Source organism: Trematomus bernacchii, unplaced genomic scaffold, assembly GCF_902827165.1.
Source record: "Trematomus bernacchii unplaced genomic scaffold, fTreBer1.1, whole genome shotgun sequence".
Taxonomy (NCBI): domain Eukaryota; kingdom Metazoa; phylum Chordata; class Actinopteri; order Perciformes; family Nototheniidae; genus Trematomus; species Trematomus bernacchii.
In genome coordinates, this window is record NW_022987387.1 from 643,691 (window position 1) to 715,779 (window position 72,089).

Consider the following 72,089-nt stretch of genomic DNA (forward strand, 5'->3'; position numbering starts at 1 on the left):
CAGCACAAACAGCTTGTAACCCTACTTTGTTGGCTTATCCTTCATGTAGGATTTCAAGATGGCGCCTGTGTCGGCATGCCGCTCCCTCAGCTCTCTGCCTTTAGCTATCCTGCTTTTGTTCGATGTATGTCAAAATGTCTCTGCTCTGCTCGTCTATGATCGCCAAGCTCTCCTCCACCTCAGACCCTCACTGGAGTTTATACTGCTGCCCAAACCTACATCTGGCAACCGTAAATCGACTCCCCCCCCTCTACTGTCGGATATTCCCACCTACCTGCGCCGGTTGCCCTGCATCCTGCCTCACCGAAAGCGCTTTAGACGACGGGGAAAGCGTGGTGGTGCGCTTGTCCATCAAAAAGCATGCCTGACGGCTTCTTCCGTGAAATCAGATGTCATGGCCCTCCCGCTGCACGCCATCTGAGGGTTCGGTGGATTCGCCCTGTCTTTCCGGAGCTGCGGCCTCTGCTGGGCCCGCTGGCAGCTCCTCCTGCCGGCTGACTGCTCCCGGTCCGCGCGGCGTTCAACACGCACATCTTCGTCCGCTAAGACGCACTACACCTTCGGCAAGCCCGGAGCGAAAACTTTGCATGGCTTTGCTAAACGCTAGGTCAATAGCAAACAAGACGTTCCTGTTAAATGACTTCTTCATCTCTCGTGATCTGGATTTGATGTTCCTGACGGAGACCTGGGTCCACGCTGGCGAGTATGTACCGTTTTCTGAACTTCTTTCTCCCGACTGTACTTTCTTCAGCTCCCCCCGTGCCATCGGCCGTGGTGGGGGCATAGCATCAGTGTTTAGAGCTAGTCTCCAATGCCGATTGCTTCACCCTGTAACTAGCTATGCTAGCTTTGAGTTGCAGCTTTTTGAACTGAACCCGGCCTCGCCTATACTCTGCGCAGTCGTGTATCGTCCGCCAAAGTGCAATAAGGATTTAATTACTGACTTTTCTGACTTTTGTTGGAGCAGAAAACCTATGGCGGTGGCTGATAGCCCCCCCCTCTGCTACGCGCCGTTCGTTGGATGAGGCTGATCTCTATTTAATAAAGAAAGGAATTGAAAACACCGGAATCAAAAGTTATAACAATTATCTGAGTTTACTGGTAGGAAACAAAACACGTATACAAGTTTTACAGAGTACTCCGGACTTCAGGCTTGTGATGCGGTTTACAGGTAGACAGACCAGCCTTCAGAAAACGAGAAGTACGGACTTCAGGTTTGTGATGCGGTTTACACGTCTCTAGACCAACCTTCAGCAAACCAGAAGTATTTTTCATACAAAAACAACAGTATTCATATTCATATTTTGGGGCGGAGATGTGTTGACTTCTCCCTTCCCATTTTACTCCGAAGCAAATTAGAGAGTCCGTGAGGAGGAGCTGTGTGAGCTGCTCACATCCCCCAGGTGTTTTACTGGTTGGATTCACTTCTGGTCGGGTTCAATACAGCGAATCAGAGTTCTGACCAGAACGTGAGATTCTAAGGTTCCACAAGGTCAAAGTCAATCTTATCTCTGCCCCGATATCCACTCCCTTATTTTCCCATGGAATATTTCACATAAACTGTTACTCTCAGACAATTAAACATTGTATACAGATATAATGATGCCCATAAAGAACCTTGAAAAGAATATGTGTGTGTGTGTGCTGGTGAGAAGGGAGGTGTATGTGTGTGTAACAGGATCTCTGTGTCAGTGAGTTGTAAGTGAGAATATAATTTCTATATATGTGATTACTTAAAACAGTTCAAACAATACATGTTTACTTCAATACAGTTTAGAATCATATCTTTTTACTTCACTTTCTGTCCGGGATCATGGTGAAATATGATCGTGTTTTGATTTGCGGAGACTTTAATGTGCATGTGTGCTGCGAGTCCAAACCTCTGGTTAGGGACTTTTTAAATCTCCTCGATTCTTTCGGTCTCGTTCAGTCCGTGGCTGGTCCAACACATGATAAAGGACATACCTTAGATTTAGTATTATCGTTTGGACTGTCTATCTCTGTGGATGAAATCTGTGCAGCAACGCGTATCTCAGACCATTTACCGGTTCTGTTTACAACCTCGATCCCTTCCGCAGGAGTCGAATTATGTGCTCCTGCGCGTCGTCTGCGTTTAATTAACCCCTTGACTGCCTCACAGTTTTCTGATGTTTTTAATGCTTCTCCGATCTGTAAATTAGAGGTGAACTGTGCTCTTAGTGCGGATGAGCTTATCTCCATGTTTGATTCGACATGTACACTAATACTGGATTCCGTTGCTCCTTTTACGCTTAGACGCACTAAAGTTCTCTCAGAGCCGTGGCTCAATGACTGTACTCGCGCTCTTAGACGCACTTGCAGGCGTGCAGAGAGAAAATGGAAAAAGGATAAACTCCATGTCTCATTAGAAATCCTTCGTGCTTGCCTTTCCGACTACCAGACGGCAGTCAAAGCAGCCAAAACAGAGCACATTTCTCTGTTAATCTCCAAAAACAGCCATAAACCTCAGGTTCTTTTTAATGTCCTCAACTCGATCATTAATCCCTGTGATGCTTCTCCAATTGTGCCATCGACTACTCTCTGTGATACATTTCTTACATTTTTTATCGAAAAAGTATCTGCTCTGAGGCTAGCCCACACTAGTGCCACCCCAGATTCTGCTCCTTTTCTGTCCCCTCCTGTCCTCGACCACTTTGAACCTGTATCCCTCTCTTCTCTCTCGGATGTAGTCAAGCACCTGCGGCCGACAAACTGCACCTCAGACAGCATTCCCTCTCGCTTTCTTAGAGATGTTTTTGAATCAGTTGGAGCGAGTATTTTATTGCTTGTAAACACCTTCAAACATGCCGTGGTGCAGCCACTACTTAAAAAGAAAAATCTCGATCCCTCCATTCTCGCAAATTTTAGGCCCATCTCCTTTTTTATCTAAAGCCCTGGAGCAAGTAGTCTACGCCCAGTTGCAGTCGTTTTTTAACCTGTTAAGCACCAAGCCTGTTTTTCATGTTTCAGGCTCGAAAATGACATGCCCAAAACAAATGACTACAACTTAACTTCTAAAAGGGTTATATGAATAATTTCTTTTATCAAAGCAAGGTTACATCTGTGAGTTGGATGTAGAAGTGTCAGAATCAATATAGATGTTTTTTATTTTAAAGAAAATTCAGATTTTACATAGTAAAAAACTGTAAATTATAGTGTCCGTCCAAAAAATTCTTTTTTACTTATAGTGAAAACTACCCTTGGATGATGGGTTAGTAGACTAAAAGCTTTAGGAATCCAAAGTACAACATATAATAAGTACCCTGCATCAAGATTGATGCAAAACAAGTGACATTTGACCTTTTTAGAGAGGTTTAGCCAAAACCACTCCACCTCTGAGGTGATTTGGGTGAAAATGTTTTTTTTTCCATATCTCTGGCCCCCCTTGGTCGATTTGGATGGTTGACACCTCTTTCTGACCGTTAGAGCCAATAGAATCGAAGGGGGAATCCCCCACACACACACGTTGTGAAGAGAAGAGGTGGGGGCTTCGCGCATGTAATTTAGCATCATTTAGAGTGGACCTATCTCTAGCTCTGACATTTGGAAACGAAAAAGCAGTTTTATTGCTTATGGATTATCAGAAATCATTTCAAAGAGGACACAGACACATTGGATTAACCTATGGATTAACTGCAGCATCGTTTTTTTATCGTTTTAATGCCAGTGAAGACCAGTTTTGACCAAGGTAAGCCATGTTAGCGTTTCTAGCTACCTAGCTCCACATGTTCTGATGTACGCTTTCGTTTATAGCGTCGCAAATGTTTATCACTGAGTGTTGAGGTTTTTTTACACAGATTCTGTGTCTCCAGGAGATGCTAATCGATGGGTTGGCTGTGCATCTAGGATAAGTAATAAGGGAGTTATGAGTGAGTTTATGTGCCGTTTTAGGTTACATTTTTTCGCTCGTGGCTAATTCAGAGGCTGAGTGTTAGCATTGTGGGGGTTTTTTTGAATTTTTTTTTAAAGATCAGTTAGCTGAGTTTCTTCCCGTTACATGGATATAAAACATTCATAGTTTATTAAATATTAAGATTCCTTAGACGTTGTTTCCTGCAAATGACGCGTTTATCCGCCCGGTACCGGGGGGGGGCGGTGCGTAACAGGTTAACCACGCATGGCACCCACGAAAAGTTTCAGTCTGGCTTTAAACCCATGCACAGTACTGAAACAGCCCTTTTAAGAGTTTTTAATGATCTGCTCCTAGCCGCCGATTCAGGTAGCCCAGCTGTCTTGGTGCTGTTAGACCTGACTGCTGCCTTTGACACTGTGGACCACAGTATCCTGTTGTCACGGCTTGAACAGTCCGCAGGCATCACAGGCTCTGTCCTTGCATGGTTCAGGTCTTATCTGACAGACTGTAGCTTCTCAATGCAGTTGGGTACCTTCTCCTCTGCTAAAGCCCCTCTTACCTGTGGGGTTCCCCAAGGCTCGATCCTGGGCCCCATCCTTTTTCTACTGTACATACTGCCCCTAGGTTCAATTCTCACAAAAGATAATATCCCCTTCCATTGTTACGCTGATGATGTACAGATCTATCTGCCTCTCAATCAAAATGCCAACTCACTACAGCAGTTGATGGACTGCTTAACAGAGATTAAATCCTGGCTGAGCCAAAACTTCCTCAGCCTCAATGAGAGCAAGACTGAGGTCATCTTTTTTGGACCCCAACCTCCAGCCTCTCCGGTTGATATTCTGGGCTCCCTCAATAAAAACATCCTCCCCTCTGTCATGAACGAGAGGAGTGACCTTCAATAGCGCTTTTAAATTTGATAAGCAGGTCAGCACCGTAGTCAAGACCTGCTTTTTTAAAATACGACTATTGGCTAAAACCAAGTCGTATTTATCTTTTAAAGACCTAGAAAGGGTTATTAACTGTCAAGTTATGATCTTGTCTTCATGATTGACTCCAGCCTAAACTTGAAAACGGCCCGATTCCCTCCAAAAGGACACATGGGACAACTCAGATTTGCATCATTCCTCTTTATTTTGAGTTATTGCAGAATTATTTCTGCTTCATTTAGCCTCTCGATAGCCTTCTGATGCTTCATTCAGGTTGAAAACCTTAAACACAAAACATACTTTCATTGACTTCATCTCAAGTTATAATTAAACTTAACACTTAAACAAAAATAATTGCATCTCAACAAAGTACATTTATAATCCAGCATCTTATGTTTTAGCTTAAAGCTCCCATGTCATGCTTTTCTGGTTATTACCCGTCCCCTTGTGTGTTATGAAGGTTTTTATGCATGTAAACGGTGTGCAGAGTCAAAACCCTCAAAGTACACCCTGTAGCGAGTAAAACTCTAACACAGAAAATACCTCCCCAAAACGCCTCGTTGGAGATACGTCACTGCCCATTTGAGTCTTCCATTTAATTCCGGGTACGGCCTGATGTCATGCGGTACCCGGAACGAAATGGACCAATCCCGAAGAGCTATGGCCACACCCAGCGGCGCTGGCCGCACCCTCTGCCAGCCTAACATGTACTGTTGGAAGCTGGTTCAGTTCACAATCATCTAGTCATGCCGATGCCAAGGACCTGTTTCCTGAAATGTGAGGAGAAATCTGAGCTGTTTGTCCTACCGACGGAAGAACCACGACGGAGTCAGTGGTTGACATTTCTGTTTAACACTGTTCCTTCAGAGGTTCGAAGAATGTTACTGTGTGCCCGGCATTTCACAGACGAAAGCTTCCAAAACATTGCCCAGTTTGAAGCCGGATATGCACAGCATTTGAAACTGAAGGACGATGCTATGCCTAGTTTGTTTGGACCGTTTGGAGCAGGAGAAGATTCGAGTACACAACCTGTAAGTTTGCATTTATTTGTGTATTTATCAAACAATGTATCTACCACCACTGGTTAAATGTGTAAACCGCCTCCTAAATCATTGACATAGTGCTAACTAGGCTAACTGTTGCTAGCGTTTCCATATATCAGCAGATGCCTTGCATACATGTTCCTCGTAGTTGCATAATGTCTGCATTCACACACGAAATAGTCATAGACAGTATTCTCCGGGTGATTTAGCGTACATTATAGCTTGAGCTATAAGCTACACGCGTGTAAACTACACAAACAACGATGCTATATTTAGTTTGGACCCACAACCTGTGAGTTTGCATTGTTATTTGTGTATTTATCAAACAATCAGCAGATCGCCTTACATGTTCCTCATAGCTGGATATTGTCTGCATTCACACACGAAATAGTCAGAGACAGTATTCTGTGATTCGGTGATTTACGTATAGCTTGAGCTATAAACTACAAGCTACCAAGCTACAAGCTACCAAGCTACACAACAACGAGGCGATATATATATGGCGTAACGACCGTGCCAGCTACAATGATTTGAGCAGACTACCCATATAAGATTGCAATTGTAAACATGCTGTTGATAGCTTAATATGAACCACTATCTGTTGTTCATAGTATAGTATAGCATATTACACTGAACAACTAGCCAACGTAGATTAGCATTGTAATCCAGCTGGCAAATTGACGAACATCACACAACTAAGTTTCAATAATATTTTGTGATTTGCACTTCATTTCGTTAGGAATGTCTCCCAGAAAGTGTTGCTTTTAGGAAATTGACTGTTTTCATCGGATACAAAATTAATTTTATGAATGTTATTTGTATCTTTCTTAGAGTACATCACAGCAGGACCCCGGTAAACACCACCGCTCCAGTACAGTCGGATGCCAAACAGACCGTACAAAGACTGTTTCTGTGGGAACTCTACAGAGGGCTGACACACGGTCTGTGGGAACTCTACAGAGGGCTGAGACACGGTCTGTGGGAACACAGACAGTGGAATTGAAAGTGTCAGTTGCTACACAGTTGTCCCGTGGAACACTGAAGTCGGCACACGTGAGGAGCAAAGGTATAACATAACACTGACATTGACTGTATTTTTCATTTGAGATACCTTAATTGTGCTTTTATTACATGTACAGCACTTTGGCTCGAACAAAATCGTTTTTAAATGTGCTCTATAAATAAAACTGTATTTGATATTATTGTTTATCACTGAAATACTGTTATGTGGACTACAGGAAATACAGTGCTTTGCTCTGTGTAGTTCATTCTAAATATTTCATGAATTACTGTCAGATGTACACAAGTTGTTGGCCTTTTAAAATGTATTAGTGTATTATATAATGTACAAAGTATTTATGCATTTTTCCCTTTTATTAACAGGCATCCAGGCCACGGTTTCTTTCCAAAGTGTTGGCACTGAAACTTCCACCTACCCAGATTTCCCCTTGGCCTCTACACCAATAAAGGGCCCAGGACTGGGACCTAGGAAGAGACCTCGACTGGAGTTGGAGGAGGAACAAGGAGAGACTTCAACTGAATTTGAAGAGACTCTGGATTCGAGTTACCACCCTGATGATTCTGTACTTGCAGAAGAATCTGACGTATCGTAAGTTTGATATATTGGGTATACATTACTATTACTGTACTTCAGAGTTGAAAAAAAGAATATTGGAAATCTAACATGTATTGTTAATTTTGTTTTGTTACATTAGATTTCAGACACGATCCACGCACAGTGAAGCAAAGTACATTGTGTTTGAAAGCTGCCTCGGACAGCTGTTTGAAAAATGTCCGGTGTGTAAGAGAGACTGTGATGTCCAAAGACGAAAACTGGGGACTTTTGTGGCGTTCACACAGCGTTGTCCAAGCTGCAGTTACCTCAGACAATGGGAGAGCCAGCCCGTCGTCGGAAGTACCCCGGTTGGCAACTTGCAATTATCCGCTGCTCCATACTTCAGTGGTGGTTCCTTCTTCCAACTACAAAAGGTATTTTACCATCTAACATCCATAGCATATTAAAATTGACAGCAGTGGACTTTTTCAAAAACGTTTCCTCTTTTTCTATGTATTCATAGATATGCAGAGCCATGCAGCTGGAGATCTTCCAGTATGAGACCTTCAGGAGGCATGCTAGGAATTACCTGGAGCCTGCTATTATCCACAAGTGGAAGACTGATCAGCTGAAGATTTTCCAGCAACTACACCACCAGGGGGGAAAGGTCACAGTTGCAGGAGATATGAGAGCAGACTCTCCAGGTAAGCAGAAACAGACAAGACAGTCTAGTGCCAGAGTTACTGGTGTATATTACAATTCATCTAAGTTATCCATTGACATTCTGTTGAAAAGCTTTGAAACCTCCTTTATTATATTATCTTCAGGGCACTCAGCGAAGTTCGGAAGCTACACACTCATGCGCCTGGGAAGCAATACCATTGTGGACTTCCAGCTTGTTCAGGTGTGAATCTCTTTCTGGGTGTTATCATTTTATGCTTACTGGCTGTTGATGCATGTTTCAGTGTATTTATGCCCTATTTCTTATTCACCAACAGAGCAATGAAGTTGGTGGTAGTTATCACATGGAAAAGGAGGGACTGAAAAGATGCCTAGATCATCTGGAGTCAAACAATTTGGCGGTTGAGTACATTGTGACTGACCGTCATCCACAGATCCAGAAGTTTCTGAGGGAATGCAACATAGAACAATTCTATGATGTGTGGCACTTTGAAAAAGGTATTTATCCCTATATGTTTGAATGGAAGAATACCAAATCAGAGACACTGTCCTTTGTTTAGATATTCCTTTGTTTTACTATGCAATTTATCCTGAGCTTCTAATCAGCAGCAGACATGACATCATGTCTGGATAGATTGTATTATTGTAAACTGTCTGCCAGACCACTTGATCACAGCCCCTTTTGTCATTGTAAATTCAATTTCACTCACTACTCTTAGGATAATGTGAGTACTCTTTAGAATGGGAATTTACAGTGATGTGTATATGAATATGTATGGGGGTTTCCTGGGCTGGCTATTAAATGCTTTCAGACAGAAGGGTGTGTCCCTGACCATTGTCAGGCAATTATCATATGGTTGCAATTAACATGCTGTGCTTACCCTTCTGTCTGCCCCCCACCCTTCTTTCCACCACACCCTTGAATATTGTCCATCACAGCACATCATTTACACACTATGGCTTGAATATTCACTTGTGCATGTGTTTTCTTTTTATCAGGTTTGTCCAAGAAACTTGTGAAACTTTCACAGAACAAGGACTGCAAGTTGTTGAAGAGGTGGCTGCACAGCATAAAAAACCATGTATACTGGAGTGCGACGAGCACAACCTCGGGGCCGGAGAAGGTGGCAAGGTGGACGTCAGTCGTCAACCACCTACAAAACATTCACGTGCACGACGACCCCCTATTCCCCAAGTGTGAACATCCCGAAAGAGCCACAACAGATGCAAATAAATGGCTAAAACCTGGTAAGTTCAATATTTATAAAACAATTGGAAATAACAAGTGAGAAATTTAAATATGTTATGAATGTAAATATAACATTGTTGTTATGGAAAATGATAGTTGTAATGTTCTAATGGGATGTTGATGTTTTTGTAATTTCACTCAAGATTCAATAACACTCCACAAAGTTGAGAAAATACTCAACAACACGAGAGTTCTCAAAGATGTGCAAAAGCTAAGCCATCACTACCAGACCTCATCGCTGGAGTCCTTCCACAGCTTGATTCTGCGTTTTGCCCCCAAAAATGTGGTTTTCCCCTTCATGGGAATGTTGTGCAGGTAATACACTGTATCATTTATTCTGTAGCATCTTATAACACAGTCACTGTTAGTGGCATGAGGGTTTTATTCTGTCATAACACAAAGTCTCATTTTATTTTGCAATTCTATAGGTTGTGTCTAGCAGCCATGCATCACAATGAGAATGCTGACTGTGAGCAAGCCACAACAGCTGCAGGACTACCGGTGTACAAATTGGCCTATCCAAAAGCAAGGAGGGGAGAATGTACCGCAAAGCCTGTAAAGAAGGACCCTACATACAGTAAGTTGTCAAATATTTTTGTTTTTATTAAAAACATAACTTACATTTTAAATTATTATTGCACAAAGTACCAATGAACTGGCCAGATATATGGCGAACCGGGATGACTGGAAGCAACGATGGAGGGCTCGTCTGAGGACGACCTAGAGAGATAGCCACACTGAATTATATGTACAATGAAAGAATAAAAGAAAAATACAAATAATAAATTATTATATGAATGTTATATTTTTCAGTGTACGTGGGTGAGCTGATGAGGCTGGTGTTTGAGGAAGTCTTTGAGGATCCAACACCCTTTGTGGAGGAGATGAATAAAATCCCCATCCCAAAGGACCTGTCCACTCAATTTGACAGGCCCTCAAAGGAGGAAGTGGTAGCCCGCCATGTCTCACGTTTTAGTCAAGGGGTGGTCGGAAGCCAACATACTGTCCTGCCAGATCAGGAAACTCCCGGCGTATCCGGCGGACAACACATGACGGGATGACCACTCTGATGCCTCGTCCTAAGAAGCCCCAGCACCAGCTTACAAAGCTGCGATAGGCAAGATGCCGAAAACGCCTATAAGAGGAGGAATGGATGATAAGATATATGTGCTGTCCTGTTTTTCACCCTTACCCTCTGGCTGCTTGAAAAACTGATTTTCCCCACAGGTCCATCTTATCTTATACAGTGTATATATGTATATCAATCATCATTTTGTACATTTCTAGAAATAAAGTTTGATAGAAATACTTGGTAGCCTTTCTTCCCTGAATGATGTGCTCCTAGATAGCATATCATTCATATATAGCAAACCATGATTTGATTTTTCATCAAATACAGTAGTAGTTTATTACAGGTAAAAATAACTTACACTCCTTCTGTTCTACGCCTCAAAGGTCCATAATCAAACCTATAAATGTTATGGAGGTTCTGCAGGGTGTATGGATTGAAACAGTTTGGCTCTAGTCCGGGGTGGTCAACCATGCACACAATAGGTTCTGGGACTTGCATCATTCGTGTTGCAACCTATAGGAAGATAAGATATTTGTAACATAACACGTTTAGCAATTAACTCCAAATATGGCGAGGTTTACAAAATAAACATTCAATTACTATAGAATAAATAAAAGGGCATATAATAGTCTATTGACTTGACAAGTATGTAGGCCTATGGTGTATATAATGTTGTGTGCTACTGTTGGTGTTTTTGTTGTATCTGTCACCATACTTGCCAACCTTGAGACCTCGGAAATCGGGAGCATTACTAAAGAGATGCGCTACCATGGAAACCAAACAATTGTGTAGCTGTATTACAGTCCGAGTGGAAACAGTCCAGGGTAAATCTGATTTTGTCAGAAATCGGGAGAAATATGACCCCGGGAGGAAACCGGGAGAGGGCTATGAAATCGGCAGTCTCCCGCGAAAAGTATGTCTGTTACCTTTCTAATTTCCCTGCAACAGACGTTTTCCACTTCGGTTGGCATGACTGCGCAGTTTCCACACGTGCACCTACATAACAGCAGTTGTAGGTACAGTTTGGTTAGCGAAACAAACTTGTTGTAGATAAATGATGCAGTTCTAACATTACATCTGAAATGTAAGAGCTATACAAAATTAAAACTTTCCACTGTGAAACCGCCTGCTCCAGTCTAGTTTGGGACGGTGGATCAGGTCCATCACGGTCCGTCTCACTTTCAGGATCGGACTCCGGTTCAAACATGTATGGCTGTATTGACGCCATTTGAAAACTGATGCTCAGAGCCGAAAACACAGTGTTAGACATGGGCGGAGCCTCTCTGGTGGTTGACTAATCAGAACAGAGTGGCCGAGCTGACCAATCGGAGCACACTAGGCTCACAGGGAGGGGGGGGGCAGGAGCACAATCAAGTCGTTTTTCACAGAGAGTGAATACTGCTGCATACACATACTATACAGAGATGCTGTATGCGAAACCAATGTGAGTTTGGAAAATTGCACAGTATAAATCTATTTTAGTATACCTCAACAATGTAATTATGATCAGTGGAAATGGCCATGACATGGGCCCTTTAACCTCATAAACTAGAAATAATAATTCATCTTAATAAAACATGGTTCCAACAGAAAAATACATTTACAAAATATATCACCAGCAGCGTCTTTGGTCTGAATCCTTGAGTCTTTCTCCTCTCCCACAGTGAATTGTTTGCTTCTCTGCTGAGAGTGTGCCTTCACCGGTGTGTTGCATCAAGCTCCTTAACTAGGAGTGGCACACTCTTCCTCTGAGCCACCTCCTCAGTGGAAGCACAGACCCTAGGCTCCCTGTCTCCATCTGCTGGACTGGAGCCAGATTTAGATTTCTCTGGCTCTGCCAAAACATTAACGCCTTTGTTACCTCGAGACTGGATTACTGCAACGCTCTGTATGTGGGTATGGACCAGGCATCAATTAGACGCCTGCAGCGAGTTCAGAACGCAGCTGCACGTCTTCTCACTGGCCATAAAAAGCGTGACCATATCACCCCAATTCTGGCCTCATTGCACTGGCTTCCATGTGAGGATTTGCAGTATCTCCCTCCTTCTTCTCTTCTTTGTTTTATGTTTGTTATGTTCGTTCTGTCTGTCTGTGTGTCTGTCTCCCTGGCTGGGTGTGGCTGACCCACTTCTGATTCCCGCCAACTCACCTCCGCAGCTGCTGCTCATCATCCTGATTACACTACTCACCTTCACCTGCTTATATGCCCGGTTCTCTCATCCAGTATTCACCAGTTCGTCGTTTCACCTCGCTGGTAATTCGACTTGGTACATGTAGTTTATGGTAAAACTAACTCTCTGTGTTCCTGCCAAATCTAACCCTTGTGTTCTCCGTCAGAATCCATCTGCCTACTCCTCTGCCTGCCACATCCAGCCACGTACCTCTCGTCTGAGTATCTCCGTGCTTCCACGCACACCAGCTCCAACGCCGGATCGGATCCCGCCTCAGTCCAGCACGCCATTTCCCATCAGGGAAATCTTCTGGGCCATCATGAGCAGATGATTTGAGCCTTAGTGGAGAGCAATCAGTCCATGGCTCTAAACGTCTCAAACCTTGCTGCTCAGGTCTCAGCTTTGACGTCTTCTGCTACATTTCCTGCCTCCTCCTATCCACCTGTGGATTCCACTCCATGCCGGGACTTCCCCATTGCCGATCCTGAGCCTTTCCACAGAGAGGTGGAGAAATGCAGAGGATTTCTTTTTCAATGCAATAAGGTATTTCGCCAGCGCCCCGTGTCTTTTTCCTCTGATGGAACTAAGATTAACTATATGTTGAGTTTGCTTCGTGGAAGAGCTTTAACCTGGGCCGAAGCATTGAGTTCTTCTGTGGATTACAATACACTTTCCTTTGGAGTTTTTTCGGATCATTTTTCCTCTGTTTTTGATCATCCTGAACACTCTGGCTCAGCTGCTAGTTGTCTGCTGAATCTGCAACAAGGAACTCGAACCGTTGCAGATTATTCTATCGAGTTTCGCACACTGGCGGCAGAAGCCCGATGGGACGAGGCGGCTTTAAGGGCTGTGTTTGTTAGGGGATTGAGGGATCAACTGAAGGATGAGCTGGCTGCAAGAGAGGAGCCTGCTGACCTCCAATCCTTAATCTCCTGGGTTTCTCGTCTCGACAGCCGGCTGCGGGAGCGCCGTGCGGAGCGCACGCAGCGTTCTCCTTTTGCTTTGCCTTATCAGCCAAACAGCTCACCCAGGTTTGCTCCCTCTGTGTCCGGACCATCTGGCTTCACCTCACCAACCCGCGTGCCCACTTCTGCTATGGTGGAACCTATGCAGTTGGGACGCACTGGATTATCCCCTGAGGAGCGCCTTCGACGTATGAGGTGTGGAGAATGCCTGTACTGTGGAAAGGGTGGCCATATCCTCTCTGGCTGTCCTGTCCGCCCAAACGCAAGGGCTCGTCAGTAAAGTTGGGGGTCCTGACGAGTTCGCAACCTACACCTATTGTAGCCCCAATTTTGAGCCGTTTTTTGATTCCTGCTAGACTTTGTTTCAACGCTCAGACATTGCCCCTTTCTGCTCTCGTTGACTCTGGTGCTGAGGATAGCTTTGTGGACTGTGAACTAGCCAAACAGCTGGGGTTACATTTGGAAACTCTAACGGAACCTTTGACAGCATATGCTTTAAATGGGAAAAGCATTTCTAAGGTTACACAGCAGACACAACCCTTAACCCTGTTTATTTCTGGTAATCACAGAGAGGAGATTCAACTGAAGGTTATTTCCTCACCAGCAACCCCTTTGGTTCTTGGATACCCATGGCTTCGCACCCACAATCCACATATTGATTGGGCCGGAGGAAGAATCATGGAATGGAGCCAGTCGTGCCACCTTCACTGTTTACAGTCTGCTGTGCCTCCCGTCCCTGTTGAACCTAAGTCTGCTCCTTGTGTCTCTGCTGAAGTTGACTTGTCTGGTGTTCCTGAAGTTTATCACAGCCTGAGTGGGGTCTTCAACAAGGAGAAAGCTCTCTCTCTCCCCCTCCTCATCGTCCCTATGATTGTCCCATCAATCTGCTGCCTGGAGCTCCTTTACCCACCAGCAGGCTTTATAATCTGTCTCGGCCTGAAAGAGAGTCCATGGAGAGATACATCGGTGACTCCCTTGCTTCTGGGATAATTCGTCCTTCTTCCTCTCCTCTGGGTGCTGGGTTTTTCTTCGTGGACAAAAAGGATAAGTCTCTCCGACCCTGTATTGACTTTCGTGGGCTAAATAACATTACAGTTAAAAACAAGTACCCACTTCCCCTGATAAACTCAGCCTTTGAACCTCTCCAAGGTGCCACCATCTTCTCCAAGCTCGACCTCAGGAATGCCTACCACCTTGTTCGAATTCGCCAAGGAGATGAGTGGAAGACAGCTTTCAACACCCCCCTTGGTCACTTCGAATATCTTGTCATGCCCTTTGGACTCTCTAATGCCCCCGCTGTTTTCCAGGCCCTGGTTAATGATGTCTTACGAGACTTCCTTAACCGATTCGTGTTTGTTTACATTGACGACATCTTGATTTTTTCCACGAGTCTGGAGGAACATCAGGACCACGTCAGTCAGGTGCTGCAAAGGCTGCTTGAGAACAAGCTGTTCGTCAAGGCTGAGAAGTGCGAGTTTCACCAGGAGCGGGTCAGCTTCCTGGGATATATCATCAGGCAGGGCAAGTTGGAGGCTGATCCAGGAAAGATCCTAGCTGTCTCCGAGTGGCCAGTCCCCACTACTAGGAAGGAGCTGCAGAGGTTCCTGGGTTTTGCTAACTTCTATCGCCGGTTCATCAGGAACTATAGCAAGGTAGCAGCTCCACTCTCCAGTCTCACTTCTGTCAAGATCAAGTTTACCTGGACTACAGATGCTAACAAGGCATTTCTTCTCCTCAAATCCTTGTTCACATCTGCCCCCATACTCATCCAGCCAGACTCAAGCAAGCAGTTTGTGGTGGAGGTAGATGCATCTGACATCGGGGTTGGCGCTGTTCTGTCTCAGACGGCAGGGCCAGACAATAAGCTTCACCCATGTGCTTTCTTCTCTCGCCGTCTTTCCCCAGCTGAGAGAAATTATGATGTGGGCAACAGAGAGCTGCTGGCGGTGAAGATGGCGTTGGAGGAGTGGCGACACTGGCTCGAGGGCAGCGAGCAGCCATTCCTTGTTTGGACTGACCACAAGAACCTGGAGTACATTCAGTCTGCTAAACGGCTAAACTCCCGACAGGCCAGGTGGGCCCTCTTCTTTGGTCGTTTCAACTTCTCTCTAACTTATCGTCCTGGTTCCAAGAATACTAAACCCGACGCCCTGTCCAGGTCGTTTTCGTCTGAGGGACCAGTCACGTCTTTTGACTCTATTCTTCCCCTGAGCTGTGTTGTGGGTGGCCTCACCTGGGAGATCAGTAACTCCATCCCGGAGGCGCTATTGGAGCAACCGGACCCTGGTTGTGGTCCGCCAAACCGTCAGTTTGTCCCCAACTCTGTCCGTTCTCAAGTCCTGCAGTGGGTCCACAGCTCCCGTTTCGCTAATCATCCTGGTGCCAACCGCACACTCTCTCTTCTCCGGAGACATTTCTGGTGGCCAACAGTTGACAAGGACACTAAGGAGTTTGTTTCAGCCTGCACTACATGTGCTAGGAGCAAGGCCTCTCATCAGAGACCTGCAGGATTGCTCCAGCCCCTTCCTATCCCAAGTCGACCTCGGTCTCATATTGCACTAGATTTTGTCACCGGCCTACCTCCCTCACAAGGAAACACAACTATTCTAACAGTTGTAGACCATTTCTCCAAATGTGCCCATTTTGTAGCTCTGCCCAAGCTTCCCTCAGCCCTGGAGACCGGTCAACTTCTCACCCAGCATGTTTTCCGCCTGCATGGAATCCCGGCTGACATTGTCTCCGACCGTGGACCTCAGTTCATCTCTCTGGTTTGGAAGAATTTCTGTCATTCACTTGGTGCATCTGTCAGTCTAACTTCTGGTTATCATCCCCAGTCAAACGGTCAAACTGAAAGGGCCAATCAAGACCTGGAGTCTACTCTCCGCTGTGTTGCCAATCGCAATCAATCTACCTGGAGCTCCCTTCTACCCTGGGTGGAGTATTCCTTTAATTCACTCACGTCATTTGCAACTGCTCTCTCTCCTTTTGAAGCCTCCTTAGGGTACCAACCTCCCCTGTTTCCTGAGGAGGAGAGTGAGTTGGCAGTTCCTTCTGTCCAGCATCACATTCAACGGTGCCGTAAGATTTGGAGGGACACTCGCTCAGAACTCCTCCGGACTTCTACCAGGAATCAACGGTCAGCTAACCGTCACAGACATGCCGCTCCCCATTACACCCCTGGACAATCAGTTTGGTTGTCTTCCAAAAATATCTCACTCCTCACCGAGTCAAAGAAACTGTCCCCTCGGTTCCTTGGGCCTTTCCTCATTGAGCGCATTATTAACCCCTCTGCTGTCCGCTTGAGACTCCCCAGATCCATGAAGGTTCATCCAACCTTTCATGTTTCCCAGATCAAGCCAGTCCACACTAGTGACCTGTGCCCTCCAACCATTCCCCCTCCTCCCCCCCGAGTCATCGATGATCATCCTGCCTACACCGTGCGTCGGCTTATGGATGTCAGACGCCGGGGCAGGGGCTTTCAGTACCTGGTTGATTGGGAGGGTTACAACCTGGAGGAACGTTGCTGGGTGCCTCGGTCACGCATCATGGACCCTGTCATGGTGAGGGAGTTCCACAGAGCACACCCTGACAAGCCTGGTGGTCGCCAGGAGGCTCCCGTTGAGGGGGGGGTACTGTGAGGATTTGCAGTATCTCCCTCCTTCTTCTCTTCTTTGTTTTATGTTTGTTATGTTCGTTCTGTCTGTCTGTGTGTCTGTCTCCCTGGCTGGGTGTGGCTGACCCACTTCTGATTCCCGCCAACTCACCTCCGCAGCTGCTGCTCATCATCCTGATTACACTACTCACCTTCATCTGCTTATATGCCCGGTTCTCTCATCCAGTATTCACCAGTTCGTCGTTTCACCTCGCTGGTAATTCGACTTGGTACATGTAGTTTATGGTAAAACTAACTCTCTGTGTTCCTGCCAAATCTAACCCTTGTGTTCTCCGTCAGAATCCATCTGCCTACTCCTCTGCCTGCCACATCCAGCCACGTACCTCTCGTCTGAGTATCTCCGTGCTTCCACGCACACCAGCTCCAACCTGTCAACTATCGCCAGCTCTGGATCCCCGGCTTTCCTCGCTAGTGTACCTTCGTGCTTCCACGCACACCAGCTCCTTCCTGTCAACTCTCGCCAGCTCTGGTTCCCCGGCTCTCCTCGCCAGAGTATCTCCGTGCATATCCGCACCACCTCAGTTGACAAACCCTGGCTTTGGGTTTATAGGATATTAAATCCCTCGTCTGACTCAATATTAGGTTTTTGGTTAATAAACCTTTTTCTACCTCAAAAGCTCTGTTTCATCGTCCTGTGTTCAGCATTGTGAGTTCACTCCTGTAGCTACCGGTGAGCGTAACAGTCCAGTCCAGATATAATAATCTAATAAGACTATACAGTAGACTATCTACTGACGTAGATACGCTGTGCCTCTTCACCTATATTTTGGTTCTTGCTCTTTCACTTAAATCCTAAAAACTTGGATCTTATATTGAAAAATAAGGTTATTACTACTCTTACTCATTCTTCTAAATATTTTCTCTCTCTACTTCTCATATTCTCTACTACTGTAATCGATTCTTTCTATCCTCTCTTTATCTAAAACCTTTTCCCTCTCTAACCTCGTGAGGTTTTATTAGAGGGAAACAGGTTTGCAGAGAAGCTTATCCAGGCAGGGGAGTGTTATGACCGTATTCACAGCTTACCTCCCTACCTCTGCTCAATTCCAACTGAGGCTCCAGTGGGGACCTTGTTCCCTGCGTGTGCCTCTCCACCTCTGTTTCTTACTCTCTTACTTGCTACCCTTTTCCCTCAACCTATCCTAAGGGAGTGCTTGTTCTTCCTTCTGTCTGTCTGTGTCTGTGTATTCTCATGTTCCAATTAACCCAGCCAAATTTTTCTTGTTTTGTGTCTATATCTACGCCGGGATCTGGAGTTGAGGCTGATCCTCTTGCTGTGGTCCTGTGCCCTGGATCCTCTATCCTGAGTTCTGGATTAAGTCGTGGACTTCAAGTCGTGGCTGGGCCTGTCTCTGCGGTCCTGCCTGGGTCTCGTCATGCTGCTTCCCTGATGGCTCCCACAGGATTGTTGTTGACATCTTCGTGGACTCATCTTCTTATTATAGACACATGCATTTCCAAACATTCGGTCTACCTATGCTGTAAAATGTATTATCTCTTCGATTTACACACGGCATCTATTGCACTTCTGTCCGTCCTGGGAGAGGGATCCCTCCTCTGTTGCTCTCCCTGAGGTTTCTCCCATTTTTCCCTTTGAAATGTGGGTTTTTCTCCGGAAGTTTTTCCTTGTACGATGTGAGGGTCTAAGGACAGAGGGTGTAGTTTTTCTCATACTGATATTCTGAACAAACTGTGCTGTTGTATTTGCTGTAAAGTGTCTTTACTGTAGGGTATTTTTATTATATGTACAGCACTTTGGCTCGACCAAAAATCGTTTAAAAATGTGCTATATAAATAAAACTTGATTTGATTTGATTTGATGTACTGCTTCATGCTTATGCGGGCTTTGGAGGCGACCATCCTTTCATCTATTGAAATGTTTTGATAGGGCTGGAAATGTGCTTTGCAGGCAGCAGTGATTTCAGTGTACAGGGGCTTTATCTTGAAAAGTCTGTACACCTTTTTCTTCGTCTTCTTTAGGGTTGCTCAGGTGCAATGACCACATGATGTATTGGAAGCGTTGCATCATATCAGATGGGAATTTGAAGTCATATGGCCATGCTTTCTTCCAGTAGTCCGATCGGTTGTGAACGTTAACTAGGCCTGTGAAAAGGATAATGGCCAGGAAAATATAAAAATCCTTGAAAGTCAGCACTTTCCAAACATACTTCTTTCCACCCTACAATCTATTCAGGGCATTTGTGTTTGTGTTGGCAATGATTGTATGAACCACGGCAGTGCTAAAAAATAGTCTGAAAAGCTGAAGGGGAGACCATGATGCAGTGGTGTCAAACGCTGGCCCTGGGACCCTAATAATAATAATAATAATGGGTTCCATTTATAAAGCACTTCATATTTGATTTCAAATCCCGAAGTGCTACAAGCAGTGAGCATGAACAGTATAAATAGACATTACACAACACGGTAGAATTAATAAAAAGCAATAAAAAAATAAAATAAAAGGGTGCTAAAAAGATCTAGGCAAAGGCTCTTTTGAAGAGATGAGTTTTGAGGCCTCCAGTTTTTAAAAGCCTCCACGGTCTGTGGTGCTCTCATGTGGTCGGGGAGAGCATTCCACAGACTGGGAGCAGCCGAGCAGAAGACCCGGTCTCCCATAGTACGGAGCTTAGTCCTGGGGGGTTTGAGCAAGTTGGAGTTGCTGGAGCGGGTGGTCCGCAAGGAGGTATGGGTGGTGAGGAGTTCCTTGAGGTAGGGAGGGGCAGTTCCATGGACACACTGGTGGGTGAGGACGGAGACCTTGAATTCGATCCTCAGTTCCACGGGGAGCCAGTGTAGTGCTTTAAGGATGGGGGTGATGTGATCATATTTGCGCACCCTCATCAGGATCCTAGCAGCGCTGTTCTGAATGTACTGGAGCTTCTGGATGCTTTTGTTAGGGATCCCGATGAGGAGTGCATTGCAGTAGTCCAGCCTGGAGGAGACAAAGGCGTGGACCAGCTTTTCGGCGTCAGACAGAGTGAGTGTGGGGCGGAGTTTGGCGATGTTCCTGAGGTGATAAAAGGGGTTTTTGCACAGCTGTTTAATGTGGGCCTCAAAGGTCAGATGGGCGTCCATTTTAACACCCAGGTTGGTGACTATTGAGGAGAGGGTAGTGTCCTGGCCGGAGAAGGTGATGGTGGATGACCGAACCTGGTGTGGGGTGCCAACTATAATGGCTTCGGTCTTGGAGCTGTTGAGTTTCAGGAAGTTTTGCTTCATCCACGCCTGGATCTCTTCCAGGCAGGCAGTGAGTGTGGGTGAAGGCAGGGCTGCAGAGGAGGTAGGGTTGATCCTGAGGTACAGTTGGGTGTCATCAGCGTAGCAATGGAATGATACTCCATGTCGGCTGATGATAGAGCCAAGGGGGAGCATGTAGAGTGTGAAGAGGGTGGGGCCGAGAACTGATCCTTGAGGGACACCACAGGTGACGTTGTGGGTACCCGACTCTGCCTCGCCCAAGGAGACGTACTCTGTTCTCCCGGTGAGGTATGATCTGAACCAGTCAAGGGGAGAGTCAGAGAGTCCGATGGTGGAGTGCAGACGATGGAGGAGGATGCCGTGATCGACGGTGTCGAAAGCTGCAGTGAGATCGAGGAGGATGAAGAGAGAGGGAGAGCCAGCATCAGCCGTCATCAGCAGGTTGTTGGTGACCCTGACCAGGGCAGTTTCTGTGCTGTGGCCTGAGCGGAAACCAGACTGGAACGTCTCAAATAGGTTGTTGGAGTTTAGGTGGTCCTGGAGCTGAGCAGCAACTAGTTTTTCCAGCACCTTTGATAGAAAAGGAAGGTTGGAAATGGGTCTGTAGTTGGCCAGGATTCCCGGGTCAAGGGAGGGTTTTTTGAGACGAGGTTTGATGACAGCGGTTTTTAGGGCAGAGGGGACATGGCCAGCCTGGAGAGAGAGGTTTACGATCTTAGTGATCATGGGGCTCATGGTACAGATGTACGATTTCACAAGAGCTGACGGAAGGGGGTCCAGGACACAGGTGGAGGGCTTCATCCTCCTAACGATGCCCTCAACCTCTCGCTGAGAGATGTCCGTGAAACAGCGAAGAGGCTGGGTTGTCCCAGGCTGTGGGTCAGCAGTTGGAACTGGAGGTGCAGAGGGGCTAGAGAGGAGGGAGCGGATGGTGTCAACTTTGTTTGTGAAGAAGGCGGCGAAGTTGCTACACTGCTTCTCAGTGGAGTCGGAGTGTAAAGGACTTTGGGGTTTGAGGAGGTGGTTTAAGGTGGAGAAGAGTTGCTTGGAGTTTCCAGTACTGTTGTTGATGAGGGAGGAGTAGTACTGGGACCGTGCATCTCTGAGGGACTGTGCGTAGGCCTTCTGGTGTTCACGATAGGCTAACCGGTGAACAGTGAGTCCTGAGGCCTTGAGCCGCCGCTCAAGGACACGCCCAGCTGTCTTCATTCTCTGCAGCTCGCCGGTGTACCAAGGGGCTGAGCGCGAGAACGTGACCATCCTGGTTTTGAGGGGGGCGTGCAGATCAAGGAGACGGTCAAGGGACTGGTTGTAATATGCGACTGACTCATTTACTGATGAGAAGTTGGCGAAAGAAAGATGCTGGAGGTCCAGGGTCATGGTGTCCGGGTTGATGTTCCTCAGGTTCCTGAAGTGGATTCGGCGTTTGGGCATGCTGAGTGGAAAAGGAAGTGAGGAAAAAGAGCTCCATAGAGATGGTATTGTGGTCAGACACCCCCAGGTCATACACTAGCAGATTGCTGATGGGGGCGGAGTTTGTGATGACCCTGGCTGGCATGAACCTCAGTGGCTCTGGTGTTTGGTCATTCTCCTCTTTGTTGTGCCACCTGAGTTCTTCCTCTGTCGTTCTGGAAGCGGCCGACCCACCTCGGCCACGCTTCCTGGGTTTTACAGCTTTTTTCGATGCTTTCCCTTTTCTTTTGCTGGGCAGCTCAAATTATGGTTCAGAAGATGCAGAGGAAGGCTGAGTTAGTTCTGGTGCAGACGTCCGGCGTCGTAGCTTAGATGTTGATGGCTCTGGGGCAACTGTATGCTGATCTGATGCACGTCGTAGCTTAGATGAGGCAGATGTTGATGGCTCTGGAGCAGCTGTATGCTGATCTGATGCACGCCGTAGCTTAGATGAGGCAGATGATCCAGAAGCCATATCATACGCGTCTTCATCACTGTGAAAACAAATGTGGAAAAAACAAATCGATTACTTTACTGGCTTACTCTTTCAAAAATGTAACTCAAATCAGAAATAATTCCTCTAAAACAACAGCAGAACATCCATTTTGCGTGAGTGAAATAACAGTATATCACTCACAATGCATGCCGTGTAAATACCGTGAGACTGGGTTGATATACAATACAGCTTTATTTATATACTGCCGTGTTATAGTCACAAAATACAATTAATCTATTGATTCGTGTTCACCAACACGATTTTCCCATTGTTTTCGTATCTCACAGAACGATTTCTCTAGAACAACAAAGCGGCGTCCATTTTGTAGTTTGCGAGTGTGGAATTACTATAGATGAATACTATTACACCAAATACATAACAGATACAAACAGAGAGAGTACATACCTTTCCCGAAGTTCATAATCACGGTCCAATTCTGGCTGGAGTAGATCACCATCATCTGACGAAGAGTCAGCGAACATCATTTCCGCGGCCTCTTCGGTGTTATACTTCTTATTTCTGGCTGCCATTATTTGCTCAAATAAGTCCTAAAAGCAAAGAAATCCTTGTCCTTGTCCTTGTAATATTATGTTCTGTTGCCTGCTGTCGTCTCTGTGCTCTCCCTGCGTCATGCAATAGAGGTAGTCCGTAAAGGAGGATCATTGTAACTCAATCTTGAAAATGACTCGGTTAATAATTTCGCAACGATGTCATCACTATCACTGAAATGAGCCATCATGAACAAACTTATGCTAATCATAAATCTATCGATTAGATTTATGATTCGAAAATAATAAAAGTAGGGTAGACATGTGGATATTATCCGGCTGAACAAAACGTGCATTTATCTAACAGGTTTGTTTTCCACAGACCTTATTTCGAGCTATTGCATCCATGAGAAATCCCATTGCTTTTCTGTCGAGGGAACCGTTCTTATTATACATCCATGGAGGGAACCCGAGCGCAGCTTACTTCCGGGTTTTAGGACGCGTCACTGCACCCATGACTGCACCACTTGCATAAACCTCACAGCGGGCGGAACTTGTCATAAAGTCCGCGAAAATAAAGCCCACCCATTTAGAGGGAAGATATGATTGGTCAATTGTACTGTCATTTGACATTACTCTCTCATTGAGTTACTATAGCGGGCCCTCTGTGAATGTACAGAGGGACCAACAAGCTCTCCTGTCTTCACAGTAACTCGCAGAGACGGCATTTAACCCTTCACATTCCAACAGAAACTGAACAGGCAGATTCGAAGGATTTATTTCTTTGGAAAAGTTATTTTGGTAAAACTAATGAAAAATGTAACAAAAAAAAATATAAAAAATAATATTTAAAAATAAATGTTTTTTTTTTAACCTGTTCCACTCTGAGCCTGTTTTTCAGGTCTCAGGCTCGAAAATGACATTCCCAGAACAAATGACCATATCTTCCCTTCTAAAAGGGTTAAATTAATAATCTTTTCTCAAAGTAATGATAAACCTGTGAGTTGGATGTAGAAGTGTCAGAATCAATATAAATGTTTTTTATTTTAAAGAAAATTCAGATTTTACATAGTAAAAAACTGTAAATTATAGTGTCCGTCCAAAAATTATTTTTTACAGATAGTGAAAACTACCCTTGGATGATGGGTTAGTAGACTAAAAGCTTTAGGAATCCAAAGTACAACATATAATAAGTACCCTGTATCAAGATTGATGCAAAACAAGTGAAATTTGACCTTTTTAGAGAGATTTAGCCAAAAACTGGGCCATCTGGGGTCATTTGGGTGGATTTGACCTATCTCTGGCCCCCCTTGCTCGATCTGGTTGGTTGACATACCCTTGTGACCGTTAGAGCCAATAGAATCGAAGGAGGATACTTACATAGACACACATTGTAAAGAAAAAATGTTGCCGCTTCGCGTGTGGAAAGCGAAACTAAACTGGAGGAATGTCTCCTTCTGGAGTTTGGAAACTAAAACGCAGTTGTATTGCTTATGGATTATCAGAAATAATTTCAAAGAAGGCACAGACACATAGGATGAACCTATGGATTAACTGCAGCATCGTTTTTTTATCGTTTTAATGCCATTGAAGACCACTTTTGACCAAGGTAAGATATATTTACGTGTTTAGCTTCTTAGCTCCACATGTGATGATGTACGCTTTCGTTGATAGCGTCGCGAATGTTTATCACTGAGTGTTGAGGTGGGCACCGTTAGATTCAGTGTCTCCAGGACACCAAAAAATAGTGTTTGGTTGTGCATCTAGGATAAGTAATAAGGGAGTTCTGAGTGAGTTTATGTGTCTTTGTCGGTCCCGTTTTTTCGATCGAGGCTAATTCAGAGGCTGAGTGCTAGCATTGTGGGTTTTTTTTGAAAAAAAAAATTAAAAAGATCAGTTAGCTGAGTTTCTTCCCGTTACATGGATATAACACATTCATAGTTTTATTCAATATTAAGATTCCTTAGACGTTGTTTCCTGCAAATGACGCGTTTATCCGCCCGGTACCGGGGGGAAGGCGTGAAACAGGTTAATGGTTTCAAATATTATTTTTTAGAATATCTTAGGCCCTCACAGAGGGCCTAGAGGGCCCTGACGGCTCGCCACTGCTTGAACACGACTTTTGATAATAATAAATTTAATAATAAATTAAATGTATTATGGGACATAATTATTGTTATGGTTTTGAAAACTGTTGTTGTTTTCTTGCTCTGTTCTGGCTGCTAGCTCAGTGAGTTCTTGTCATGCAGTGATCAGACTTATACCAATGGAATCTGTAGAGTCTCAGCTTTCAGATGATACGTCGTTTGTGCAGGAAATATGAAGTTTTAAAGATCGTTTTTGCTAGTTATCACCGGAAGTAGCATTAGCCCGTTTTCGCTAAGGGCTCATTTGGACGCTTCTTGTGAGACTTGTGTTTTGTTTCGGTAAAAATGGCTCATATCGGCAGGTAGCTGAGTTTCTTCCCGTTAATTGAGTGTGACACATTCATAGGTTTTTAAATAGTAAGAAGCCCCCAGACGCTGTCTCCTGCAGTGACACGTTTTTCCGCCCGGGGGCAGGGGGATGGTGCTTAACAGGTTAAGTGGGCCTGTCTGTCAAGTAATTCCCGGGCCACTTTTTCCCCCCAGTCCGCCCCTGGGTGTTCCCATAGATCTAGTCTCTTTATTTTCCCCTAAAAATGCACCAGATTGATGCATTTAACTCCAAAATAAAAAATAAAAATCGTACCGGGGGAGCCTGCCCCCGGACCCCCCTAGAGGATTTGAGGTCCACCCCCACTTAAAATCACATGAATAGGTTCCTAAATACATTTACCATTTTTTTAAAATAGTAAATCATGTCCATATGTTTATTTGTGGGAGTAGATTTAAACTATAGGGCTATCACTATGGGCCCTGCCTGTACCTGTTCGCTCTGCCATCGCGTGAAAGGTCTGCTAACAAGCGACCAACAGAAAGGTTAATGTTAATGTTAAAGGTAGGGTAGGTAAGTTTGAGAAACCGGCTCGAGATCGCTAGAATTTGAAAATACACAACCGGAGAAAATCTGCCACTTCCTTATAGAGCCCCTCCTCCAACACACACGAACGCGCACATGACCAATGAGGGCACGAGATAAGTTTGTGCACAGATGGAAGGCTGACAGGCAGGTAGGCCATCCAGTTATTTTAGCCGGGCCGGCTAAAATGATTGGTCGTACTTTTTACAGTATTACGGCTTCCACAGATGAATTTTTTGTATGGATTTTTTGTCAAAGCACTTAAGATATTCATTGCTATCGGGATGTTAAGAGCATTCCATGGAATATAACAAAAAGTGTATCTCGAGCCGGTTTCTCAAACTTACCTACGCCACCTTTAATGTTGTTGCACGTCACAAAGGCACGGCACCTCATCTGTTGTTTTTTATTGCAAGAGTTCTTCTTTCACCAGTCATGAGTGTTACAGTATAAAACAGGGCTGTTCATTTATGTATTTGTTGATTTGAAAGGAACAGTGCAACTTGATGGACATCAATACACAATTCATGATGGTAATTTCCATCTGTAGTCCCTAGGCAAGTAACCACAACAGACACATTAAAAGTCAAAATATAAGTAGCAATAAACAATAGAAGTATATCAAGACAGAATACATTAAACACCAATAACCCATTAAATTACCTGTCAAAACTTCTGCGAATAAAACATCAGGAGATTTGAAATCAACAAAGGAGGAGGTGGAGAAGCATCTTCGCCAAGGCTACAGTGACCCCAGAAGGGAGAAAGGCTTGTAGGAAATGGAGGAAATAATCAAACCAGCTGAACCAACCATCCCTTTGGACCAGAGGAACCAATCTGGCAGGAGATTAACAACTTTCTCAAAAAAGCCAGGGGGAAATCAGCTCCAGGGCCGAATGGCATACCGTACAAGGCCTGAAAGTACTGTGAAAGGCTCAGGAGGCGGCTTTGGAAGTTATTCAGGGTTGGATGGAGAAAAACGTTATTTCTGATGGTTGGCTGGTGGTGGAGGGATGCATTATCCCCAAGGTAGAAAACTCTGCAGAGATAAAACAGTTCTGTACCATCTCGCTCCTCAATGTCGAAGGCACAATCTTCCTTGGGATACTGGCAAAGAGGCGGACGACCTTCATGATGGACAATGGATACATGGACACCTCCAATCAGAAAGGTGGAGTTCCAGGGTTACCTTGCTGTCTGGAACACACCAGTGTTGTCTCCAAAATCATTGAGGATGCTAAGAGGAACCACGGTGACCTAACAGTACTGTGGCTTGATCTAACCAATGCCTTTGGGAGGATACCCCACAAGCTAGTGGAAACGTCACTGAAGAGCTACCATGTTCCAGAATGATTCCAGAATATCTTGCAGTGCTACCATGACAATTCAAGATGCGTTTCACCTGCGGGAACTTCACCACTGACTGGAAAAGACTGGAGGTGTGCATCGTTACTGGGCGAACAATCTCTGTAAATCTGTTTTCAGCGGCGATGAACCTTCTGGTCAAATCAGCAAGTTATGCCGGGTTGCAGTACTGGCAGCAACATCCAACAACTGCCCATTAGGGCATTCATGGACCACCTTACCATCACAGCAAGATCAGTACCAGAATGTAGATAGTTTTGGAGGACTTGGTCAAGGTCACTAATTGGGCAAGGATGGAGTTCAAACCCGAAAAATCTTAAAGCCTGGTATTGAGGAAGGGGCGTGTTCAAGATCGGTTTTGTTTCAAGATTGGTGAGAACACCATACAATCGGTGCAAGACAAACCAGTGAAGAGCTTGGGGAAGTGGTACAGGGCGGACCTCAGCGACAAGCAGAGTGTAAAAGAGATGCTCATTCAAGCTGAAACCTGGATGGCTTCTCTGGAGATGTGCACAAGCTGCGCACATTTAATTGACAGCTGGAACACAGACCACGAAAAAAATTCAGATCCAGTCGTCATGACTCCACTCTGGAGGGATTCCCCGATCATTTCTTACAGTTTCTCATCATGGGGGGTGTTTCCTGTCCCCGGCACATCATTCTGACACACTGCCTGAGGAAGGTTTTGTGTATTCTTTTTGTCATTAACTTTTTTCGGACCACTTATTTATTTATTTTGGTGACGATCCGACCTTCATGCTGCTACTCTGGTTCAAACTGCATCCACCAAACAATGTGATTTGTCTCCACCTCCTGTGACGACCCCTCCACACCACGAGGGGTGCCGTCGGCTGTGTGTGTGTGTGTGTGTGTTTACAGGATCCAGTGCTGTGGGGCCGGAGTCTTACCTGATGAGCTGCACCTGGGTCGGGAAGCCTACAAGAGGAGAGCCAACCGGATTTGTTCGCTCTCTCATTCCTCTCGCACTCCCCGTGTGAGCCTCGCGTCGCGGCTGTCTTTTTGGTGTCTACTAAATAAAGGATTATTATACTTTCAGACCCCTCGTCTCGCCTCCCAGCTTTTTGTTGCAGCCCAAGAGCCGGGTTGTAACAAAAGAACCAAAATCTGACACGGTGTGAAATGTCTTTTTTAGCTGTTCTGTCGTCATTTCCTGCGATCTTCTTCATGCAGTCAGTCAAAATGAATATTAATATGGGGCGTTACGTGAAGCCCGCTAAAGCTGCGCCGCATTTCGAGTTGATTGTGATTTATAATGGGAAACCGGTGTAGGACGTGCGTGCGCAGTGTTTTATAAAACGGAATATTTTTGTGCGTATTTATTTGCTTTGTCCTACATAAGCCACCTTCCCACGTGAATCCTACGCAAAGCTTTATAAATGAGGCCCCTGGCCTCTACTCATCTACAAGGTACCGGTCTCCAAATATCTAAGAGTAGGCTAGGCAGGCATCGAAGGCAGAGCAGGTCGCAAAACAGACTCGAGCATAGCAAAGCAATGGTACAGATAATAATAATATGTAATGACTTTATATTTGTGAAAGAAATACACACTCCTTGCATTCTTCCTGTCTGTCAAATGAGACAACAGTCATTTAACCGTGAAGGAAAACTAACAACCCCAGCAATCCTGTGGAATCAAGAACAGCTTTTGTTTATCTCTTTTTGGTGGGGGGTTTGGTAGTGATGTCTTGCCTTCCCATGTGCATTCTTTGTTCTACTGTCTGCCTGCGTGTTTATCAGATTGCATTGTGGGACGGGTGACGGGAAGACAAAGATAAATGGGATGTTTTGATCACTGGTTGTTGTGCTAATGTGTTTTAGTCACTCAAATAGTCTCTGTGGAAATGGAGTTAATGAGCACTCTTGTGTATAGGAGGAGGATTACAGTTATTGTGTCGGGCTGGATGAATAATGCGTGTTTGTTTGAGCTGCAGTGCTCTTAAAACACCTCCCTCACTCCCAGGACAGCAGCGTGTCACTCTGCTGCTCGTGTCTTTGCCTTTGTTGTGAGGGTCAATGGTGACACACACACACACACACACACACACACACACACACACACACACACACACACACACACACACACACACACACACACACACACACACACACACACACACACACACACACACACACACACACACACACACACACACACACACACACACACACACACACACACACACCAGAATATACAAGAATGTAATAACAACTTCAAACAGCCTGCATTCAGTTTGGAGCACCAATTATCCCCACCATCTGGGTTTGTGGTACATGAAATGGCTCACGGTCTCTGAGATTTGTGATGCTCATGTCAAATGATTTGGTATTGGACCCTTTTTTAGAAGTTGCAGTCCATTACCCCCCCTCCCTACCCCCGGCCAAAGACTCATTATACTCTTTAGATCTGAGAGCTTAGTGATTTTAGACATTTCTCTGGTCCTGATGAGAAGAAATGTTCTCTCTGGTCAGTGCAGAGAATCTCCTCATGAGTTCTGATGTTGGGCTCCTCCATGAATCAGCTATAGCTTCATAGTGTATCGTATTTCAACTACACTGCTTATTTGGTGAGTGAATGCTGGGAAAAAATATTGATAAACAGACCTGTCAGCTGTGTAGGGGAAAGTGGGGTAGGATGAGCCAATTTGTACTTATGTTGTCCCTGTAGGCAAGGAAAAATGTGTGGAAGTCAAATAACAACAACAACTGTTGTCAAATCACACTGAAAATAATATAATAATCTATCCATGAAAATATGACTTCTCAAAGAGATGTTGTCTTGTGGCTTAACTTGCCCCATCTAAGGGGTAAGTTGATCAGGGTCAAGGGGTAAATCTAGCCATCTGGGGGTAAATTTACCAATTTACTTTAGATTTGAAAAAGGTACTGGAACTGAAACTTTGGTTTATAACTTAAAACCGGCAAGACAGATAACATTCTCAGCTGTAGTTTGTGTTAAGAACTAATCAGCTAGTGAGACCATGCTAGCATGGTAAAATTAGAGGTGGTATGTGTAATAACAATTAAAATACAACGTTACAGTTGGAGGAACATGACTTACTTTTCCCACCACAGCTCTCCTGGAGAGTGTAAAGCCCATCCACTGTATGGTCATCACTGTTTGCTCATTTTCCACTTGATACTGACTGCTGCAAATGTACTTAATCAAGAACCTCCTTCAAAGAGCTATTTCTAGAATGTGAAGACCTATCCTGTGGCCTGTACTACGAAGCAGGATTTGCGGTTAGCGAGGTAACTTCAGGTTTAACTCTGGGTTTCCGGTCCTACGACGCTGGTTCACTTCTTACCGGGGTAGATCTCCATGGTAAATTATGCTGAACACCTAACCTGCTTCCAGACAAGAGATCAACTCAGTGAAAGCACCGGCTGCTGACCAATCAGAGCTCAGTGTTGGGAGTTTAAAACTATCAAGTCATATTAAAGGATAAAGGAAATACAGTTAAACTGACGTATGCAGGGAAGACGGCTGGCAAAAATCACCGACTGTGAACATAAACATTAATAGAATATCACTGCGGCTGCCCATCTTCAGAGCAATCAGAATATTACATTTACACGTCTGGCCGTGCAACACTTACATTGTCACATACTGTATGCAGAAGTGTTATTTTAAGCAACACATGTTGACGAAACTCGAGTCAAATGTAATTAAAGTCAGATCCACTCGTGTCTTAGATGGGCAGTGATAAACTTCTTCTTTTCTTTTTTTTACCTGCTGTTCTGTATTCACCTTGCAGGTGCAACTATGTTGTTTTTATCCTTGTTTATTTGTTTAAAGGACACCTATCATGCTATATTTAAATGATATATTGTAGGGCCATACCTATATAAGGTATATTTATAGGTTTCTGTTTTCAAAATACAAACAGATCATGCATTTTAGCCATGCCTCATTTCGCTCTATTTGCTGTTCTCCAGCCCTGTTTTTGCAGGGGGCTGATTCTGTGAGCTGCAGCTGACCACGCCCCCCTGCAGGAGAGGGGAGCGCGCTCTGATCAAGTCAGAAGAGGGGGAGAAAAATAGATCTCCGTCCTCCGTGTTTTATTATATTATTATATAGAGTCGTTATTCATTTGTTTTAAAGCTCAATAAATAACAAAGAAGACCTTTGACCGGCACTTTTCTAATTTTGTCCGGAAGATTTAAACTTTAACGGACATATTGACCGGCGAAAGAAAACCTAACTGAAACTCTTCCGCACGGTCCCCTCGTTTCTTGGAAGAGGCGGAGAGGTGGGTGTTTGTCATCTGCTGGTGGACTAACCGGAGAGAATTACAGTGCTTGCCTCGACGGGGAGGGATTGCATACAGCAGCAGGAGCAAACGCTTGCCTCGGGGAGGGAGAAAAAAAGCCACAACGGAGAATAAACAGAAGGGCAACCATGCGTGGAAAGTCTTCTTCGCTGCTTTTGTGGCAGACTACAGCGCCACTTACAGGCCTGGCATATGTACTACAGCGTCTCCAGCGCTTTCGAGCGGCAATGGCCGGCCGTGGCCCAACCCCACATTCCCCTGATAGGTGGAGAGTTGGCCCAATAGCCGTAGCGCCACCGTCCTGACGTCAGGACAGTGTTCAAATCTGGATCAGTTTTTATCAGATCCGTTGCAGCCCCTTTTTTAGAGATTTGGGTATGGAGGAAAATAGAGAGGGTTGTGTTATCTGACACTTGTGCCCCTTTCACACCGGCGCTTTTTCAGCTCCGGCTCGGAGCTGGAGCCTGAAAAGTACCGTTTTTTCCTGTTCACACCGCAGCGGCGCCGCCTCATAGGAGCTGAACCAGAAAAGCTCTAGCTAGGAGCTAGAAAGGGAAAAGCGCTGGTGTGAAAGCCGCATTGGTGAGTTCCCTGGAACACCGGGGACACATATTCATGTATAAAAGACGCACAAAAGTGCATTTTGCATGATAGGTCCCCTTTAAATTAAGATGATGTGTACAAATTGAGAAAATGCCATCAGACCTCAGAAGTAATATACTTATCACCCTTGATATTAACATAATTGTACTGTATTTGTACATATTCTTATTTGTAAAGTATGAATTTGTCAAATGTAAAAAAAAATCAACCTGACAAAAAAACATGATTTTAACACTGTCATGTTGTAATTTTAACTATCGTATTGTTTTATGTATTACAGTTTTTCTGTGTTCAAACCACAGTAATCTGTAAATTATACAATGAAATATAGTTATTTTAACATATTCTTAATTTGAATTTAACAGTTTTGTTTGGCTCAGTATTTTACAAAAATATTACTGTAAATTAAACACTGCTTCATTGTTTCTCTATTTACAGTTTTTTGATGTCGTGATTTTACAGCTTTTCACTGTTAATTTCACTGACTTTTTTTACAGTGTTACGGCCCCTACACTAGAGATGGGCGAGTCCTGATTCATCCGGATCATTAACCCGGATCCTAGAAATGAGCTGGTCGTGACGAGTCTCCCCTCTCCATTAACCCGAGTCCTTGAGTCCCACACTTGGTGTGACGTACAAATTAAAACTATAAATTGCGTCACTCGCTACTCTCTTTATAACATGTAAAATCACATTACAGCGTACCCCAGTCCATCTGCCTACCCTTTAGCAAGTATATAGGATAGCTGCCTGCCAGAAGTTATCGTTTGGCTCAGGGGAGGGGACGCGGATCAGTGAAACTTCCTGCAGACTCGTGGGGACTCAGAGGAGCCGACGGCTCCTAACCGTAATAGCATAGCAGATCCAGCGATCCATACTCGTCATGTGCACGAGCATAGCCCCTCCTCCAGCACCCGGCTCCCGCTCTATATTATGCACGAGTCAACAGCAGACTCGCAGATTCGCAAATCCTGACTCGCTGCAACACACAGCAGAGCAGACTCGTGCGGACTCGGAGCCGTAACCATATAGCAGCAGATCCAGAGATCCAGCAGACTCGTCGTCATGCACGAGTCAACAGCAGACTCAGATTCGCAAATCCTGACTCACTACGCTTTGCTCCCACAATGCATTTCGGCGAAGCGTGACGTCACCCCATTCAAAGTGAATGGGCAGAAGCGTCGAAGCTTCAACGCACGCCGCCGTGTGTAGGGGCCGTAAGAGTTGCCTCTTTTTTATTTTTATTTATTTGTCACCTTCACATGCAGCAGGTTTTCAGTTATTTTAGTCTGGACCAAAGAGGTGGACTGACAGACAGGCGACACAGTTATTACAGAGTGTGTGACACAGTTATTATATTTCGATTTGATGATATTGAAAGCTAGATATTTTAACGACACTTCCCATGTGAAAGCTCAAATAGGGGCAAGAGTGTATTAGCAATAACTATAAACTCTGTGCAGCACATCAGTTTCATCATCTGTATTTAAACTATGTCAATCTTCCCTTTCAAATAAGAAACACACACATTTAAATAAATAGCCCACTGGCTGCACAAAGTCATTTTTCCATCCTCTGTAAAACGTACTAAAAGTTAAGAAAAGTCTGAAGATCTGCAACATCAAAATAAAAGTGCACGCCCGACTATTCCATGGGATCATTATTTGTTTATTCCTTCCATCTTTGTTGTTAACTCTCTCTTATGGCAGTAACATATTTGATATGTTGTCTATCTTTGGTGCTCTTTCATGCTGCCATTGTAATGGTTATGAGGCAAAGACAGGACAACACACCTCCATTAAAATGTATCCAGACGTTTGACATGTCAGGTGGTGAATGATTCTTTAGCCTCTTATTCTGTCGTTCAGAGAGGATACACCTAGGCTTACCTCTCAACCCAGTCTCACGCCATTTGTTATAGTCACGAAATTTATTTAATCTATTGATTCGTGTTCACCAACACGATTTTCGCATTTTTTTCGTGTCACACAGAACGATTTAAAAAGCAATGTACTTCTATTGGTAGTATGTTTCGTGCCTGCACCACGTCTTTTTGTCTGGTCGGGTCTTGGAAGACCGGAAGCTGTGTGGTTCATAAACACATTTTCTTACTCAATATCTTACCCTAAGCCTAACCCTATCCCTTTTATTTTAAATTGTATAATGTCTGAATTTTTTTGCCGTCCGTGTTAGAAATTAAAATCAAGGTTTTATAGCATAATTTAGTCTAAAACATACCGTCAGTTTAAAAGCTGTTTTATTCTGAAAAACCCGAAAGTTCTCATCAAATCTCAATGCCAAGCTTTTATTCTGAAAATCTTTCATCTCCGGTTAGCATTCAGCATATGGCTAATATTACGTTTCCTAGAAATGTGAATGTAAAGTGAAAATGACACGGAGTGTTGCACACCAACACTTACTGACTTTAACATTACATCTATAGACGTCGAGACATTATTACTGCTGAATATTAACTGAAGGTACAGTTGATTGTAAAGTTGTGTTTACATATGTAGTCATGATGTCAGAAGGAGTTACCGTAAATGAGAACTGTGTCGTAAAAGTGTTTCTAGGATTTCTAAACTAACTATTACAGCTATTATAAAGCATTAAATAAAAAGTCATGAAAGAGATAAGGAGGAGAAAAGGCTTAAGGAAGTAAGCAATGAATACAAAATGTCGAAATCCTCTGTTTCACGCGATGTCGAACATTGAAGACAGTCGAGGGCGGTCCCCCAATCTACACAGCGGGAGAGAACGAGAAGAGCATAAAGCAGATCGCGGAAGGGATCACAACCTCTCTTTTTCGCTGCAGCCTCCCGAGGGACAACACCGGCTTTTGTCTCTTCCTTACCTATGCTTGTTCTATAACGACGTTACTTAATTAAAGTATCCATTTAAACCTTTTCAGAGACTCTATTAGTCTCATTATTTTAAGTTTCTTTCCTGGGAGCGAGAAGATCACAATTCATCAATAGTTGGCGACTTCCCGACGTGATAGCAATCCGGGAGAGGAACCGGCTAGCTTCAACGGAGATTCTGCGAACCAAAAGACACACAAGGGCCCAAATACAACAGGTGGGAAGAAGCCAGTTATATCAAATTATTCAATAGCTTACTTAGAACCATTAGATTTGTGTGTTTTGTGGCGAGCAGGACATCCTGAGAACAGCTGTTAATTTAATGTTAAATATCTAAATTTAAACCACACCATGTGGTGTTGTTTTAGACCAAGCAAGGGTAAGTCTCTATTCTTTTTTCTTGGTTAATTAATTAACTCTGCATGATTTTAATGTGTGTGTTTTCCAAGCCGGATATATATTAATGAGCTTTTGAGCCGGTATTTTTATATTATATTGTGTTTGACGAGTAAATAGATGGACTCTTCTCGTTTTTGTATTCTCAAGTAAAAGATGGAATCTTCTTGTTAAGAGTTATAGATGGAATCTTCTCGTTTTTTAGTCTCAAGAAAAGATGGAATCTTCTTGTTTCATTGTCCCAAATAAGTGAGATGGTCTCTTGTGATATTGGTGATAAGAGTCTGTGGAAGTCCGAAGTATACTCTTTAATCATTGCGTGTGCATTACGGAAAGAAATGCGGCACTCGTGCGTTAGATAGACGATATTCTTCTAATAGTGTTTGACTGGCTTCCCATTTGGTCGCATAATAGCGTGAGAGTTGCTCGGACGACCATAGACTAATATTTTTGATGGTATATAACTATTTGTATTGTTAACTTGTTTAAATTGTTCAGCATTTTGAGAGTGTTTTGCTGTTATACTGCTCTGAAGTTTGGCCTGGAATGTGGTTTCTTTGTTGAGATCAACACCTCAGGATTTCAACTCATCAGAGACAGCCATTCTTCTTGCAAAACTCTTTGTTCTGCAGGTCAGCATTTGAAATCAGTTGCCATCTTGTTTTGACCTCATGTTGACAAACGAACACATGGCAGTCGCCATTCTGTGAAATGCAAATTCAGAGGACCAGTTGTTTTTTTAAATCCATTCAGTTTCACTCACATGAGGCTAATTCAATATTCATGACCTCAATAGTGTGTAGAACAAATCATTCTTCTTGAGTCACAGTTGGAATTAGATATTCCATTTTGCTGAATCAGGTTATCTATACCGTTGGAGTTTGGTCTTTGAAGAAAAGGATTATTGTATTTTCTAAAGCTCAAATCTGATTTTTGAAATATTAGTGCTTGCAAAGGTGTTTTGGCTGTTTATGCTTTACAGTTTAATCTTTAAAATGTGTGCTTGCAAATGTGTTTTGGCTTGTTATGCTTTACTGTTTAATCATATAGTGAATTTCCTTCCCATTTCAAAGGTAGTTATTAAGAAAAATAAGCTTCTTCTTGTTACATAGAAGTCAGTTTTAGAATAGCTGCCTCTGGTGGAAGAAGTTGAAAAATTACAACAGCGCACTCTGCTGGTTGTACAGAATTGTTGCACAAGACAGGAGTAAAACAATTATAAATACAACACACATAAATTACAATTATATGCTAAAGTTTAATTTCAAGTGTTATAGATGAACACATACTTCATCACACATAGATAGAATCACAGGTGTACACTGTACAATTTTTCTTTTTCTGATTTTAAAATTTGCATGATTTCTAATTTACTTTATTAATTTTTTATAAAAAGAAATAAAATTAAAGCTGCAAGCAGCGTTGAGCGGGTCTTCGACGCTCCGCAGGCTGTTGTCCGCACGTCGAGGTATCATGCAGGAGTTTTCCGGACTCGGCCGTTGGCAAACGTGTGAAGTTTCAGGCCGATCGGACAACGTAAATGGGAGTTACAGCAGTATTATACAGTAAACATTGTGTTTGATGGCGAGTGATCTACTGCCATGGCAACGGCATATGATGACATCCCAGAATTGGCGTAGAGCTGTTGAGGGCCGGACCATTAACTGTCATCTGAAGTCTGGTGCCGTTTTGAACCTTTTCCATTGAATTAAGACAACATCGTGTTTTACGGCGTGGGATGCGTTGCCATGGAAACGGCATACGGTGAGATCTCAGATTTCACGTAGAGCTGTTGAGTCATGGACCAGTGATATAAAAGTGAAGATTGTGGGACGATGGGACCGTGTCGATTGGATTTACAGCGACACCGTGTTTTATGGCGAGGAATGCGTTGCCATGGAAACGGCATACGGTGAGATCTCAAATTTCACGTAGAGCTGTTGAGGGCCGGACTAGTAGCCATCATCTGAAGTGTGGTGCAGTTTGGCCAATTTTCCATTGACTTAAGACAACATTGTGTTTTACGGTGAGGGATGCGTTGCCATGGAAACGGCATACGGTGAGATCTCAGATTTCACATAGAGCTGTTGAGGCATGGACCGGTGATATAAAAGTGAAGATTGGGGGACGATGGGACCGTGTCCATTGGAGTTACAGCGACACCGTGTTTTATGGCGAGGGATTCGTTGCCATGGTAACGCCATATTAAGTAACATCAAATTTGACGTAGAGCTGTTCAGGGCCGCAGTGTTAACCATCATGTGAAGTTTGGTGGCGTTCTGAGTATGTCAGTTGGCGTTATGACATCATCGTGTTCCATGGCGAGGGATGGCCGAGCATCGAGCGAACGCGAACTTTGGCGCCAAATCACGGCTACGCCGTGCGAAAGAAAAAGACTTCCGTGATAACTTTGAATTGCCCATGTCTCGAGACGCTACCCGACGAATTTCGAGTCGTACGGATAAAGTCCCTGGGAGAAGATAGATTTCGTGCGGAGGACGAAAAACGCGATAAATCGCGTTTTTCCGACGCCAAATTCAAAATGGCCGACTTCCTGTACATTATTTTATACCCCTCCAAGAGGCTTTTTGGTTTGTCTCCGCACCCTAGATATGCGTAGCGAGTTTCGTTCGTTAACGTGAAAGTTAAAGTGGGGGGAGTTTACGTTAAAAACGGAAGTGGGCGTGGCCTATGCAATTTTTGACGCAAAGTTCCGGAACCAATTACACATCTGAAGTTGCACCACTTCTGACGCGCGTGCAAAATTTGGTGAGTTTTCACATATGTTGCGGGGGTCAAAGGTTTATCGGTCGCTGCGCGACCGATTTCAATAGGGTCTTCGCCGACCTAGGTCTCAGACCCTAATTAATAAAAAAAAAAAAAAAATCCCAGATTTTAAAGTTAAGTTCGGATGACATAGGATATTTTCTATCAGGAACGAAGGTACTATTCAGTAGATTAGTAATTCATCTTTGATACATTTAATAACTATATCCAACTACTTAAGAAATATGTCACCAAATGACACTAAGTTAAGAGTATTCGCAGTGCCAGGCTCAACTGCAGACATCAAGGAAAGGGTAAACATCAGATCAGATGCTACAACAAATCCGAATGATAGTCAGAAGACATGGAACCAAATAGAGAAACTGTTTAAACAGTGGCAAACAAGAGGATTGATTCCAGCAGATGATTAACCTGGACCAACAAAAGCCCATAGAAGAGCAGTACTCGACTATGAACATGAACAATGCCTACAACAGCTAAATGTATGGAGGGGAGCTGAACAAAGGTTTATAAGAGTTACAAGTCTGATACTCCATCTGGAATGTGCCAACCTATTGACAGACAGCATAAATGTGGTCCGAGTAGCAGACCTGCCAGTGAGGGAAGACATAGCAGAAAAAACAAAAGACGCTCCAGTTATCCAAACTCCAAAGCTGTATCTAAGCCTGGCCGAAGTCCCTCCCCAAATGTTGAATTTATAGAAGTATTGCAGTTCAATGGAGTCTCCACGGACAAAAGTGTCAAAGAATTGGATTATGAAGTAAGAGTGCTAACCAGTAAATCCAAACAGCTGATGGAAGAGAACATACGATTAGAAGAAATCACAGAAGAAAGACGACGAGAAAGAGAAACACAAAAGACAGAGCGGGAAGCGCTACAACTAAGACTTTTGAAGATACAGGTAGCTGAGAAAGACACAGAGGCTTGTAGGAACAAGACAAGGAGAAGGGAGGAGAAGTTTTCAGAGATGGCCATAGAACCAGAGAAGGCAGGCCAGACACCTCCAACAGTTCAAACTCAGGTAGTGCCAGAGATTCAGATGCAGAATCAACAAAGAGGTGGAGGAGGTTTCCGAGGAAGACAAAGTGGCAGAGGAAGAGGACATTTCCAAGGGAGTGATCGATCAACAGGAAAAGGTTTCCAAGATGAAGGATGCTTCAAATGTGGTCAGCTGACACATTGGTCCAGAGAGTGTCCGCAGAACATTGCACCAAACAACGGCCCTCCACACAGTTACCCCAGGGGAGGTTTCCATGACTACAACAGGGGGTCTCAGGGATGTCAAAGAGGAACAGGATTTCCAAACATGAATCAAATGCCACTGACAGCCTGGTATCATCCACAACAATGAGGAAGCTTAGAGGGCCAGACCACCAGGCGATGCATCTTCAGCCCAGAAGGACATTTTGAAAATCCAGCTACATAGAGCCATATCAGTCACCACAGGAGGGAGAGGTTGAATATTATTTAATAAATCAGGAGTAGCATATAGCATTTAAATATAAAGTATCCACAGATTAGTAGCAGACTATTTTTGTAATTATGAGAAGGACGGAGATTATGAATGATGTTGTTCCCCCACACAGCTAGTGAGGTCAAGACGATGGGTTTTCGCCCAAAAGATGAAGATGAAAACCTAGTACTCGCCCAAGACGGAGGGTCCTTATCAAGTCCTCCTGTTTACAACCGACTGCAGTTCAAGGGGCGAAGATACACCTGATGTGGAGCTGCTGAGACCTGAAAACAGAAACTCTAATCTGCTGTGGTGAAGTCTGGCTACAAAGGGAGGCGCTACTAGGGTCGCTTGTCTCAAACCAGTGAAGAAGTCAACAAGAACCCAGCAGAACTAGAGAGTGACTGTTAGCGGGAGAACAGTGACAGAGCGACAGAAACTGGCACAACCAATACCAGCCAGTACATAGATAGACCCCGTCAGAAGACCGGGGCTGTGTTTAAAGGGGAACTTCATTTATTATTAGTTGAGGTATATATGGAGTCAGATTACATTCTCTCTTTCTGTTTCTTTTTTAAGGCATGAGCTGCCAACTAAATAACATAACACTGAGCTTAGATGAAGAAGTTGTAGGGTTTTTATAACAGTTTCAAGAATAAGTATTTATTTATATATCCTTACAGATGGAGCAGCTTATTTCAGACTCCAGCTTACTGCTTCCTGCCTACTACCTGCCTAAGACCTGCCAAAGACCAGTATCTGGGAATGTTAAGCCCTCCCACTATTTTCCAAGAGGGCGTTGCCAGATTTTCAATTTCAGGATTTAACCAGGAGATGGCGCTTCCTTCACAAAAACAGGAAGACAACTTTCATGGACTTTCAGTTTTGTTTAGAAGAGCATTTGAACACATCAATATTTTAGATCAAATAAAGTATATCTAATCTTGTAATTCAATAATATATAGTCTTTATATATTAAATAACTATGGCCAAACTAAGACTTAGTTTTTCAAAAATAGAAAATGCAGATATTATATAAAAAACTAAAGTTAAAATCTTGTTTTTAATGCCCCAAGAGCAATAAAAACACTTGGTAAAAAAATACAATCTGTAAAAATACTTATATATATTTAATACTAATAACATAATGATTAATTTCAGATGATAATACTTTTCAGTGTCTGTCTCATGCAGCAGCTGACCCGGCCGACAGTAAAAATAAACATTTATAACTAGTTTAGGTTGTTTGAGAGGTGATTAAAATAGCTAAGGGTGATGATCTGACTTGAAGTGTGTGTTTTTGCTCCTAATTAAATGTGTACAAGATGTGAAGTCAACAGGTATTCACTCAGAGGGGGGTACTGTAGCTACTATTTATTTTCAAATGCATACAGTATAGGCTCAGTCAAGAATTTGAATGGGATGGGGAGACGTGTGTGATTAAAAATGAGTGTCCAAACTAAGAGTTGGTTTTTCAAAAGAGAAAATGCAGATATTATATAAAAAACTAAAGTTAAAATCTTGTTTTTAATGCCCCAAGAGCAATAAAAACACTTGGTAAAAAAATCCTGAGTGAGGCTTTCATAAATTGCATTTAGCTGACGCTTTTATCCAAAGCGACTTACTATTTAATAAATGATAAATGATTATTCATAACAAATATGAGTGATGTGTGATTATTATTCATGCTATATACTGATATAGGGCTAAGTAAGCAATCAATCCTGCAAATTAACCCTTAGTTGTTCAATATATTTATTCAGACAATGTGAGTAGAAATACAGAAATTCTGCTCCCACCTAAGGCCAACGTTGCAATATTACAACATTTCCCTAAAATCGTACCAAAACGTAAACATTTTTAAAACTCTTTCATTTCTGCTCCAGAGGCCAGGGGTTACATTGGGATTTGATATGTGTGGGGGCTCTGTTAGAAGGTGCGACGGAGGGGGGGGGGGAGAGAGTTAGACGCTCGCGAACCGGGCCGTTGGCGTCCGCCCGTTCTGTGATTCTCCAGAACTCACAGCTGGCCAGCGGCCCACCGGGATAAGTCCCGACTCTCCCGCGCATAGGCAATGCTATCTATTTACATGTACTGTAGGCTCTTTCAGTCAAGAATTTGAATTTGAGCTTTAAAACAAATGAATAACGACTATATATAATAATAAAATAAACACCGGCTGTTGTTATGCCTGCTGTAACGTTAAATTACTACGTTCTCCGCTTGTAATTATGCCGTTACAAGCTTCATAGTTGTATTTATCATCTAAATTTGCCGAAACAAGTTTAATATCCTGAAAGCCAAGACTTTGTTTATTTGAAATCAGATGAAAACAAACTGTAACGGGCCCTGCCGTGTTATCTCTGATTACTATATGCCTTACTGTACATTCATAATTTCAGCCGGAGGGAGGGGGGCGGCACTGCGGCAGAGCAGATTGCGAGTGAGAGGTGCCTGTCATCTTCCCTTTACAACAGACGTGTCAAACTCAAGGCCCGCGGGCCAAATGTGGCCCGCCACGTCATTTTATGTGGCCCGCGAGAGCTTAAAAGGTCTGATTGTCTAAAAATAAATAAGTCAAATGCGTGCAGTGACCAAAAACTACATTTCCCACAATACATGCCGATTATGTTACCCGCGCAGTGACGGCATCCCGCCACTAGACTGCAGTGTTTCCACATCGATGCGATTTTCCCAACAAGTGGAATTGAGAAATACAAATAATGATCCCAAAATGTCCAGGAAGAGAAAAATTAATGCAGATGGAAGGGTGTTTCAAGAAAGATGGGAAGGCAAATACATGTTTGTGCTTCAAGGAGAAAAACCGGTATGTCTTTTGTGTTATGAGGCGGTGGCGGTTGTCAAAGAGTACAATCTACGTCGGCATTTTGAGACCAAACACGGAGCTAAGTATGCCAAAATTAGCCATCAAGAAAAACAACAAATTGCCCAAGAATTAAAAGGCAAACTGCGATCGCAGCAGAATGTGTTCGCGAAAGCCACAACCAAAAACAACGCGGCAGTGAAAGCTAGCTTTGTTGTGGCTGAAGAAATCGCCCGTGCTTCAAAGTCTTTTTCAGAGGGAGCGTTTTTGAAGCAGTGCATGCTGAAGGTCTGTGAGCAGGTGTGTCCCGACCAGATACAGACTTTTAAAAATGTCAGTTTATCAAGAAACACTATCGCGGACCGAGTTAAGGAACTAGCAGGAAACCTGGCAACACAGCTGGCCGAAGAGATACGCAGCTACATAGCTTTTTCATTAGCTGTTGATGAAAGCACAGACACCACGGATACAGCGCAGCTATCTATTTGTATTAGAGGCGTGAAGTCGGACCTCTCTGTCACTGAGGAGCTGTTGGATGTGGCTGCCATGCATGGGACCACAACGGGACGGGACATTTTTGATGCGGTGGAGAAGTCCGTCAGTAAAAACGCATTGCCCTGGGAAAACTTGGTGGGATTAACTACAGACGGTGCACCTGCAATGTGTGGAAGAAAAGTGGGCTTGGTTGGACTAATGAAGGAGAAAATGCAAGAAAGTAACTGTCACACGCCTCTGATAACGTATCATTGCATTATCCATCAAGAAGCTTTGTGCGGGAAGGTGCTGGGGATGGATGATATAGTGACCACGGTCATGAAGACAGTGAACTTCATTCGGGCGCGTGGCCTGAATCATCGTCAGTTCCAGCTGTTCTTGCAGGAGATGGGCTCGGAGCACGGAGACGTGCCGTACCATACAGAAGTAAGGTGGCTGAGTAGGAGCAAAGTCCTCAAACGATTTTTTGAGCTTAGGGAAGACATTGCTCTTTTCATGCAGAGTAAAGGAAAACCCTTGTCTGAACTGTCAGATCCAAACTGGCTGTGCGACTTTGCTATGTTGTGTGACATAACCGAGCATCTCGCCCAACTGAATCAGAAGCTGCAGGGACGCAAACAAGTCATCACGCAGATGTCCGACACGATCACGGCTTTCCAGCGTAAACTTGACCTATGGATGTGCCAAGTGAAACAGGACAATCTTGCCCACTTTCCTGTTTGTCAGAGCATCTCAGCCTCATGTCCCGGTACTTTCTCATGTGCTCAGTTAGCTACCAAACTGAGCCTGTTGATGAATGAGTTTGATCGGCGCTTCTCTGACTTCAGAGCACAGCACTCTGGATTTGCCATCTTTGCTAGTCCTTTCACCACCGACGTGTGCACTGCACCCCAACACCTTCAGATGGAGTTAATAGAGCTTCAAAGCGATAGTGGCCTGAGAGCAAAGTTCCAGGATGCTACAATCCAGGACTTTTACCGTCTACTGCCCCCTGCTTTCATGCCACAGCTTCGACTTCATGCTGCCCATGTTCTGTCTATGTTTGGGAGCACCTATCTGTGCGAACAGATGTTTTGAATAATGAATCTAAACAAAAACAAGCACAGATCACGCATCACTGACGACAACCTCCACGCTGTTCTACGGATTGCTACAGCACAGGACCTAAAACCAGACATTGACACACTGGCCACGGAAAAACGGTGTCAGACATCTGGTCAGAAAACACATTGGTAAGCATTTGAAAAAACCTAATAAAATATAATAAAATGCAATTCAACCAAGAAGAAGAATAGTTAAACTATGTGCAATGTAATGATTGTGCTTGCATTTTGTTTTGTGTTTGTTATTTTCAGAACATGATCAATGGATGAGGATGGTGGAGAGGGGATCCACATGGTGTGTTCAAGGACAGGCAGCATCTCCTCATCAAAAACTAACCTAAAAACTTGACCTATATAGTTGTGGACTGAGACAACCCTTATTTTGTTATTTTGAGTTTATTACATATACTACTTTATATGTGTAGCAATGTATTTAGTGTTTGCAGGTTTTATGTGTTTATGCAGACACATGTTTACTGTAATCAAACCATCTCTCATTAGTTGGATGTATGCCCCCTGCAAGGCTGTGTGCAGCCATTTGTTTTTGTAAAATGCTACATCTGTCACACATGTTCTTAGCAGCTCACAATTGTTGGTTTTACAGTTATTTGTTATTTCAAGTTAATGTCATAACTTGTGTTTTATGTTATTTTTCTTTATTCACTTGGATAGTTTGATCGTTGATTGATGGAGTAATGTGGGTTTCATAACCTGACAAATTAAAAGGATTTATGTTATAATAACAGAGCAACAAGCAAACATATTTTTTACATCTATACAAATATATATGTAATATTTGTAACTTGAATAAGTAATAAATTCAGAGTTATTTAACATAAAGGAGTAGTTACATTTATTTTACATTGCATTTAGTTACATTGCATTTAGTTACATTTATAAGTTACATCTGGCCCTTTGAGGGCAACGATTATGCTGATGTGGCCCTCGGTGAAAATGAGTTTGACACCCCTGCTTTACAAGCTTCACAAATGTATTTATCGTGTGATTTTGTAAATAAAAGTTTCATATTCTGAAAGCCAAGACTTTGTTTATATATTATACATGGGTAGCTATGACGTCAGAAGGAGTTACCGTAAATGAGAACTGCCGTAAAAGTGTTTCTAGGATTTCTAAACGAACTATTACAGCTGTTATAAAGCATTAAATAAAAAGTCATGAAAGAGATAAGGAGGAGAAAAGGTTTAAGGAAGTAAGCAATGAATACAGAATGTCGAAATCCTCTGTTTCACGCGATGTCGAACATTTAAGACAGGACGGCGGTCCCCCAATCTACACAGCGGGAGAAAGAAGATCATAAAGCAGATCGGAGGAGACATCACGATCTTCCCACATTAGTGCAATTCACCTATACTTAACCCCAAATAAAAGAACCCAATAAAAACAGTTGTTAAATAATAGTGAAGTCACGTTGTAATAATAACTCATCTCTCGGTTTGAGTGTTCTTTTTCTGCTTTGCCAAAAGCCACTGTGTCAAGTGTCTAGTGACTATTTATCTTAGCGGATGCATGTCAATTTAAATCAATACATACAACTATTTTTTAAATCAATAAAAACATTTTCTAAATCCATAAAAGCATTTCAATTAAGATTGGGAGTCATGTCGTTACTTTGTTGAGAATGTGGCCATGTAATAAGCGGGATAATTTGCAGCGACTTGGTCATTGTGGGGAAAAATAACACCCAGGGATCCTGATCGTTTCAATTAAGTTGAATACAGAATATTCATATTTGTCAGTGATTTCATGTCAATTCGGCGAACATAAACATAAATGATCGTGGTGAAGATGATGATTAAATTAGGATTAAAAATCGGGAGAGCCGGCTGCATTTCCTCTCGTTCGTTTTTTTCAACTAAACAACATTATTTTGTTAAATAACAACATGGTGATGTTTTGTAAATGATTACATGTCTTATTTAGCACAGACTATGATCCTATCCGTGACATATGGATCTTAACAAAGATCCGCTATACAGTAGTACCAGACATACTGTACATCCAGCTTACTGTATCGAAGTTGATTTCACATGAGCTCCAGTGTGGAACCCCACTGCACCCCCTGGTGGATCAATGATCCATTGCAGCTGGCTTCACAATAATTACATTTATTTATCACGGGGGCGGTATCAAGTCAGACTGGGGGCCGGCTCTTCATCACGAACCTTGCACGGGCCGATCACGGACCGTGCACGAGCCAACCACGACCCTCGCGTTTCAAACTGTCCTAAATAAGACGCTCCATCTGTAAGAGAATTTGCTGATTTATAAAGTAGTGCATAAGGCAATATCTATTTTTAAGTGAGGGACATCAGCCCTTCATGTTCTTCTGCGTGTAACCCTCTGTGAGAATAGTTCGTATTTTCCCTCTAGTTTAAAGAAATATTATTTTGTCATGATTTGTTTGTTCAGCAGTGTCAGCCAATCCTCTAATCCTAGAGCTATTAAGACGCATTAGCAACACCAAGGGTGTGGTTTTTCGCAGCAACACTGATACATAATACCATGACAAAAGCCATTATTGAACTAACAAGAAGTAAACTATATTTTGTGCTAATGGCAGATTTTTAGTCAATGTGCATTTATACCATTGGAAGACGATACATCACACAACATCTTTGTACGCCTTGTGGGTACTCGGATAATTTATATTTGTTTGCTATGACGTTATGGGTTTTCCATGTCCTATTCATAATAGAGTAATCATTGCGATATTAATTGAGCATTTTATGCTGAAAGGAGGGAAGGTCATGATTAGTTTGATAATGGATTTCGGTAACGTTGTAGTTAATAAATAATAACATGTTGTCAACAATAGGTCGCATAACAACAAAGGGTTGGGCCTCCTCCAAGGAGGGAGTGGTCCAGTTTTAGATATTAGACAAATAGAAGTGGATGAATATGTCAGAGCTCTGAGTAATATTATCCAAGTTGTTGTCTACACAGGCTAGGAAAAACTGCACAGATACCAGACGAGACATCAGAAGAGACTCCTGTTCGGCCAGGTGAATGGGTGAGGGTTCCCAAAAGACAGTGGGCTGATCCCCGGTGGTCGGAACCGTGAGAAGTTGTAACGAACTTCACACGCGCTCCGGTTTAAAGGTAGAGAAAAAGGAGCAAATTGACACCACCTCACGCATTGTCACCCTTCACTGGCAACTTCCAGAGAATTATTGGAAGCTAGGACTGATTTGGCAGAGCTGGAACAAAACAATAAATAGAAATAAGATTAAGATAGAAACAGCTCAAAAGACGAATTGTCTTTAGATTGTTATAGATTGTACACTAAAGTGAAAACTTATTTTTTGTTTTACACCTGAAAAAGAACCACGTTCTGTTCCTATTTTTGTATACGTTATTTTTGGACTCATTTACATTCTGTAACTGACACAACCATGGATAAAATAGAGATTATGTCAAGAACAAAGCCAAAGCAATTGTGGGGTCCCCTAAGGATAAGAGTCAGAATAGCATTGTTGATTGTGCTCATTACACTTGGCACCTTTCTGGTTGGATGGGGAGTACAATATCATGAAAGACATGGATCCATTAGTTCACTCATAGAAAATGCCCACATCACTAACAAAACACCAGCTGTGTTTCAGAGACTTTCACTTATCCCCAGAGCCAAAAGATCAGCTGAGCAACAAGAGGAGGAGTTAGAAATACTCGTTACCAAAGGTGAGGAGGTTACAATCAAGATGATTCACCCCCCTATATGCAGTTATTGTACCAAATGATGAGATGGGTTTAAGTGATCGGAATATTTAAGTGATGGGGATTTACAATTTAGGGGAATCTCCAAATACACTGGATCCATGTTTTAGTCTGTACCAGAAACACCCCCTGTTAAGACTATGGACAACCGACTGGTGACCTGAGCACAATTATTGAAAAGTTATTACAGTAGAAACAGGGTACCAACCCACGAGGACAACTGTATGTACAAACTCTATGAACAAAATTCCCCAACAGATTGTGGCGACATTGCACAGATGTATCCAGTCACAAAAGTTACTATTGCTCTAAGTAATAGTGAGATTTAAAATATTGGAGAATATATGGGGACATCCTTTTATAGTGTGTGAAATATGTGGTGCTTGAAACATGTAGGTATTTCAATTTATAGAAGAAAACGGTTTCCTGAAAGAGTTATTTGGAGTAGACGCGTTACAGTGGGTGAAAACAATGTTTAGGGATATAGTAAAATTATGAGTAGACATTAATTGTGTTTAGATGGCATTTAACAACTAAAACAGATAGTATGATTAGAAAATAGAGCGGAGAAGGTTGGATTTACTTTACCTCAGTGTGTTAGAATTTCTATAGGTAATGCGTCCCGAGACCTGGACTCTCTCTCTCTCTCTGCCTGTCAGACTGCTACGACCCCTATCAGACAAAAGACATCACTACAGGAGACTCCTCCTCCTTCTCCATCGAACAGACAGAGAACCAGAGCTGAACCAACAACGACAAGGCTGCATCCAGAACCATCTCCACCTGAGGCATCCAGAACCAGAACAGCATGCTGACATAAAGAGGCATACTCTCATCAGTCCCTCAGACAGGACATGAAGTTCCAAGCTGAGCCACGAGATATGGCACAAGAGCAGAGTGTGGGACATGAGAGCAGAACACACCCTCCATACAACAGCGAAGAGACTGTAAAGAAGGAGATGAATTGCAAAGCAGTTGGGCCACTGAAAAGAGTACCAGCGGAAGGATTCAAGAGCTGATGGACTGAGGAGAAGACAGAACCAGAGGAGAAGACAGAACCAGAGGAGTTGGCACACTGAGGGTACTGTGGGATAAAGGGACAGACATGATGGAAATATTCACTACACTTTACACTTTAAGCAGTGAGTGTTTTGGGACTTAGGAGTACAGAGTAGAACATATTTTTCAATCTTTCCATCATGTAAACGAATTATTCCCTAAGAGATTTTATTCATGGGTGAATTTGGTAGAGATCTAATGTGTTACAATATTGATCTACAGCTAAAGGGATAGTTTTAGTGACCACTCTATAAGAGCAGACAAATCTGTGTTTGTTGGACAATGTTAAAGGGAGAGCTAGTACCAAGCCAAATATAGTATTCCAATCTAAAGTATTGATTTCACCATTGTAGCATAGTTATTACCATAGGAGAACCAGTGGAAATAACACCAGTTTGTCGTCTAAGATGGAGAGTTGTAAAAGACACTGGGCAAAGAGCGATTGCAAATTTAATTTTGGAAAAAGCAATATAATTGGGAGTAATACATGCAGGGCCTTGGATCACTCATTGCAATGGTGCATATTTTTGACAACCCATATCGTTTAGGCAGTTGTTTTAAATCTTACTTGCAGCTTCACAGGGAGTGCACGGCACCAAATTATGAGTTTAAAAGACAAGCGTCACCACCTCCTAATGGTCATCCATTTAATCAGTGATGACCTGAAATTTAGAGATGTTATTTAAAGTAGAAACATATCTGCTATAAGTGAAAATTCCTAAATTGAACTACAAACCATTGATGAAATAACTTCTGTTTTTAAAATCCTTGATAAAGGAGGGAGTATCTGTTACATGCTCGGACACCTAAGGTTCCACACACTGTTAAAGGGGTTAGCATAGTTCTTTAAGTAGACTAGAATTGAAGAGAAATTAGTATAATGAGTATTTGATATTCCACCGGTTTTCACACCATTTAAAGAACTTTATCACTGCATTAGAACAGACCACCCAAAGGTACTGAAGTAGGAACTTTTAAGTGATGACATTTTCCAACTGTTGTAACTGACCAAAATCTTCTCCCAGAAATGACTGTCTGAAATGCCGTATCCCAGAGTAGATGTTTGGTGGTATCATGGAACTAAAACCTTGTACCCAGTCTTGCCACAGGATTGGACTGGGACCTGTCCACTTGTACAGCCAGTGATGTTTTATATGCAGTACTAATGACAGCGGGGCAGTTAATCAACATGGTGAAACACCCCAAAACCAGTAGGGCTAAGAGACCAGTCAAAGGAGGGAGTTTAGGCTCCACAGTGTACAAGGATAGCATAGGGTTGCCCAGGGAAGTGCTAAATGTTGTAGTTGCATTCCATGTACCCGCACCCTAACGTACCGATTGATCACCACGGCCCTTTCTAGAGAACATATTACTTTCATACTTTAAAAAGTATGAAAGGAGGGAGGGTCAATTTCTCATAAGGGAACAGTTTCAATTGCTAGCAGAACAAGACGACCCAACCCATATACAGAGATTGATGAAAATGATGACAGTGTGTAAATGATGTTAAATGATATGGATGATAAATGATGAGATTGTTCAAAGAATGTCCAAATCATGTGATATTTCAAATGATTAAATCATTAGAATGAAGAACCAGCTACAAAGTGGTATTACTTTGCACTATTCTAAAATAGTTTCTAACTTTTATGTTTTATACTGTTATTATTGATGCGATTCTCAAATGGTATGTTTCTTTATACTTTGTAAAACAAGTGCCTTAACACTGAAAGTGGTATAGGAACGATTTCTGTGAAAGGAGGGAGTAAGAAATGTTCTGATACCAAGCTAATTGCTGCTATTTTGAAGAGTGATATTGAATGTTAAAACTAGAAGTTATGCACAAAGAAAAACTTTTATGTGGAAGACCAACCAAAGTATTCTTTGTATTCTTTATGAAGGTTATTGAACCATTCCATTTTTGATTGTATGTTTTTGATATGAGTTATGTACTATGCAAAGTTCAGATGAAGAACTCATTGATTTCAGTATTATATACATACCTTAAAAGGTATGTAAGGAGGGATTGTAAGAAATTTAAAATCAATATTGAATGACGTAATTAAGCTTAAAACTGTTTTATTCTGAAAACATTTCCGGTTAAGTTTACTTTGAAAAGCTGTATTGAAAGGCATTGCCGTTGTCAACAAGTGACCACTTCCGGTTTTACGCTGACAACGATTACAGCCGGTAAAATGCATTAAATAAAAAGTAATGAATGAGTGTATGAGGAGAAAAGGCGTGTGGAGTTATACAATGAACACACAACGTCTAAATCCTCTGATATGCACGACATCGGACACAGAAGAAAGAGGTGGGAGGACCCCTACGTCACAGCCGCCATTGAAAGGAGGAGCCAAGAAAGAGATACAGGCGGAGGGAGAAGGGGATCTCTGGGTGTTTCTCAATCGCGAGTAAAGCTGCTTCAGAGCCACTATTTCAAGCATACTACGTCATCGAGTGCCGCCGAAGTACTGTTCCAATCTCCAGCATACTTGGAAATCTACCGAGCCCGGCGTACTCCGTTTGGAGAAATATCTAGGCTGCACATGAGTAGACTCCGCGGTCTTAAAATCCCCACAATGCTTTGCGCACGGACCAATTTCCCCAAATCTGTGGCAGAAGATGTAAGGCGGGGCCTCTCATATGACGCACACCTGCACACTTGCTCGCGTGTTCCACACTTCGTTTTCCGAAAGCCAGGAAGTATTCTTGACTCGCTTCTGAAGCAAGATGCTCGGCAGACATGTGCTACCAAGCAAGCGTACTCGCGATTGAGAAACACCCTCGGTCTCTCTTCACCGCCGGAACCTCGGGACCACAGCTGTTGTCCCAATACCTCTCTGTTTGTTTCTTTACCACGTTACTTAATTAAAGTACCAATTTGAACCTTTTACGAGACTCCATTAGTCTCTTATTTTAACTTCCTCCTGGACGCGAGAACAACTAACACAAACCAACAACACACAGCGTAAACAAGTCAACCAGGGGAAAAATATAAAACCCCTCCTGCAAGAGTGGCCGTTTTGGTTCGACAACTTTGGCATGGCAGTCCACTTCAAGGAACTCACAGGAAGTGGGCTTCAAGAAACTTTCACACGGAATTTGGATCTGAAAGGGAAACGACTCCTGAACTACATGAATACTGTTGCTGTGTACAAGAGCAAAAGGTTGCTACAGGCTGTAACCAAGTTTAAAGTGATGAGAGGAGAGCTAAGTGGTTGTTCTGAAGACGTCAAAGACATGGTGCTGCTTCTGCTGTCCTACTTTGATGAGAAGGAAGACACAATGTTCTGTTATGTGGAGGACACATGCCTGGCAGGGGAAGTACAGATGGACCAAGTTCAGTTGACTCCCACCATTGTTGTGTATGGTAAGTAAAAAAAAGAAACTTCCACTCTACTTTTTTCTGTTCTTTCTGCCACTTCTTTCTCTCTTTTCTGTCTAATTTGAGACGTTTATGTTGCTCAATGTTTTTTGTTACTGTAAGCTTGTAAAGGGCTAGTTTGGATGATTATGGATACTTATCCACAGTCAGTGTATTACTTACATGTCTTTGCAGGAACAGGCAGGAGTACGGGCACGGGTACGTATGTAAAGCTGTGGATGGGTGCAGCAGCGAAACGTATTTTAGCCACCTAAAAATTCATATCAGGTTACATGTACGCTATATTTATAATATTGTCACAGCTTTACCCTGCTGCTTCAGTCCCCATCAGAAACAGACTGTATAGCTGTCTGACAGCAAGGTAGAGCTTTGAAAATATTCCTTGATATAGCATACACCAGGGGTATTCAACTAAAATTCAACAAGGTCCAGTTAGAGAAAATCTCCCCATGCAAAGGTCCGGAACTTCAAAATGTCTAACTTGCTTTATGAATTAGTGTGATATATATTGAAGTAGCCTGTAGCTTTATCAACGTCTGCATGTAATCAACAACTGACTGCCAATCAAATAAAGAAAGTACAATTCATAAACAACAATATTTATTGTCAATTAACATTGAACTATACAGATATACAGTAACATACTGTGGATATGTGTAATGTTCCTCTCGGGCTGCATTTAAAAATAAAATAGGAGAAAATAAATAAAATAGCTATTGAAAATATGTGCATCTTAAAAGTGCTTAATTTTAGATAAATAAAATAAAGTGTAGCAGCAGCTTGAGTTTCCCTTTTTCTTTGTTAACCGTTTCACATCATGACTTAACAGTTTCAGACGATTATAGAACAATATCAGTCTTTACACATCATAACAATTGAACAGTTTTAAAGTTTCTCTTTCTTTCCCTCTTATATTGCAGTCCCTCACTCACTTTTTTTTAATTCAGTGCGAGAATTGAGCTTGAGCTTGTCCTGCCAGGAGTTTAAATCTGGGCTGAAATGGTGTCAGGGCCATTCTCATACACACATGCAGGTGCTCATTGGTTAGCCTCGGTTAGCCTGCCCTGGAACGATATTTAGTTTTAATTTCGGGCTCTGAGACTGCTTATTTTTTGGGACCTCAGTTCTGACTTGAGAGGTAATGTTTGGTCAAACACTGGTCAAACACTGTGTTTTGTCTCATAGTGGCGTTTTGGCACTTTTAATGAGCGCCACGGTCTCTGAATGAGACACACTGGCTCTGTGCTCCCAGTGGGCAGGATGAACATGAATGAGTCCGTCCACTCAGGGTTAAAAGCTCTGTTCTCACTGTCCACTTTCCTCTTCTTGGAGAGCGCCATGTGTAATTATTTGTCTCTCCCTGTCTGCTGCTAACACGCATGTTCACTCTCCTCTCCACTTCTCTCCCTGTATCGCTAATTATTCTCTTTACTCACTTTCCTCTCCGCTTCTCTCTGCTGCTCTCTCGTCTCTTCTTCTGTGTTTCTCTCCCTGTATCGCTCACTCGTCTCTTTCGCCCCCTGTCGGCTGCGGTTAAAATAGAATCGCCCCGTCAAAATTGAAATCCCCTATTAATGTATTGATTATAGGTCCGGGTCTCTATAGGTCGGCGTCTGGGTCCGGATCCGGACCACGGTCCGCCTGTTGCCGACCCCTGGCATACACTAAGAGTAATGTTGTTTTTGTTTTTTTGGTGGCTTAACTATGTCCACAGCAGTGCATTGCTTAGCTGTCTGCTGGTTCTCCTCTCTGTTTCTCCAAACTGTAGCTCCTACAACCCCCCTTCATACAATATGAACTATCCCCTAAAAGTAAGTCAAAGTGACATTACATTTATCTCCCCTTAACCTGCAAAAACACGTACATACATTTTTGGATTGATGGTGAGCAATTTAACAGACCTTAAAATGTAATAACATGTGTGCTAAAATTGTTTTGTGAAATGTTTCAGCAAGACAAGTCTTGTTTTAATTTAGTTTGAATTGTGTTTTTCATCTTCTTTTTTAGGACGATCCTGCTATTCTGCAAGGCGATTCATGCTGAGTGTGGATCGAAACATCGCACAAGACAACATCCCCTCCTTGGTTTCTGCCCTGTGCATGATGTTTGGGAGCTATTATTGCTTTAACATCGCCTACCCGTCACAGCTGGCAGGCATCCACCCTGGAGTTTGTCCAGAGGTATGTGTTTTTTGGGATTGGCTTTATCCAACAATTTCTTTTATTAAACTGCAACAAATCTAAAGCAGCTGCTTCAGTGAATTGGGGGTTAAGATAATTGTCATTTTACCTTTTATTATAAGTGGCTTCAAAATAATAATAATAATAATAATAATAATAATAATAATAATAATAATAATAAGATTGATGTGAAGTTTTTTGTTGTTAGGCAAGCTATTTTATTATTAATTCAGTTGTTTGTTTGTATTTTATTTTAAGGTGTTTTTTCTCCATCAACCCAGAGAAGGGCACCAAAGTGGAGAAGACACGCACATCCCGTCTTCACATTAATGGCATATGGTGATGTGCCCAACTTACAGTTTGAAGATTTGTTCCAGCTTAAGAAGCAAGCACAAGTTTAAGACAAAATTGTTAATGTTTGTATTAGGGCTGCACGATATCAGAACAAATTGCATATTGTTCTTGAATATCGCAATAACAATATTACTTGCTGTAAATAAACACATTTTAGGTGTACTCAGTTTTGCCTTTGAGTATACTGCTAAATTACAACACAGTGAGTTAAAAATGTTTTAAAGGAAATTATTTCCAACATTGTTTTATTAAATTAATTATACATTGAACTGAACACAAAATAAACCAATTAAAAAAAAATCGTAGTTAAAATTTGAAGTGCCGTTTTTTACTGATGTTTTTAACTAATAAAAAAAATGCAATACCGCAGTGTTTTTGCGATGTGTTTATCTTGCACATAATACTGCGATGACCATAAACTGATATTGTGCAGCCTTAGTTTGTATGCAATGTTTTGAATTGTATTACATATACATATGCCTGTACCTCAATTTGAAGAGCATGTTTGAATGTATTGGTACATTTGTTATATTCTAATAAGGAAATGCAGACATGTTTAAAAGGGGTGACAATTCTTACATTTATTCATAAAAAATAACCTCTTAATTGTCTGTAAGACATTTTTAGGAGAAAAAACATTTCCCCTCTTTGTTGCCCTCTATTTTTCTTTCTTTCTCTCGTCTTGGTTTCTTTCCCTCTCTTTCTCTAAATCTTTTCTCTTTCAATTCCATTACAATTATCACATATGTCACATGTTTTCTATTCTAATGTTCGTAAAGTACATATTAAGAATATGTATGTTGAGAAATGACAGATGTTTTGGATCACTGCTTTGGGTTAGGGGAAGTAATACATTATTGGAAAGGCAAGTTATTGTTGGATTTCTTCAACTTTTAATACAGTATACATACATATACTTGGGGTTTATCGAGCTTTGCATTTAAAATGTTAAGTGCTTAATCTGTGTACCCTGGATTACATTCTTCACATCTCTGGTAATAGTCAAACATATATAAACGAAGGCAGTGTAGTTTAAATGAAATCTTTCAATCTGACTAATGTATTGGAAAAACATTTTCTTTCCACTGAGCAATAATCCTTACAGGCGGTTTTACACTTCATATATGAGATTGATATTCATAGAACAGTTTTTTCTGCATTTTAATTGTAATAAATACATTTTACAGACAATTTAAATAGCAGTATTTAGATGTTGCTTTCACCGTAAAACTCGTCATTACTACAGCAAAATACACTAAATTATACACAACTTTTGATTACAATTTGTGGGAAAATTCAGTTAAATTACAGCATTATACTGATACTTTTACAGTTAAACAGTGTTATTTGTTTGGTATTTTTCTGTGAAATTGAATGGGATTCAATTTACAATAGACAACAACTGCATGTAAATCTTACTGAAATAATCAGTTTAATAGCAACGTGATCATGCTAATTCAGCAGAAAAGGGTTGTTGAAATTACAGATTTAAAATGTAAATTACAGCAGTTTCAAACTGTAAAATGTACAGGTTGTTCTGTAAAGTTGTTTACAGTTTACTGTATTTTTTACATAATTATTCTGGCAACCACAACTGCCAGGTTTTTTCCGTAAAGGACTTGTCCACCTATTCCAGTTATTGTTCCTTTAGGTACGGGTGAGCCATTTTCATCAAATGAATGGCTGCCATTCTGGGGTCTGTATGCCATTTCATATTATATATCAATGGCTAGCTTCATGACCCACACTGTATAAGTGTACCTTAAATCGTGGCTTGTTTGGGACCCACAGGAGAGGGCCACATATAAAGGCGTGGTCCTTACAGACAGGTTTAGTGCTCACTTCTCTTCAATAGAGCTTTACTGAGCTGCTCTCCTGGCTGCAGGTGATGTCAGCTGTGCTCCAGGTGCCGGTGACATCACTGTTGGGGGTGGTTACAGGTGCAACAGCCATGAGTGATGCTGGCTGTGTTCTTAGTTAAAAAGACTTGCAACCTTCCACTATAGAGGACAGTAAGTATCCTTTTGGCCAATGAACTTTGTTTTTGTGTTGATAACATTGTTAATAATTCTAGTTTTTTCTGTCCTGCCGTTATTCTCTGTTATAAAAATGGAAGAATAAGAACCTGAAGCACAGTACCTAAAGGATCTTACCGATGGAATACATTGGAAGCTAAACTGTAATACTGTCAAAGCTGGAAGTCTAACATAATGGAATAGTTAAAGAATAAATATTTTGTATTAATTGTAATACAATCAAATGGGTTATTAATTTGCTAAATGAAGCAACAATAACTTTAAAGACTTACAATTTATTGTTTGGCATTCATTTAGAAAAGCTTAAAACATTTGTATAATAAAAAGTTGTGTGAGTTGAAATGTAAGTAGACAAACACTGATGATTTGTCACATCCACTTCCATTATAACTAAGTATTACAAAAGTAGTAAAAGTAGAAAGAAGCTGAAGGCCTGTTGATACCCAACATGTCCATGAATGCAATTCATTACAGAAACGATTCATCAATAAGGTTAATAAAAACTGCTGCCTTGTGTTTGAGCCTCTTCCAGGCTCCTGGTATTTTTTATGTTGACTCACTGCATTGCCTGGCTGTTAAATTAAATTGTAAATTATTCATGTTTTAGTTCGACTCATATGCTCTTTGAAAGATAACCAAAAACACTGTGCCAACGGCTAACCTGTTTGTTTCCTGTCCACCTAGTTAATTTCACATTTGTAGACAAAGAAATGTTTGACAAAGACTTAGTTTATTAGAGGAAGCATAGCATTCCATTTCTAGACAAACAAGAGGAGCAGTAAAAGTTTACTCTTTTTCATTAAGTCAACACTGTCCTGGGCTGGGCTTTAACTGGAGGCAGAGAGCTGAAACTGTATCAGTCCGTTTATCTGACTCAGAATATGTCCCTTCATACCCGACTGTTCCTAGAGTAAAGCAGAATAATAATACACTATAAACACTTCAATAACCTCCATCGTTAACATGGTGATGTGAGATTTCACTAAATACACTTTTCATACACCTCTGTATGTACTAATCCAATCAATTGTCAACTTCTCCCCCTTCTTTTTGTTTATAGAGTTTGGCAGCTCATTTGGGAAGATCGATAGTTCGCTACCTTTAGCAGTCACCTTGCTATACGGGACAGTCTTTGAGCTGACTAATGATTTACTCACAAGGTAAGTACCAGAATGTTCCCCTCATGGCACATGAGAACAAAGGGAGACGGTTAGTGATTAGTGTAACCCTTTCTTAGCACTACCACTACCACACAGCCTTAAAAATTTATAATATATTTTATATTACTTTTTCACCTAGCTCCCTACATCAGGCAGGGATCTGAGATTGAAGACTGGCTCTCTGGATGCTCTCCTTCACCCTGACCATGCTCTACACTGCATGTGTTCCTCTGCACCAGATGAAACATTAGCATGGTTGTTTATTCATTATATTATGGATTTAATGCTTGATTTTCTATATACTTTAAAAAAAAAATATTTTATGCATTCATAGGTTGTTAAGATCCACTGGCACTGAAGCATCCACATGACTGATCAAAGCAGTGTTGTCAACTTGGAGACTCTCGCTAAATCTGGCGACATTCCAAATCCTCCGGCGAAAGTGTCAAAAGTGACAAGCGACAAATCCTGATAATTTCTGGTGTTATTTGAGACTTTTCTGGTGTCTGGAGACTCTGAAGCAATGAGCAGAGGGTGCTGCTCCCCTCCACAGACGGTCAGCCTCAGAGCAGAGAGGAGACTCTCCGCTCTGACAGCAGATGAATGGCCCATGCTTGAAGCCGCCGCTGACCCCGCCCCGGCTTACAGGGCCACTTCGCCAGTCCCTAAAGGAGGAGGGTTGGACGTAGAGCTAGCAATTCCACCACACATAAAAGTATTTTGATTACATTTGATATTCTAACATTTAACAATACAGGACGAAATTGATTTATGTAATGTGGGTCTAGACAAAGCATTAAAGACATGAAATTATTTTGAGAGGTGATGGCCTATTTCAATGGCAAATGAAACAACCAAAAAAACAGTCAACAGATGTAAGTTCATTTGCAGTTCTAAACATATTTAGGGTTATCTTTACTCACTTTGTGTCTCTCCCACAACCGTATTCCTCTCTCCTACAGCTTCCATTAGAATAACATGCAAATGGTAAATTATGCAAATTAGGCGATAACGTAATTTAGCGACTTTTAGGACAGCCAATAGCTACATTCCTTAATATGGAGTTTGCAACACTGGTTGAAAGAAGCAGGAGTAACGCTAATGTTATGGCTCAAACTGCGCTAGCAGCTGACACTCACAGATGTAAAGCGCACAGAGCAACAGTTGTAAAAACGGCTCTGAAGTAAACAGTGTGTCTGTTGTGGTAACGCTAATAAGTTTAATTACATACACACAAAATATCATGATTCAAAATAACTGCTATCCCTGCCGTCTGTCGTCATGTAAACTGTGCACAAGGCCTGTGCAATAAACTATTCATACTCATTGCTCTTTATCACTAGAGTACAAGTGAGGCACTTTGAACTAAGACACACTGGATTTATTTCATGTGGACATGACTGATGTTTTCCTCACAGATGGTCTTTCTCATGTCATGGTGAGGAAGTGAACACAGTTGTATTTAGTAGGTTATTAATGATGAAACACTAATGTAGGCTGTGGGACTAATCAGAAGTAATCCAAAGTGTAACATGTTGTTTACACACACCTTTTTTAACAGACATGGTCTGTGAACAAAAACTATTCTCACATACAGAAATCACATTGACAAATGTGGTTTCCACTGCAGGGGGCACTGTCGCATCACAGAAAGACCAGGAGCATATCTTTATAGATTACACACACACAAACACAGTTGAAGAGGCAGGGCTCTCTTTGGGCTAATAGCGTCTGTGATGACTGACATCGCTGGTGCTCAGAGATGACACATGCTTGGTTCAGTTGCCATGGTAAACCCCGAGGCATCTGTGAGTCACTGTGGTTATTGTGTTTCATTAACCCCTCAAAGCAGAGCGCCTGATTGGTTCGTTGAAGGTGAGGAGCGTTAACGGAGGAACAGGTTGATGGGTCGGCACAGATCAGACCTGTGGGACCAGAGGCCTGTACTACGAAGCCGGATTTTCGCTTAGCGAGGTAACTTCAGGGTAAACTCCGGGTTTCCGGTCCTACGACGCTGGTTCTCTTCTTACCGGGGTAGATCTCCATGGTAACTTATGCTGAACGTTCCAGGATAAGAGATCAACTCATGCGGCTTTCACACCAGCGCTTTTCCCTTTCTAGCTCCAAGCTAGAGCTTTTCTGGTTCAGCTCCGGTTTCCCTTTTCTGCTCCCGCTCTGTTCACACCGCCCAGAGCTGCCGCTGCTGCGTCATGACGTCACCGTTTACATCGCTGATTTTCTCCCCAACGGAGCTCACAACAACAACAACAACGGAGGACTGCGTCAGGTCGATGATCGTGTTGCTTTTAATCATACAAAGCCAGATTAAATTAAATAACGACTTCTCCAAGCTTATACTTTTCTCCAGAGTGCCGTGGTTCATTGTTTATTAATGTGTTTCAGCGGCATTTACCGACCGCTGCAGTGCTGGCTGCTCTTCCACGGGAGTTTATTCTCCCGTTAGCTCTGGGTTAGCTCACACAGCTCTAAAGTATTCACTGTCTGACTGTCACACAAGCAGCTGATACATATCCCCAGTTCCCCTTAAGTGAATGTGTGTCAGTCTGAATTGACGCTGTTTGGCATCACAACGCTGTTATGAAAGTTTCTCTGGTATAACATGGGTGATGTTAGCATAGCAACCGAAGCTAAACTGACTACTTGCTAAGCCGTTTTCTATGGAATGCCATTTAAGCCAAAATTAAATAAATAAATAAATACATAAATAATTAAATAAATACATATATATATATAATTATGCCTATGAAATACATTCTGAAATAAATAAATGTGGCAATAAATATGTATACATGTACATTTAAATACACATTTATTTATTTCATAATGACACATTTATTTCATAATGACACATTTATTTATTTCAAGAGACTTTTATTTCATAATCAGACATTTATTTATTTCAAGAGACTTTTATTTCATAATGACACATTTATTTATTTCAAGAGACTTTTATTTCATAATGACACATTTATTTATTTCAGGGGACTTGTATTTCATAATGACACATTTATTTATTTCAGGGGACTTGTATTTCATAATGACACATGTAGCTCCCTCCAGTCAATGACACAACGCTGAGGTCTTGTTTAAAAATACGGGGTTTATTTCTTGGGACCTATTCCAACCCGTGAGAACTGGGTTGCAAGACAGAAAAATACAAAAGGTAAACAACAAACAAATATGTAATATACGCATATGTCATTACTGTTAATGCCGCCAACCAAGCAATAAACGGCACACATATCCCACACAGCAAGCAGCACAAGCTAACAACAGCATGTAGCACAAGCTAGCGCATAGCATACATACACACACAAACCTGCAGCTCAACCGCACACAACTTCACAAACAACGAGCACGTAAACGTACCTCGTAGGCTGCTGGTCACCTAGAGGGGCTGATAACTTTATCTGCATCTTTTCCTTGGTTTTCTTAGTTTTCGTTTAAACGTCCTGCGTTGCTCTGCAGTTGCGACCGTCAAGTGCGTCGATTAAATAGGTGTAACACCAAAACACAGCAGATTAGTTCCGCCTCCAATTAATGTTGCACATAAAAGGTAGGAACCAAAAGTACAACGTGGAACAAAATAAACAACAGAGTGCAGACAGTTACACTCCCACCAAATCACCTGTGATTTCCATAAACATTTTTAGAAACCCAATGTACTCTTTGCACTTAATAGGTCTAAAACAAAATAGTTTGTTTACATTAATGTTATAGAGTGTGAATGAAAGTAACTGTTCAGAGTCTTAGTCTGCTTCCAACAACAACACCGTCTTGTGAATAGGCCTTTCGAGGTAGACAGGTTTAGCGAGGCGCTTTCCCTTTCCATCCAGGGTAGAGTCGCTGATAAGCAGCTTGAGCCTTCTCACTCTTCCATCCCTTCCTGGGTACACTTCCACAACCCTGGCCAGCTTCCATTGGCCACGTGGTAAAGTATTGTCTTGCAGAATGACAACATCATTTACCTTGGCATTTCTGCGGTCCTTGATCCACTTTTGTCTTTGTTGGAGATTAAGGAGGTACTCCTTCTTCCACCGAGCCCAGAAGATATTAGACAGGAGTTGAACTCGACGCCATCGTTTGCGAAGGTAAAGATCTTCCCTTTCAAACCTTACAGGAGGTGGCAGGATGACTGAGGACTTCATGGTCAAGATGTGGTTTGGTGTCAAGGGTTCTGGACTGGATGAATCATTCAGATGATCTGTGGTCAGAGGTCTACTGTTCACAAGCGCCATGACTTCGTACAGAAATGTTCTTAAGGAAGAACAGTCAAGCTGTTTAGCTGAATGCTCTAGAATGGACGTCAAGACACTTCTGATGGTGCGAATTTGTCTCTCCCAAACACCACCCATATGACTTGAAGCTGGGGTATTCATGAGGAACTCACATCCCAGTTCTTTCAGTTCCCGTTGATCCATCTCCTTCAATGCTTCACCAAGCTCCCGTCTAGCACCAACAAAGTTTGTCCCTTGATCACATCTTATCTGGCGCACTGATCCACGAATGGCAATGAATGAACGCAAAGCATTGATGAAAGCATCTGTGGTTAAGTCATCAAGCATTTCGATGTGAATTGCTCTGGAGCACATGCAAGTAAATAAGAGCCCATAGCGTTTAAGCTCTTTTCTTCCTTCCTTGACATAGAATGGTCCGAAACAGTCCATACCGCAGTAAGTGAATGGAGAGGTTGCTTCCGTTCGCTCTTCAGGGAGGTCTGCCATTTTTTGTTGTTCAGTGCCTCTCCTGAACTTCCTGCACTTGGTGCACTTGTAAATATGGGATGAAACTGCCTTACTACATCCTAGAATCCATATGCCATTTGATCGGAGCTCATTCATGGTCATTCCTCTTCCTTGATGGTGCACTCTCTCGTGATAATGCTTAACAAGTAGTGTTGACAAGTGACTGTCCTTTGGGAGAATCGCTGGATGCTTCACATGGGGATGTAGAGCGGCATGAGTTAAGCGACCTCCAACTCGGAGGATACCTTGGTCATCCAGAAATGGACTCAACTTGTTCAACTTGTCTTTGGTTTGTATCTCCTTATGATGCTGAAGGCCTTTTATCTCTTGAGAGAGTGTTGCTTCTTGAACCATCCTGATTATGGTCAGCTCTGCATCTCTCCTCTCCTCTAAGCTTGTGGCTTCGCAGGACCTTGGCTTGAGACCTTTAATTTCCTTTGCAAAGCGCTTGAGTCTGGCAAAGGCTTTAACAACTCTTGACCAGTCTGAGAACTTGTGAAAGTGATCCAGTAGCGACTTTACTTCGTTTGCCTGGGTATCATGAACCTGGGCCTTCTTTTCTTTTTTTCTTTTTTTTGTTGACAATTTGCTTATTTATTCAATAAAACAACAGTTTTAAAGGATGGCACAGTAGTTCCTCTGAATGTCGCACAATGATAACAGTTCTTGTCCCGCCTTGTTCTTTAAATGTCTGTTGTGTTCTTACACGTTCTGTTCTTCTTTCCTGCTTTGGATATCAATGTTCTTATCTTGTGTCTTTTGTTCACTCTTTTTTTCAAGTTGCAAGGTTCATTTGTTATGAAACAGAACAGTGACCAGTTAAAGGCACTGAATTTGACAAATCCTGTTTTTTTTTTTTTTTTTTAAACAATATATTTATTGATTTTTTCAATTTTCACAAAACAATAATGACGTAGCACATACATGACAAGTACATAATTACAAAGCAAAAAGACAAAAAATTACAAAAAACAAACAAACAAACAGCTCAGTCTCAAACATACACATATGTAGGTGGTTACAGGAGTATCACATTTATGATTGATGATGAATTTATGATGACAGGTGATTCATGAGGTTCCTTTAACAATAATAGCCGACAATTCAGGTCCAAGGAAATCTAAGTAAGGCTGCCAGATTTGATAGAACTGATCAGATTTGGCATGTAAAACATTTGTGAGATATTCCAGGGGAACCAACTCAAATATAATGTTGCGCCAGCCTTTGAGAGATGGGACCTGATCCTTAATCCACTGTAATAAAATATTTTTCCTAGCAGCAAAAGTAAGGACATTATATAATCTTCTGTTCGCAGCAGTAGGTAGTGATTTGACTGGTAGACCTAAAATCAAAGACAGCGGGTCCATATCTAAATGTCTATGAAATATCTTCTCCATTTCAACTAATATGTCAGACCAATATTTCTGAAGTTTGCAGCATGACCAGAAGCAATGGGTCAGGGTTCCTATTTCTGTTTTACATTTTAGACACATGGGGGAGAGTGAGGGGTTAAAACAGTGCCTGCGATTAGGGGATATATGTATCCTGTGTATAATTCTCAACTGTATTGCTTTTGCTCTGGCACATATGGATATCTTTTTGGCATAATTCCAGACATCTTCCCATGTCTCCTCATCGATAGTCACTGACAATTCCCTCTCCCAAGCCCCTTTGACTCTTTGCGTATTATTAGGAGTCATGCCTCGCAATACTTCATAAAACAAACTGAGAGATAATCTCCCTGGTTGACGGTACAGGAATTTCTCAATGACAGATACTTCCCTGTGATCTATAAGGGTTGTATTCTTGGTGATATAATGCCTGATCTGCAAAAAACGAAAGAAGTCGTGTCTTGGGAGCTGATACTTTGTCCTCAATTGATCAAATGACATGAGACAACTGTCATTGAACAAGTCCCCCAATTTAGTTAAGCCTTTGTTACGCCACTGCTGAAAGCTAGGGTCCATTACTCCTGGCAAAAAGTCTGGGTTGTTGGTTATCGGGGTGAAAATGGAAGTCAATTTGAGCCTCCCTTCCATACGGCGAGATGAGCGCCATGCTTTCAAAGCATTAATTGTGATTGGGTTGGTACATTTTTCTTTTATGTTTTTAAAACTCCCAAAATACAGTAAGTCCTGTAGAGCACATTTTGATAATGAGGATTCAATATCCAACCATGTAGAAGAGACATCATTCTTTATCCATTGAGATATTGCTGTCAGGTGAGCACAGAGCTGATACACTTTAATATTTGGCAGGTCTAAGCCACCCATAGAGCCAGGCAGCTGCAGCACCGACATTTTTAGTCTAGGTCTACGTTTGTTCCATATGAAAGAGCTAAGCCAGCTGTTCAGATCCTTAAGCACCCTGTTTGAAAATAAAATAGGAATCATCTGAATGGGATAAAGCAACCTGGGTAATACATTCATTTTAATCAGAGCTATTCGCCCAAGCCAGGAGATAGGGAGTGAGGTCCAGCGATCTAAATCTTGTTTTACCTTATCAAATAATGGAGTAAAATTGGCTTTGTACAGTTGATTAAATGACGGGGTAATAAATATACCTAAATATACAAAACCGGATGGAGACCATTTAAAAGGAAAGGATGGCATTGTATTTGGTATAGTCCTAAGACTACCCAGAGGCATAGCTTCGGATTTATTCAAGTTGATCTTATACCCAGAAAAATTACTAAACCAATCTACCCTCTCAATGAGAGCTGGGACTGATATCTCAGGCTGGGATAAAAACACTATGACGTCGTCCGCATATAAACTTATTTTATGACATATCTCTCCAAGCTGCAAGCCATGTATGGAAGGCGTGGCTCTAATGATCTCAGCCAGTGGCTCAATGGCTAGCGCAAAGAGGAGAGGAGACAGTGGACAGCCCTGCCTGGTGCCTCTATGTGTTGGAAAGTACTCTGATCTTAATCCGTTAGTTACAACAGCCGCTTGTGGGTTGGTGTACAGTATTCTCACCCATTTCAAAAAGTTATTGCCAAGACCAAATTTGTCCAATGTGTAGAATAGGAAGGACCACTCTACACGGTCAAATGCCTTCTCTGCATCCATGGAAAGCACCAATCCATCTATAGAATCATTTTCAAAGGCCTGTATAACGTTCAAAAGACGTCTTACATTGTTTGTAGAATTACGGCCTTTTATAAAACCAGTTTGGTCCTCTCTAATTAGTATAGGCAAAAGGTCCTCCAAACGAGTTGCTAGAATCTTAGAAAGCAATTTCCGGTCTACATTCAAGAGTGCTATTGGCCTGTAGGAGGCACAAGATTCTGGGCATTTCCCCTTTTTTAATATAAGAGATATGTTTGCTTCTCTCAAAGTCTGCGGTAATTCTGTCGTAGTAAATGAATGATTAAGCATTTCGAGTAATGGTTCTAGAAGCAGGCTGCTAAATTCTTTATAAAATTCACAGGTTAGTCCATCTGGTCCTGGTGACTTTCCACTCTGGAGATTTTTAATGGCATTGATAAGTTCCTCTTTTGTGATTGGGCCATTAAGGAGGCTTCTTTGTTCCTCTGATATTGTTGGAAGATTAATCTTAGCAAAAAAGTCCTCCATTAAATGAGGCGCGTCACTTGTCTGCTCTGAACAATACAAATCTGTGTAAAATGTTTTGAAGCAGTCATTTATTAATCTATTTTCATATATCCTGTTACCTTCTGAATCAACAATGGCAGCTATGGACTGGGACTCTGCTTTTTTTTTTGGCAAGGTACGCTAGACATTTCCCTGGTTTATCACCATGTTCATAAAACCTTTGCTTAACATATCTAATTTTCTTCTCTGCCTCTTTAGTAAGGAGACAGTTTATAGCTGATTTGAGGGCAGATATTTCTTCCCATAAATTGGGTGATGGTGAGTTGATATAAGCTTTTTCCTTGTCTGTCAGTTCAATTGCTAAGTTATTTTGCTCTCTACGTTTTTGGCGCCTCTTAGTGGATGTATAAGATATAATCAGGCCTCTTGCATAGGCTTTGCAGGTTTCCCACAAAAGTGATGGATTGTCCGTTGATGGTAGGTTAATCGACAGGAATACTTTAAATTCAGTTATAAAATAGGATATAAAGGTGTTGTCTTTCAGTATAACACTATCCAGTCTCCACTGCCTAGGCTGGTTTATTGGATTCTTAAGCTTTAAGTCCATAACCACGGCGGCATGGTCGGATATAATTATACTCCCAATGTCACAAGATAGTATGGAATGCATGTCAGCTTTAGGTAGAAAAAAATAGTCAAGCCTAGTCTGACACCCATGGGGAGCTGAGAAGAAAGTATATTCCTTGTTAGCGGGGTGGAGGTTCCTCCATACATCCTCAAATCCAAAATCTTTGCAAATAGAACGAAGAGCATTTGCTTGACGAGAGGGAGCATTAGTGCTATGGGGGAACCTGTCTATTAGTGGGTTCATTATACAATTAAAATCACCTCCTACAATGACTGTATCAGCTGTCATTTCTGCAAGTTCCATAAACATATTAGTAACGGTATCTGGTGGGTGAGCTGGCGGTTGATAAACATTCATAATAAGAATATCTTGCCCTTGTAAACTGCCCTTAATTATCACATACCGACCCTTCTTATCTTTTATACATTTTACAATTTTAAAGGGCAGATTCCGTTTAATAAGTATAGCGACACCCCTACTTCTAGTTGTAAATGATGAATAGAATATTTGCCCATATGCTCCATGTTGAAGCCTTGAGTGTTCTGTGTCATCAAGGTGAGTTTCTTGGACTAATGCAATGTCTATATTTTCCTTCTGCAGAAAGGAAAATACTTTTCTGCGTTTTATGGGGCTATGAATCCCTCGTATGTTCCATGTACAAATCCTAAGTTTATTTGCCATTATCTAAACTTTTTATGTAGTTATATGACTGGGAATGTCCTGACACCATCTCCTCAATAAACATAATGATATAGTGACTGAGCTGTGTAACACAACAAACTAAACAAAGCACATCAAATACTAAACTAACACATAACAGAAATGGGGAAAAGTCCCTACTAAGCGTGTAGGGAATCTCACTCTTCCTCCTTCCCACAGCCGAAAGCCATGGAACAAACCAAGCGTTATACTCACGCCTATCCATAGAAACAGAACAAGTTTCATTTCGCACACGGCAACATAACATGGCAAGTTAAATAAGAAACAAAATCAAAACAACGCCATGGAATTATGTGAGTACTTACTTCACAACATTAGACCACAAAGACGAATTTTCCAACCTCGGGTGTTACAGTCCAGTCAGTTATCAGAGGCAGTAACATCACTCGCGTAAAAGTCCCAGCTGCGGATCAGCAGTCTGCGCACCGCAGTGTTTTCCCCAGCAGTATCAAAAACAATACCCATCTTCCTCAAGTCAAATTATCAGTGCCCGCTTATTATTCTTTGCAAGAACTGAATTGTCCAGCATTGGGGTATATGTTTCAGTTGGTTCCATCAAGCGATTCAGCAAATGCCGCGGCACCCTCCGGTGTATCGAACCTCCTTTCCGTGCCGTTGATCATCACCTTGAGCGTTGCCGGGTATATCAGCGCATAATCGATACTCTTTTTCCTCAGCCGGTATTTAATCTCATCGAAGGCTTTGCGTTTTTTTACCACGGCTGCTGAGAAGTCATTGAAGAAGGAAATCCTTGGACCCGTGTGGGCGAGGTGGCCCGTCTCTGAACCAAGCTTGCGGGCAGCATTCATAACCAGTTGTTTGTCGGCAAAGTTGTGAAACTTCAGTATGATCGGCCTGGAGCGTTGTTCGGGGCCGGGCTTCGGTGCCATGGAGCGGTGTGCACGATCCAGCTTGATTCTCCCCTTCCTGGTCGTCATTTTAAGATAGTCTGGTAACCACTTTTCAATGAATCTGACAGGATCCGGTCCTTCTGTACCCTCCGGTAGTCCAACCAAACGTACATTACACCTCCGTCCTCGGTTATCCAAATCATCGATGTGCTCCAGCATTCCGCTCACCTGCTTCTCCAGACGAGTCACTTTAGACTGTAACGAATCAGCCGCAGTTTCCACGCTTGCAATTCTGTCCTCAGCCTCGCAAACACGGGCTCCAAGCGCCTGAATTTGAGTTGTTTGATCCTTTATGGCTGCAAGCACTGTGTCTATTTTAGCGTTGAGAACCTTAGTTATGTTTTCTGTAATGTTGTCCATTGCTTTTAGAATATTTGGATCCGTGTTACTGCTGCTGCTAGCATGTTCAGGTGCGCTAGCTTGTGCTACCCCGCCATGCTCCTCGTCCTCCGTCTCGGTCGTCTTTGCTTTCTTTTGTCTGGTCATGTTGTCCGAAGTTTTTGAAAAGTAGTACTCCAGGGTCATTATATAGTAACAGCGATCATAAACTATGATAATTTCGCCATGAAATGTGATTAATAAACGGATTATTTAACAGTTATAGCCGGAGCTCAATGAAACACGTCTCTTCTCTACGCCGCCATCTTGTTTCCCAAACCTGGGCCTTCTTAAGCTCCGGGTCACTACTCACGATCTCTCCCACCTTGACTTCTTCACTTGGGAGCTCTTTCTGCCAAAGGAAGTCTGGGCCTGTGAACCAATTTGAGACTAGAAGTTGCTGTGCTGTGAGACCTCTGGAGGCATGATCTGCAGGGTTATCTTCAGAAGCCACATACCTCCATTGTGCAGACTCTGTGCTTTGCTTGATGCGTTCCACACGGTTTGCAACAAACACATGAAATCTTCTGGCTTCATTGTTGATGTATCCAAGGACAACCTTTGAATCAGTCCAGAATAATTATTGTTGGCATTCCACATCAAGTTCTTTCTTGAGTACATCACTGATGCGGACAGCTACCACTGCTGCTGACAACTCGAGTCTTGGTATGGTTGTGACCTTAGTTGGGGCAACTCTTGCCTTTCCCATGACTAAGGAGCAGTGAATTGCCCCTGATGCACTTACAGCTCGGAGGTACGAACACTCTCCATAGCCGGACACGCTGGCATCTGAGAAATGGTGGAGCTCGTAGTGTTGGACCTTGAAACTTGATGGAGCGTAGCACCGCTGGATTTTCACACTAGCAAGGTTTTTCAGGTCTTGGAGCCAAAATTCCCACAATGGTCGTAGCTCATCGGGTAAGTAGTCATCCCAATTAAGCTTGTCTCGACACATCTGCTGTAGGATCTGCTTCCCCACGAGGATGAAGGGTGCCACAAATCCGAGTGGATCATACACTGAAGCAACCGTGGACAGGACTCCTCTCCGGGTAAGTGGATTTTCTTTGATGACCACTCTGAACTGAAACTCATCTGAAGCCACACACACCACTGTACACCAAGCGCTCTTTCGATGTGTAGCTCACCAAGCGCCATGTCCAGGCTTTTTGCAGATCCAGCACATTCTCCCTTTGGAATTGAGGCTAGGACTTCCTTGCTGTTGGAGATGAACTTGTGCAGCCGGAGGTTGCCTGTGCTGCAGAGCTCTCTAGCTTCTTTCACTAGCTTTATTGCTTGGGTTTCGGTGGTTACGCTTGTCAAGCCATCATCAACATAAAAGTTTCTCTGGATGAACTTTATGGTGTCTTCACTGAAGCGTCCATGTCCTTCAGCTGCGAGGTGCTTAAGTCCATAGTTGGCGCAGCCAGGTGATGAAGCTGCCCCGAACAAGTGAACTGTCATCCGATAGATGGAAGGCTGAACTTCAAGATTTCCATCCTCCCACCACAGGAACCTTAGGTAATCTTGGTCTTCTGCCTTTACATGGAACTGATGGAACATACGTTCGATGTCGCACATGATAGCCACTGGACCTCTTCGGAAACGACATAAAACGCCCACCAAGGTGTTTGTCAACTCTGGTGTGGGAATATGCTTTCGCAGTCTCTGGTGTGGGAATATGGTCTCTGTTTGCTGGGATGAATTCTCTTGAGTAGGTTACTGGCAGAGGTATTATCCTGTCCGAGTAACATCCTCTCACTTGGAGACCAGTTAGCTTCCTGCATGACACGACTGTGTTTTTTGAAGCCATTGTGGAGAGCTTTAGCTGCACTGTTTCATTCTTTGTAGGAAGGGCCTTTGCAGTTTCCTCAAGGATAAAGGTTGTGTCACTCTGTGTATCGAGGAGTGCATAGACAAGTATTTCACTATGTGGCTCACTTGTGGCTGACACCCACACTGGAACGATTGTGGATGTATGTGTGTCTTTAACATTCTGGACGACTGTGTTGGATGTTGCCTCACGTGGTGTGCTTGCCGCTTTACTGTATGGCCGTTCCATTATGCTTTCTCTTGCACCATCATGTTTTGTTGACATTCTTTCTTCTCTGGTGCGATTGTCGTGGAGACAAGTTGGATGTCCTCTTTCGCATGTTTCGCACATCTTTCTGTTTTTACATTCCTTTGAGCGATGGCCAGATTTCAAACAGCCAAAGCACAACTTCTTCTCTTGAACAAACTTGACTCGCTCAGGGATCGTCTCGTTTATGAATTTGTAACATCTGTGCAGATCGTGTCCCGTCTTCTCACAGAAAAGACAGTTCGTGGCGTCTGCTGTTTCATTTGTCTCTGTCGTCAATACGTTTGATACAGGACTTCTGTACGTTAAAATCTTGCCTTTTTCGCTTTCTCTTGATTTTAGAGCATGGAGAGATGTTATTGGGTTGCAAGCTATTTTGGCTTCACGTGTGAGGAATGTAACAAACTGGCTGAAGGTTGGGAACGTGTGATGTTGTTCTTCCATTTCTGTGACCTTTCTGTTCCAACTTGAGGTCAACCAGTCTGGAAGTTTAGCAAGCATCTTTTGGTTTTCGTTGCAGTCGTTAAGTACCTCAAGTCCTTTGATCTGTGACATGGCAGCCTCACAGCTGCGAAGGAAGTCAGAGAGCTCTCGAAGTTCTACGCTGTCTTTGGAACTTATCTTGGGCCATGCATCAAGCTTATCTCTGAAGGCCTTAGCAATGAGGAAAGGATTACCGTACCTTTCCTCTAGGATGGTCCACGCGGCATGATAGGCTGACTCTGTGCCTAGCAGGAAGTAGCTCTCTATGGCCTTCTTGGCGGGTCCACCCACATACTTTCTTAGATAGTATATCTTTTCTGCAGCTGGGATGTTTTTCCTGTCGATGAGTGTACGAAAGGAGACCTTCCAGTCATTGAACCTCAGTGGGTCACCACTGAACGTTGTAGGCTCAGGCACAGGTAGACGACTTGCACTAATGGACTCTGCAAGAGCTCTGACAAGAGCTGAAGTACTGTCTTCTTGTTTTTGTTGTGTCGCAGTTTGAGGTGGTGAGTGGTTTTGCAGTTGACTGCTTTTATGCTTGAGTTCTTCTTTCACAACCAGAGGAACATGTTGATGGAGCAGCTCACTAATTTCTTCGTTTGAGCATGCATTCTGTTCATATACTTGA

The 72,089-nt window shown here is 42.5% G+C and overlaps 2 long non-coding RNA genes and 1 pseudogene across 2 annotated transcripts; all 3 read left to right on the forward strand.

The window, feature by feature from the left end:
- Positions 1-5,802: 5,802 nt before the first annotated feature.
- LOC117485777 lies at positions 5,803-7,441 on the forward strand. Its single transcript, XR_004556242.1, has 3 exons — positions 5,803-5,831; positions 6,675-6,909; positions 7,227-7,441. It is a non-coding gene; the product is annotated as an uncharacterized LOC117485777 (long non-coding RNA).
- A 9,786-nt stretch (positions 7,442-17,227) lies between these two features.
- On the forward strand, positions 17,228-17,825 carry LOC117485148. Its single transcript, XR_004556200.1, has 2 exons — positions 17,228-17,405; positions 17,489-17,825. It is a non-coding gene; the product is annotated as an uncharacterized LOC117485148 (long non-coding RNA).
- Positions 17,826-42,335: 24,510 nt separating this feature from the next.
- Positions 42,336-44,156, forward strand: LOC117485454 (annotated as a pseudogene).
- Positions 44,157-72,089: the final 27,933 nt, after the last annotated feature.